Source organism: Solanum stenotomum, chromosome 8 (genome assembly GCF_019186545.1).
Source record: "Solanum stenotomum isolate F172 chromosome 8, ASM1918654v1, whole genome shotgun sequence".
Classification (NCBI taxonomy): Eukaryota; Viridiplantae; Streptophyta; class Magnoliopsida; order Solanales; family Solanaceae; genus Solanum; species Solanum stenotomum.
In genome coordinates, this window is record NC_064289.1 from 54640090 (window position 1) to 54707741 (window position 67652).

At 32.4% G+C, this 67652-nt stretch overlaps 2 protein-coding genes across 2 annotated transcripts; both read right to left on the reverse strand.

Moving 5' to 3' along the window:
* Positions 1-11506: 11506 nt before the first annotated feature.
* On the reverse strand, positions 11507-35820 carry LOC125873955 (anthranilate synthase alpha subunit 1, chloroplastic-like). The gene is made up of 5 exons (XM_049554773.1): positions 35703-35820; positions 35073-35245; positions 22474-22692; positions 12126-12212; positions 11507-11905 (listed from the first exon to the last, which is right to left on the reverse strand). The coding sequence occupies exons 1-5, from the start codon at positions 35818-35820 to the stop codon at positions 11507-11509; spliced, it is 996 nt and encodes a 331-aa protein (XP_049410730.1).
* A 26871-nt stretch (positions 35821-62691) lies between these two features.
* Positions 62692-66936, reverse strand: LOC125872936 (anthranilate synthase alpha subunit 1, chloroplastic-like). Its single transcript, XM_049553750.1, has 10 exons — positions 66819-66936; positions 66341-66528; positions 65655-65847; positions 64945-65096; positions 64697-64812; positions 64366-64612; positions 64210-64266; positions 63941-64111; positions 63440-63526; positions 62692-63219 (listed from the first exon to the last, which is right to left on the reverse strand). The coding sequence occupies exons 1-10, from the start codon at positions 66934-66936 to the stop codon at positions 62812-62814; spliced, it is 1737 nt and encodes a 578-aa protein (XP_049409707.1). The 3' UTR covers positions 62692-62811.
* Between the last annotated feature and the right edge of the window lie 716 nt (positions 66937-67652).

The window sequence follows — 67652 nt, forward strand, 5'->3', positions numbered from 1 at the left end:
AATTTCCAGGTTCTGAACTTTTTCCAAAAGTGACTACTTCCAATTTCAAGCTACTTCATATTCATTTTAAATTGTCGGATGTAACACAATTAAAACGAAATTACATAAAAACCCCTCATAGAACCTCATTATAAAGTCAACACAAAGTCATGGGCTCTTGCTTAACCTATCATTTTCCGAGTCGTTACACAAACCTCCTCAAACTACAACCTGCATAGAAATCAGTCCAACCTAACAATTCTACAATAAACAGGTCACAAGATTCAAAATTCAATGTCCAAAAGCCACAAGTCAAGAACCAACACGCATCAAGTAGTTAAATCACAAGTATCAAGTACCTCAATCGCATTAAACAATAAGTTGATCATAAACATCAAAATGCATCAAAACAAGAGAATCAATTCTCGCCAGAACCATTTTCCATCGACTCTATATCAATCTTTAGTCGAAAATGACCTCGGGTTTATATCAATCACTAGCCAAAAATGACTTCGGATTTATATCAATCACTAGCTAGAAATGACCTCGAGTGTATTTCAATCACTAGATTAAAATAACTTCGTCTTTAGATCAATCACTAGCCAGAAATGACCCCGGCATCACAAGGTCTTGTCAGAAATGACCTCAGCATCACAAGCTCTTGTTGGAAATGACCTCAGCATCACAAGTTATCACATGTTTCATCACGGTGGCCAAAAATCAATTTACACCACGCGGAAGAGACAACAATTCAAGCAGTTTAAATTAATTCAAGTCCACTTTTATGCATTCAAGCAATTCACCAACCAATCAAATAGGGAACAAAACAAGGCAATTCACGATTTATCATTTTCATCAAGAAATATTTTCATTTTTTCCCTTCTTTTATTAGTTAACAATGATCAAGTGGAGCAATAAACCCTTCACCTCAATCCCAATTACTCCCCAACTCACATACAATGAAGGGAAGTAAACAATTCTACTAGATTACAAAATTTAAGAGATCACTTGTCTTATAGCAATTAATTAATCAATCTAAATCTTGAGTTCTCCCCTTCCGAATCACTTCCAAAGCAACACAATCTACAACAATCAAGTATTCTCAGTTACTTTTCGAGAAAAACAATATGCATATCAATTACTTAGAAATATGGGTTAATCAACTCAAAACTCAATTTCAAAAAGGAGGTTTGAATCCTAAAACTAATACTTGAAAAATGATATTTAAGGCCTTAGGAACTCATTAGTGAAAACCATTTCGAAAAAAAGAAAAAAAGAAATTCAAAATCTTCATTTTAGTTAAGCGGATATCGCAAAAGCGACCTCCGATTCACCTTAGCGAACCCTGTTGAAGTAGACTTCTTCGCACAAGCAATGCTCCATTCACTTTCGCCAAGGTTCACTTAAGCGGACTAACCTTCGCAAAAGCGAGGTTAGCAGACACCAGAAAATTCAACCAGAATAAATCATCAAATGGACCCATGAGATTCGTTCGGAACCCTGTACACACAAATCATACATGCAAATTGATTATACTTGGCTTTCCGGACTCAATGGAACCATCAAATTATGAATCTGAGGTCTCCTTCACCCCACATCCTAGAAACCACAAGAAACTAACACAATGCTTAAAAAGGATAAAACTACATCCGAACCTCTAAAAATTTAACCAAGACCTCACTTAGAAAAAAAATTATCCTTCAAATCCAACAGAATTCTCAGAATTCCGATCGAGCATCCGAACCCCGAATGTTGACTAAAGTCAACTCAAAGGCTAAATTTCCACAATTTCACAACTTAGAACCTCAAAACCTCAAAAACATTCTGAATCTGAAACCGACAACTCTAAAAGACCAATTTCCGCATTTCGGAACTAATGGAATTGACAGAATTCTATTCCGACACTCAAAACTTCAAAAGACTCTGAAAACCACTTTTAAGCAACTTAAGCCTTTCAAATTTAAAACTTACACAATCCTCAACTTTAAACTCAAAGTTTGAAACCAACTTCCAAAACTCAATTAGAAACAACTTGGGGTCAAAATAGGGAGGGGCAGAATGGTAATTTTCCAAAAATGACCAACCGGGTCATTACATACATATTTTCTTAAGCCTCTTCCAATTTTTTTCTTTTTTGGGTGTAAGAAAAGTGATGAGAGATTCTTCCTTTCTATATTCCATTGTGTTGGATTTTCTTCTTTATTTAATCTTTCGTAGATTTTAATTTCTAGTTATCTATTATTATAAGTGCTTGTTGAATACTGAGGATACATTTACATCATGTGAAATATTCTCAAGGGAGTCTCATTAACAAGCCTCAAGCTTAAAACAATTCCCTACAATGTTACTGATAACGTATTTTTCATAACATTCCCATCCATAAAATATATACATATGTTAGATATAGTATTAAGAAAAGGTTCAAATAGTTAAAAATAATCAAAAGTTATAATGTGCCTAAAGCACGATCCATTTATATAGTTAATGACAATTGCCAGAGTAGTTGAGTGTATGTTTCAAGTTAATTTAATAAGTGATATGAGTTCTTTCGAGCTAGCAAAAAGATTTGACTTGAGTGCAATCTAAGCAACAACAGAATTTACTTTCAAATTTTGTCCTAGTAAAACTTCACGCATTTTATAGTTGATTGTATATTATTTAGGAAAATATCTCAAAGAAGCTTTACAAAATTGTTGAGATCTATGTAAACAAGTTTTTGAGATATGAATCAATATAATTTAATGGTTTCATAAATTAAAGAAAAAAAATAGAATGACATTTCTAGCGGTGTACATGGATCGGGTTGGTTTGGATTTTTTAAATATCAAACCAAATCATTGATGTCAGATTTTTAAATCTATAAATCAAACCAAACGAATAAATTCAGGTTTTTCAACCTCGGAATTTTTTCGGGTTTTTTAACAACTTTAGCCTTTCAAATTCAATCTTACCAAATTCTCATTTTTTACTCAAATCTTAAAACAAACTTTCAAAACTCAATCAAAAATTATACCTCGAGGTCAAAATCGGGAGGGGTAAAATGGTAATTTTATGAAAATTTTCAAAATGACCAACCGGGTCATTACACTATCCACCGCCAATCCCTACGGCCAATCACCTCTATAATTTATAATGAATAAAGTATGCACATTCAGAGATATTGAAAAAATCTTAATCATTAATTTATTCATTCAAACATCTTAATCTTAATAAGAACAAATGAGGTCTTATACACTATATTTACCTAATATAGCAAAAGTTTCTGAAATTCACCATTTATTAGTGATATAACAGCTCTCTGAAATTCACCCTTTATTAGTGATATAACAGCTCCTAAAATTTGTTTTCCGTTTGATGTAATTATGCAAACTATCATTTTATTTGATAATTAGACCTCAAATTATGATTTTGAAGTTTTTCAATTACAAAAATAAAATAAAATTAGATACAACCATAATAACTTTTTTTAAAGTCATTACTATTAAGTTTGGTTTGACAGCTAAACAAATTATGAAAAAACAAACAATCAAATGGGAAAAATCTGAGTTTGGATAAATCTATTGATTAGTTCAAATTTAACTATACATTTTGATCCGTGCAAATTTTGTATAATAAGTTATTATTCAATCTCCTTTTAATTTGTTTTAACTCGCACAAATTTTGTATAATAAGTTATGAAATTGAAGTTTTGTTCGGGCATGCGATATGAAATTTTTGTGTTGCATATTTTCTCATAAACATAAGAATCCCATAAGTTGTAAAACTATTAAAATAGCCCCAATTGTTTATTCAATCTTACCAAATAAACAAAAAATTATAAAATCTCATAATAAATTATTACAAAGCTATTTATTCTCCACTTAAGTAATTGTTTCTTCTAACTTTAATTTAATAAAAAAAATTGAACATAAATTGTAGTGTACTAGTCTTTAATATAATCCTCCCACATGGTACGGACAATTTCCTCACGTTTAACTTGCATTTCTCGATCATGTGACCGAGAAGACGAACCAACATTGTTACTTTGAGCCATTTGTTGGTCAATATCATCTACAACTATGTTGACCAACCTAACTTTCATATCAATTTATTAGAGTAAATGAAGAGAAAACCTTTCACTCCATGTTCAAATAGATATAACTATAGTTGTAATAAATACAAAACGGTAGAAGTAATAAATTAAGTGTTGGAGTAAATGAACAGAACAAATTTATTACTCAACAATTGGTTGGTGTGAGTTAAAGTGACTATATGTTGGTGAGAATAATAAATTTTATGTCTGTGAGAATAATAAATTTTAAAAAGTAATGATGTGATTATAAATTTTATTTACATATGAAATAAATGGTTAGTAGATATAAATGTGGGGTTGTTTTAACAAACTATAAACTCATGGATCAATTTTTGTATTAAAATATCTCAAATTATGATATGGAATTCCCATATAATTCCATATCATGGTTTTTGGAGAATATGGAATCACATCTATGATATGGAATCATGAGGGAATCAGCGTAAAATCGCATGTCCAAACGCTGATTCCATCTCACGATACCATATCGTGATATGGTATCGCATGGCCAAACGCCTACTAGGTTTGGTTTGACAGCTAAACAAGTTATGAAAAAACAAACAATCAAATGGGAAAAATCTGAGTTTGGATAAATCTATTGATTAGTTCAAATTTAACTATACATTTTGTATAATAAGGTTATTATTCAATCTCCTTTTAATTTGTTTTAACTCGCACAAATTTAAAGTCCATGAGTCTTGTTTGTTTCAAAATAAATTAGACTATTTTTGGTCAAAGAGAGACAATAGTGCTATATCATTCTTTGAAGAACTTAAAATTTCTTCAATCTGAAATAAAAAGTTAGGCAGATCAATTCTCAATCAATATATGTGCTAGGGTAAACTAAATTCACTTTTACTTGAATATCTAGAAAAAGAAATAGAGTAAAGAACAACAAAACGAAAGGTAGTGATGGAAATATTAAACCTCAACTCCTAGTAATAAATCTATAAAAATCCTAAATCCAAACATTTTAGTAAACAATAGCAAGAAATAAATAAATATACTATATCATCCTTTTAGAAACCCCAAATTTCTCCAATTTGTCTTCGAGTTGATCCTCTTTGTCCTTCAACTTCCAAAGATCAGTTGTGGCCTCGAATCTTTCTTTCCTGGTATCAATAGCAAGAAATAAATAAATATACTATGTCATTTGTTCGGTTGTTTATCTCTTGTCTCGTATCTACCAACTTCTCCCAATTCTTCTCAATTGTTTTGTTTTTTGAGGTAAACATTCTTGTGTTTGATGTACTATATATCAAACTAATTTGAACAACTGTGAATGCAAAAGCAACAAAGTTAATGATAAACAAATCAAAAATATGTAATTTTGAAAATAGTTTCTTTCATATATATTGACTTAAAAGAAAAACGTATGGTATTAATTTTGTGTCCATGAACTTATGTTGATGAAGCCTAACTCAGTTTATTACATGCATAATAACACTTCATATTTTATTTATATAGACACCAATGTCTTCGTTTTTCCTTAATTTTTACTCTATATTTTACTCTTGCAAATTAATATAAATATTACTAAAAATAAGAATTACCTTATTTTGATAGAGAAATACAAAATAAAAACCCTGGAAAGATATAGAAAAACTTATAACTCCAATAAAAGAGTAGACAAAGTAAAGGAAACTTTGATAAGTCCTACAAACCTTTTTTAAACGTTTTCTTAAAATGATCTTTCTAAAACATCGAAAAAAGTTTGAGACCAATAATAAAAGGTGCTATATTACCACTATTTTATTATTTCATGGCAATCTTTTTTTATTCTTCCAATTCCAATGTATATATTTTCTAGTCGACCATATGGTGATTTTCATTTTTAGTAATATTTTCAATTAACACACTAAAATAGAAAAAAATAAAAGAAAAAAAAGTAAGGACATCTATATAAACAATAGAGAATATGCAATTAATAATATTGATCTTCTTTCATAAAGTTAAAGTCCGTATTAAGTTCTTTTGCTTTTCTTAAAAACATAACAATTAGTAATAATATTTGTCTTTATTTATTTTTTTGTTTCTTATGAAGAGGTTTATATAGTACATTCACGCATGAACAAAATAATATATTATGACATAAGAAAAGTAAAAAATAAATAAATGTGTTTTGATCTATATAATTATGTTACGTATTGTAGTGATAAATGCTGTTATTATGATGGCAAGTATCATATCTCTTACTATTTTAGTTTTCATTTTCCCGAGTCTTGTGATACTAATGAGGGTCTGATTTAAGAGTTTGCTTGTGTCAGATTGAAAAAGAGGTGAGGGTGAGCAGCTTTATTGAAGAATGTTCTTGATATATTTGCTGAAATTGGAAGGGGGGAAATGGAGTATTATGTGAATGACTTTGGAGTATTATGTCATAGAAAACAGATTTGAAAAAGAACATTCTTCAAAGTCATTCACATAATACTCCATTTCCCCCCTTCCAATTTCAGCAAATATATCAAGAACATTCTTCAATAAAGCTGCTCACCCTCACGTTCTTTTTCAATCTGACACAAGCAAACTCTTAAATCAGACCCTCATTAGTATCACAACACTCGGGAAAAATGAAAACTAAAATAACAGCATTTATGATCTTCCCTTGACAAAAGTTGATTCAGCCAAGTCAATTGCCCTGCATAGACAAGCTACTTTATCTTCACATTCTTTTTGTTTCTCATCAGGATCACTATCAGCGACGATTCGAGCCTCAGATTGGAGATGTGCAACCCATTCCTGACGGGTGTATGAATACATTGTGTCATAACGAGCTCCGTTCATGAACACCATCGTCCTTAGAGCTAATCCTATGTCCATGCCACCTGAAAATGAAATGCCTCCAAATCCACCATTGTAAACCCCTCTCCGACCCACTTCTAGTTGATGAGGTCGATCAACTCCATCGCCTTAACCTGGATCATACTTGAACAAAGAACAGGACTATAAGTAATTCCATAGTGTACAAATTTGTAGCAGCATAGAAATGAATGAAACTTCAACTTTGGTCCTTATAGTATTAAGACAAATAGATAAGCTCATTTGGTTGGGGAACAAGTTATCTCAGGATTTGTAACATTTCCATCAAATTAGTCACATAAATTGAGACGACAGAGTAGTTAGGTACGGCAAGAGATATATACCCTGACGAAGAGATGAAGAGTTGAAAGAGCAGCAATGGAGACGAGCATAAGTTGAACTCCGGCTAGAAATGAGGGAGAACGGCAGAACATTCCGATGAGAGATAGGTAACAACTGCATTTTATGGTGTTCAAACTTGAAGTGAAAGATTTTGTGATAGTGACTTTGAAAATGGATCACTTATTTATACTCTCAAAAAAAAAAACATTTATAGTAAAATCTCACTAAATTAATGGTGGACCATAAAATATTATTATTTTGAGATTCAGTGAATGAAGATTAATTTTGACTACATTAGAATCATTAATGTAACTTATTAATTCATATACTATATTTGTCCACTTTTAATTGTCATATTCCACTTTTCAAAAGTCAATTTGACTAATTTTCAAAGTTAAATTAGATTACATTAATTTGATATTTAAACAAAAAAATTTAGATGTTCAAAAATTGTACGAAAAGTATTATAAATTTCAATTTTTCGCATATCAATATGATGAAAAAATACATCGTAAAATGTTAGTCAAAATTATTATCATTTGACATCAAAAATGAAAACTATGACAATTAAAAATGGGCGGAGGTAATTGAATTCACATAAAAATAAAATTATTTATTATATATATAAAGTACAATGAATACATTAAAATCATTGTATCTTACTAATTACATTTACGAATTCATATAAAAATAGTACAATGTATGTATATGATTCGTTGTAATATTTTTTTTTGTTAAATGATTCATTGTAAAATAAATTCAAGAATTCAATGATTCATTATAAAGTAAATTCATTATACAAAATGTTATTGTTTCTTAATAATCAAATTATTATTTATTATATTTTTACTAAAAACATCCAATGTATGATGGTGAGAATAAACTATATAAGCAACATAGGAAATTTCTTGAAACCACGTTCAAAAATGGTTTCTCACTTGAAAGGTTTCACAAAATCAACCATATATTTATATAGAGGTCTTCTAAAAATATATTATCTTATCGAAATGAGTGATTTTTTTCATTGACCTAAATCGGGACCGGAGGAAAATGTTGTCTTAGAAAGATTATTAATTTATCGAGTATTAATTTAGTGAGGTTAAACTGAACTTCTACTTTCTATTTGTTTGGCCATCCATAATGATCCACATGTCTCAACTTATGCGGCAACTTTGGGTTTCTTTAATTTATTTTTTATTCTTTGTATTAATTACTTATTTTCTAAAAAATATTTTAAGATTTATTAAAAATCAATTAATAGGGATAATATTGAAAATGGATCACTTATTTATACTCTTAAAAGAAATATTTACAGTAAAATCTCACAAAATTAATGGTGAACCATTAAATATTAATATTTTGAGAGATTCCGTGAATGAAGGTTAATTTTGACTACATTAGAATCATTAATGTAACTTATTAATTTATATACTATATTTATCCACTTTTAATTGTCATATTACACTTTTCAAAAGTCAGTTTGACTAATTTTTAAAGTTAAATTAGATTATATTGATTGAGAAAAGGCTCAAAATAGTCCCTCATCTTTGGGTTAAGGCTCAAAGTCATCCTTCAGTTTTCACGTGGAGCACTAATAGTCCCTCATGTTTGCAATATTGGTGCACTTTTGGTCCTCCTCCAAAATTTTGCCTATTTTTTAACATTGATTTTATCCATAACTTATGTATGATATGTTCAATCGTTATTTTATATATTTAGTAGAAATAATAACTCCATATGAGAGAATGTGAGAAGAAAAACATCTTGTTTTGTTTAGTAGAAATTGTATTGCAGGTAAAGTCGAGAGGTTCATCACGATAATTTCATGTGCAATAGTACAAATTTTTTTCTTTTCATCCAACGTCATATGTTAAGATGTTCTTAGTTTAGCTGCAGTAAGATTTCTACTGAACAGAACAATCTGTTCTTCTTATCACCTTCTCTCACATAGAGTTATTATTTATACTAAATATATAAAAAGACAATTGGACATTCCTTACATAAAATTGTGGACAAAATTATTGTTAAAAATAGGCAAAAATTTTGAGGAGCCAAAAGTGCACCAATATTGCAAACATGAGGGACTATTAGTGCTCCATGTAAAATTGAAGGATGACTTTGAGCCTTAACCCAAAGATGAGGGACTATTTTGAGTCTTTCTTCTATATTGATTCGATATTTTAAATAGAAAATTAAAATATTTAAAAACTATAGGAAAAATACTATAAATTTCAGTTTTTTGCATATCAATATGCTGAAAAAATATATTGTAAAATGAAAATTTGATAACTCCTACAAACCTTTTTTAAAAGTTTTCTTAAAAAGGTCTTTAAGAACATTGAGAAAAGTTTGGGACGGAAAAAAAAGGTGCTATATTACTACTATTTTCTTATTTCATTGCAATCATTCCTTTTATTCTTCTTCCAATTCCAATAGTATATATTTTTCTAATCTACCATATGGTAATTTACATAAACAATAGAGAATATGCAAGAATATGAAGTGTCATCTTTCATAAAGTTAAGTACGTATTAAGTTCTTTTGCTTTTCTTAAAAACATAACAGTTAGTAATAATATTGCTCTTCTTTGTCTTTATTTATTTTTTTGTTTTTATGAAGAGGTGTATATAGCACAATCATGCATGAACAAAATCAATCTATTATGACATAAGAAAAGTAATAAAATTGTAAATGTCCTTTGATTTAGTTTTGTATTAATCTATTTAATTATTGAAGAAACCTTACCCCTATACAAGAACCAGGTTCTTGTACTTTTGTCACAACACAATAAAACAAAGATTTTATCGTGGAAACCTTTCTACTTCAAGGAAGGTAAAAACCACACCACAATCTTATTCACTTCAAGATTCATGTCCTTCTCAGGATTACAACTCAAAATGAACTAACTATAGTACCTTTAACTCTCCAACGATTAACTATAATCAAACACTCTTCTTGTTACAATTCTCTCACAACTCTCTCTTAAATCTACCCCAAAGAAGTCAAACCCACTTCTTGTTACAATTCTCTAAAGACTCTAATCACCAAGAAGTCAAACCCACTTCTTGTTACAATTCTCTCAAGACTCTACTCCCCAAGAAGTCAAACCCACTTCTTGTTACACAATCTAGGAATTATTACAACTCAATAATAAACCTAGAACAAAACAACAAAGACTAATAACCCTAGACTTTAATTGATCAGACTTCAACATTCAATAGTTCAGAGTGGATCACAACTCGTGAACTTGGTCCCTACGTTGCTGTCACGAAGCCCTGGGTTTTTTCTCTAATAACTATTGCTCTCAAGATGATAAATTTCGTGAATATGCAATAGGTATTGTTCTGGCTTTGCTGGTAAATTCTCTCGATTTGTGTTTATGCAAAGACGACTTTTTTCCTTCAATGGCTTGAACCTTTTATAGAGTTTGATTTGCCTTCATCAACTTCTACAAGGAAAAGAATAATAAATTCTTTTCCTTCTTGAACTTGTCTATATTTACTTTTTTCCTTATTTGACTTGAATTGTTGCTTCTTTATTTCTTTCCTTATTTGACTTGAATTGCTACTTCTTTATTTCTTTCCATATTTGTTTCCTTCTTTTCCTTCTTTATTTCTGCACTTTTTCTTCTTTGCCGCAATCCCTCATAATTGTACAGGTCCTTTGCAGTCAGAGAACCTGGTTCACCTAATAGAGTACACATAAGACAACAAGTAGTGAACCATGTTCACTTTATCAATCACCAAAACTACCTTATATGTTCTCCTACATCCCAACACTTATGTTACGTATTGCAGCAATTCGAGTTTGAGATATAAGCTACTCAAAGATGTCTTCGTCAAGAAATCCCAAAAAAGCATTAGAAAATTATTTATCAAATTTTATGGAGTTTATGAAAGCCGATAAATACAGTCTCTAAATTAAAGCAGACCGGAATCTATCTATATTTGTCTATATAGATCTTATTAATGATTAAGATTCAGATCTTCATTAAGTGTTAGCCTTAGTGGTTATGGATTACTTTTAGCGTCAAACAAACTTAATGTCTAAGATCTAAATGATTAAGATTAAGATGTTCATTAAGTGCTAGCCTTAGTGGTTATAAATTACTTTTAGAAGTAATATTTATTGTTGTAAAAAACTTCTAACGGCAATTGAGTTAATGTCATTGCATCTGGAATTGCCAAAGGCTTTAGTAAAATTTATATAGAGTGTTGTTTAACTATACTCATATTAAATATTTTAGTGAGATTTGAACCCTCACTAACTGAGCTACTAAGATACTCCGAATCCATTCTCATTTCATTTGGCTAGTTAGTTTCTTTTTTCATGTACTCTGGCCCTTGAAAATAAATTTGGCACAAAACCATTTATCTCAAGTACGGATGATTTTCCCTTAACAAAAGTTGATTCAACCAAGTCAATTACCCTACATAGACAAGCTACTCTATCTTCACATTCTTTCTGTTTCTCATCAGGATCACTATCAGCGACGATTTGAGCCTCGGATTGGAGATGTGCAACCCATTCCTGACATTTGCCGGCATCAGTGTATGAATACATTGTGTCATAACGAGGTCCGTTCATGAATACCATTGTCCTTAGAACCAATCCTATGTCTATGTCACCTGAAAATGAAATGCCTCCAAATCCACCACTGTAAAGCCCTCGCCGACCCACTTCTAGCTGATCGATCAACTCCATCGCCTTAACCTGGATCATACATGAACAAAGAACATGACTATAAATAATTCCATAGTGTACAAATTTGTAGCAGTATGTTAAATCTAGAAATGAATGGAACTTCGACTTTGGTCCTTATAGTATTAAGACAAATAGATAAGCTTGTTTGGTTGGGGAACAAGTTATCCTCGGATTTGTAATATTTCCATAAAATATGAATGACCATCGAATTTAAAGCCAAGAGTGTAACCATTGGTGCTCCACCGATGGTCCCAACAGGCAATACAACTCGCAGTTCATCCCAACAGGTTAAATGATCAAGTAACTCTCCTGACACCTGTAGCGGAAAAAATGCCATGCTTATGAAGATTGTCTATGTTATATTCGAGGTGTTTTGATTATCCTCACAAATGCAGGGACCTGGTAAATGGCAGAGTGCTCTCGTCCACATTCAAATGGAGTACAACTGTAAAGCTGTCATGTCTGGTGGTAGGTGAAAAGTGTAGCGTACTACACCAATAGGAAGCGCGAACGAGACTGTATGTTTCAGTTGTTCACAATTGCAGGGACTCGGTCCGTGGCTGAGTTCGCTCGTCCAAACCTATAGTGGTGTACAACTGTAAAGCTGTCCTGTTAGAGGTTAGTGAGGTGTCAACATACTACACCAATCAGAATGGAGTAGGTTGTTTGTCCAATGGTCAATAACTCTTTATGGTTGACTTAGTCAACATAACAAATAACAAATTAAATCATTCATTCAAAAGGAAAGGGAGCCAGCAAGTCTTCTCAAGAACTCACTAAGAAAAGTTTGCAAGGGACCTGGTCCCTTCAATACTGTGTATGTGAAAGGACGACAAGACAACTGTCAGAAAAGTTGCCATTTCTGATGTGGTAGGTGCACGTCTTCCTAGAGAGACAAGCTCTCAGCCAATGGGGGGTCCCAAAAAGTTTGTGTTCATTTTGAGATAATCCCTCGACACAAAACACAAACTTAAGATTTGGCAAACAAAACATGGATTTTCTCTGAAAATTCACAAGCTTGAAAAGAGAAGACCATCTTCAAGGAAGAACACTACTCATATCAACAAGGGACCAGATAGAGTACTGAAGCGTCTTGTTGTATTTAGAATTGGGTATCTTATGCGCTTAAATTGTAAATCTATTCCTATATTATAAAGGAATTAGAATTTTTGTTCTGTTCATCTAAAAGTCTAAGGCAGTTAAGGGTAACTTATTTAGTGGGCAGTGTCGTATCTGCTTAGTCAAATTCTAAGTTATCTAGAGTTAGATAGCTCAGTGGGCAGTGTGGTATCTGTTTTGTTGCTTTCTTTGTGGTAGAGTTACTACATTGAGGGGGAAGGGATTTAGAGGTAAATTCCTAGGTTGCAAGAAATTGTAATCTGAATCGTAGCTCCGTTTGAGTGAAATGGAATTTGGGTTGAAAAACATGTGAGGACATGTCGTGGTTTTCACCGCCCTTGAGCAAGGGGGTTTCCACGTAAAACTTTTGTGCCTGTTTTACATTGTGCTATTTATTTTCAGTACTTTTACTTTTGCACTGTTATTCTGTCGAGGGACCTGGTCCCGAGATCACTGGTAGGCGCATACATTCTAACAATTGGTATTAGAGATTGGGCTCTCTATCTGGTTAACACCAAGAGAGAGATTCTTGAAGGAAATGACGACACCAATGAGCGTGCAAAGAAGTTAGTCTCCCACAAGACCTTCTCTTTTTGAGGGTCAGTTCTATATACACTGGAGGATTAGAATGAGAGACTATCTCATGGTTGAGGATATTGAAGTGTGGGACGTGATATGTGAAGGTCCTTATATGCCAACCATGGAGGTTAAGGTTGGAGAGATCACAAGAGTCATTCCCAAAACTAGAAAACAGTATGATGACTCTGACAAGAAACTAGTTCAAAAAAATCACAAAGCCAGGAAGCTACTTATGTGTGGCATTGGAATGAACGAATACGATCTGATCTCATCGTGCGAATCAGCCAAAGAAATTTGGGATCTGCTGAGAGCTACCTATGAGGGCACTGAGGAAACAAGGAAATCTGTGCTAGATTTCTGTACTTCTCAGTTCAAAAGTTTCACCATGAAAGAAGGTGAACATGTTCATGATATGTGCACAAGATTCTCCACCATTACAATGGAGCTCGTGCTCTTTGAAAAACCAGTACCCATGTGCAAGCAGGTCTCCAAGATACTGGAAATTCTTCCAGATCTTCAACAAATGATTGTGTGACCAGCAATGAGACAAGAGAGCCTGAAGTAGTGACATTGTGTACACTATTTGAGCATCTTAAAGATCATGAGATGCATAGAAAAGAGAAGGGTATCATTCTCAAGGGTGAAGACATGAGGGCAAATTTGATTGGTGGTGCTGATCAAGGGAGAGATGCAAAAAGGGATGAATCACTAGCTTTCAAGGTGTCACAAAGTGAAATTAATGAAATAGATGAGACCATGGGTTATTTCCCTCAAAGATTTCAAAAATCGTGAGTGAACGTGGAGGTTTCATGAAGAAAGAAAATCACAATGGTGCTACAAGCTCCAGTAACGTGTGTTACAAGTGTGATCAACCAGGTCACTCCATTAGAGACTGCTCTATGCACAAAGCTGACCACGGATAATATGTCAAGTCTGGAGAAAGTAAAGACAAAGAGGGGGACCTAGTCCGTGACAGGCCAAGCAGAAGAGAAGCTTTTTTTCAAGCAGTGAAGAAGGATATGGCTGCATGGGAAAATTCCTCAAGTGATTCAGATGACTCTGAACACTCAGATGATGCTTTCATGGCAAAGTCAAATGAGGACGATGTTGATGAAAAGGTAACCCTATCATACTTCAAGCAAAACTTGAACACTTTTTCTACCAGTAAATTGAGAGAGCTAGTTGTTGTACTACTTGATTTGATAAGTGAGCTAACAACTGAGAATGATCTCGTGAACAATAGTCTAGACATCTCTCAAGATGGAAAATTGCTTTAGTTACTCAAATATCTGATATTGAAAATCAAATGGTTGTTCTAGAAGTTGAAAATCCAGAACTGAAGGAAAAGATGAAATGGGTAACTAATACAATTTTTAAAGAAAAGAATGAGGCAAGCAGCTTGCAGCTGGAGCTTGAAAATAAGTTGCACACTGCTGAAATGAAGATGGAATTGACTTTAGAAAGAAACCTTGAGTGGGAGAGGGACCTGGTCCATGTAAAAGAGGAACTTGAAAAATCCCTCAAATGGACCAAATTTTCTAAGATTCTTACAAATCTAATTGGTCAAGCCAACAACAATAGAAGAGGACTGGAGTATGAGAAGATAGAGTTATCATACAATCCTTGCAACAAAAATGGTTCTGATGTTGATAATCTGCTATGTATGTATTGTGGTCGAGATGGACATCTTAAGAAAGATTGCCCAATTTTGAAAAAAAAATGAAGGAAGTGTGTCAAACTATTCCAAACAGAGGAATAGACTGAAGAAGGGACCTGGTCCTGCTTCTGGTCCAGAGTTGAAGAAACCAGTATGCCTTACTAAACAAAAGATTCTCCCATCACTCTGTTATCTGCTTACTGGGAACTCCATCTCAAATGGGTTCTCAAGGCTAACAAGTGATTTGCTATGCAAGTGAGAGGAGGTAGCATCAGTTAGTGTTGGTTTATTAATAGTGAATGCTCAAAATACATGACTGAGAAAACTGCAAAACTTCCTCTCTCTCAAGGCACTTCAAGGTGGAGGTGTCTCATTTGGAGATGGCAAGAAATGGTATATTTTTTGTGTAGGCATGTTTGGAAAATCTATAGAACACACTATTTAGGATATGTACAATGTCAATGGTAGAAGCACATTCTTTCAAGTGTTTCACAGATCTGTGATGAATAAAGTGAAGTTAAGTGCTTGTGAGAAAAATGGGTTGTCACAAACTTGCTCTCTCGGGTGATAATCTTGACAAAAAAGAGATGCAAAAACATGTATATTACTGATTTGAACTTTGCTCGTTGTAACAATCTCACTCTCATTTGTGGCCAAGGTTAGATTACTGATCAATGACTAAGGAGACTCGGCCATGTGAAAGCTCATCTGCTTAACAAACTTGTGTCAAAGGACCTGGTCCTCAGTCTGCTCAAAATAAAATATGCAGATGACAAAGTTTGTGATGCTTGTGTTAAAAGAGGCAGATCAGACCACCCTTCAAGTGAAATATGCAGGCTTTTAATCTTTTAAACAACTTTCAGGCTGAAGTGGTGAATACTACTGTTTTGTGACCAAAGTGATGATATTGAGAATTTTGATTTCAATGTTGATGAAAGAATAGTTGTGGTACACTCTTCTTCCAGCAAGGCTTATCGGGTGTATAAAAAGGTGGTCATGTGATTTTTGATGAGTCTGGAAGAATTGAGAAATTGCAAGAGAAAGAAGTTTCTGAGATGGAAGGGTTGCTTCAGAATTAGAGAGACGGTCTAAATAGTGAGCTTGCTAAAGAACGCCTTCTTCATGAATCCAGCAATCTCAAGGAAGCTGATGCAGATGATGAACTTTGATAAAGGACCTAGTCCTGTAGACAGTGCTGAACGAATATGATGTAGTTCAAACTTATAATGTGAATTCTGAAGGTGAGAATGAAGAAGTTGATCAAGCTCAGTTTGAAAGAAGCAAAGTATAACACTCGGTTCCCCAACAAGCTATAAGGTTGTCCAAGTTCCTCTTCAACAATGGCTTCAAAAGAGGTAAAATTGACAAAAACCTCTTTTTGAAATCACAAGGAAAGGAATTGCTGATCATTCAAGTGTATATCGATGATGTCATCTTTGGAGCAACCTTTTGAATTGTTGTGTGAAGAGTTTGTCGCATTCATGGGTAGTAAGTTCTAAATGAGCACGATGGGAGATTTCTTCCTAGAGCTACAGATTCAGCAAACCTTTAAAGGTACCATCAATTGTCCAGAAAAGTACATCAATGAGCTGCTCAAAAGTCTTAACATACTTGAAGTCAAGACAATGTTAAAAAAGGGTAATATTATCATGAAGTTTTGCAAAATGGAAGATCAAGTGGCTGACATCTTCACCAAAGCCCTAAGCAAGGACCAGTTTGTCAAGAACATATATGTACTCATAGTAACTTAGCTGAAGGGAAGAAGATAGCACAGCATGATCAGGGCAATTGATGTCTGAACAAAGAGAGGGACCTAGTACCAGGTCAAAGAAGCTGCTGAAAACATTTCATGTTATGGATGCCTGGACAATTCATACTCTCATGGGCACTAACTTGAAGTTGGATGTTGATGAACCTGGTTCAAATATTCCATTCTTGTACAAAGGAATCACATTTTGAGGACTGCTAAAAGAATACGAAGACACTTAAAGAAAATAGGGACCTGGTTCTATTATGTCCATCAGGAGACTTTTTGATTTGAATGAATATGTGATGCTGATTATGCTGGGTATCAAGTTGATAGAAATACTACCTCAGGATTGGCTTATGTTCTAGGCTGATTTCTCACTCATGGGGAACTAAAAGGCAAGATTAATTCAGTTGCTCTTTCAACAACTCAGGCAAAGAATGTAGCAAGTGCAGCTTGATGTGCTCAACTCTTGTAGACCAAGAAGCATCTTGAAGCTCCTATTAGACCTCGCTGAGCTAATCAAACTGATGTTGGGAATGCTGAAATCTTCTTGAATGGATTCTGCCTGAAGAAATCAACTCTCTCATGACTACTGATGAGTCTGAGATTTGGACTCATTTAGGGCTTTATTTGTATAGGTTTAGTGTCCTCAAATGTTCATTTAGTGCCAATAACCGATGAAAAGTCCTTGATTTTCAAGATTATGGATTAAGGAGCAAAGCATGGACACTAAATTGCAAAAGGAACAAAGCGAGTTGAAAAAATGAAGAAAAGAGAGTCTGGTGATCGCCAAGTCCATTTGGCGACTCGCCGAGTGACCTCAATGATTCCCTAAAGTTCTAAAGCGCTAAGCCCTGAAGGAGAAAATCAAGTTGGTGAGAGAAATGGGTAGTCAGCGGATGGCCGAGTGGTTCCGCGATACAGTGTTAGATCGCCCAAAGTTACAGACCTGGAGGTTGCTGAAGGTCAAGACAAAAAGGCGATGAAATTAGCTAAAAGGCGCATCTCCGAGTTGATCGGCGAGCCCGACTTACTGCGCCGAATGGCTCTTCGCAGCATATTTTTGGCGGCTATAAATACACTTTTGAATATTTAGTTTGAGAGATTTATCAATATCTTATAATCATTTTTTCATCTGGAATTGAGAGTTTTGAATTGAGAGACAAGTTTTCCTTAACTTTGAAGAATTGAAACTTTTCATTTTTGAGAAATTGAAAGTGGGTATTTGAGATTCTTCAATTTGGACCTTTGTAAAGACGAAATTAATCTTACCCAGTTAATGGAAACACAATTTGGTAACGATTTTTATATTTTTATGATGTCTAGCTAAAACTCCAATTCTTGGTGTGTGATTATGTGATTATGGGCTAATTTAGCTAATGGGTGTTGCTAATTGCTAGTGTAATTGTTGTTTAGAAGTGAGTTCAATCATTTATTGTGTGTTAATTTAGGAATTGCAGTTGCAAATATGATTCCATCTTTGTGTTTTTGGCTTGTTCGAGAGAGAGGTTTTAGAACTAAGGTATTTGATTGATGGTCGTTGGGTATTGGGTTGGCCTGGGTTCAGCTCGAGAGAGTGAATCTTAAACCCTTTTCCACACACTCAGCTCGAGAGAGTGAATGGACTAAGGTGTGGGCGGTTCTTATTTTGCATGTTTGTTGATGTTCGAGAGAAATCGACTTGATTCGAGGTAAATTGTTCGAGAGAAATTTTATCCACTCTATAGTCTAGCTTACTCACTGATTTTCAGTTGTTTTCTAATAGTTGCAACTACCCATTTGTCTATAATAGTCTGTAATCGAATCACATCCCAAGAACCCGTCTCATTATTGCCATTTTTGGTGTTATTTGTTGTTGTTTGGAGTTGTTAATTGCACAACCAAAACCCCCCATTTGACATTAGTGTAATCCCCTTATTTAAATTATGTTTTTATTCGATAATGTCTATTCCTATGATTGATTTGAACTTATTCGTACTTACCTATTAAATCTTAAGAACGTACCGCTCTCTGTGGGAACAATCACAACTAAGTTAGTTGGGTTATATACTGACTAGCGATCGTTGACACTTGGAATTGGAAGAAGTGTCCTTGAGACATTAATCAACTATGCAAATGGAGCAGGTATCCTTACTTTTCAGTTATGTATGTTTTAGCAAATTCAGTCTCATACCTTCTGTAAGTATACACATGGAAAAAGGGCTGAAGGAAAAGGTAGGTTAGGACAGATCTAAGCCATCACATTCAAACTACAGAGAGGGACCCGGTCCGTTCTCAAAGGTTAGCACTCTTAACATTGCAGTTTGAATTATGCATGAGAACTGTTGCAATTGCCACATGTCTGTCATTCTGGTATCTGACCGTTGTCCCATCATTTGAGTACCAAACTGACACTTTCTTTCACTTCATTTATACTCCATATTTCTTTTCAAATTCCCTTCCAAAATCAGAAATTTTCAAAACCTTCTTTTCTCCTTTCTCAAAAAACACTTCAAATGGTTATACCATTTGCTAGAATTTTCTGATAAAGATGTTTTTAAGTGTGAAGAGGGACCAGGTCCTACAAACAAAAAGAAGAAGGTGGAAAAGATGATGTTCAAAAAGGAAAAGGTTGATACTCTGAGAACTCAATGTTTTCTGAATAGGAGGGTGTCTGACGATAAAAAATATGAAAAAAAAATGAAATGGTTCCTCAGTTATTGATCCATTCATCTCGGAGGCCTTGAGTAAGTTTGATTCTACTAATCTTTTTGTAATGAGAAACTCAGGCTTGCGTTGGAAGCTATGATAGTTGTTATTGGTAACAGGGATACCGAAATGGTTTGTCTTAAGGCTCAGCTTCTGAAACAGCACAACCAGAGGGACCAGGTTGGAAAAAAAAATTAGCAACCCTGAAGGTTCAACATTAAGGCTAGGCAGGAAAGAATGAGAGCTTCAAGAGAGGCTTCTGAAAATACCATGCTAAGGGATATTCTCTACTAATTTTATTTTTTTCAATCCCTTACCTCTAAGTCATCCCTTCTCTTCCTAACTTTCTATGTTAGTCATCATTCCTCTTTTTCTATCAAAATTGAGTGGGCATTGTTCTAGTTTTCATTCATAATCATATTTGCAATGCTTTAATGGCTGATTTTTTATTTATGGATGAAAAATGTCTTGTTTCTACTGACTTGTCTCATTATTTTATGCATTTTTACTCATGCTCAATGTTGCCCAAGTGTCCATGAATTTGCTTGAACTGCATTTCTATCAACTTGGTTTACTGCTTTAACCTTTTTCGTGATGTCAAAAGGGGGGAAATTGTTAAGGTATGAGATCAATTATGTTAGCTACTTGAAGTAAACATGGTCATGTCGATAAGGGGAATCTTATAGTATGAGATCAATAAGGTTATCTACTTGAAGAAGACATGGTCATGCCGATATGGGGAATCAATGCTAGCTACTTGTAGAGGACATGGTCATGCCGATAGGGGGAAGAAGTTGAACAAGTTTGTCATCATCAAAAAGGGGAGAAATGTTATTTTGATGTTTTGATGATTTGACAAACCTCGGGGATGATGAAACTCCAGTTACCTAAAGAGTTCTTGTTGAAAGGGGAACTAGTGAATAAGTCTGTTATCATCAAAAAGGGGTAAAATGTTATTTTGGAGCTGATGTTAAGTTTTGATGATTTAACGAACTTAGAGATCTAACAAGGAACCATATCCTTGTTATTGGGACTGATGACAGTGAAATGAATGAATAAACTCAGTGTGAGGAATATTTGTGTGTCATCATCAAAAAGGGGGGAAATGTTATATTCTAGGTGTTTTTATGATCCTCACGAATGCAGGGGCTGGTCCCTGGCAGAGTGCACTTGTCCAGATTTAAATAAAGCACAGTTGTAAAGCTGTCATGTGAGGTGGTAGGTGAAAAGTGCAGCGTACTGTACCAACAGGAAAAGCGGACGAGACTGTCTGTTTCAGTGGCTCACAATTGCAGGGGTTCGGTCCCTGGCTGAGTTTGCTCGTCCAGATCTATAGTGGTGTACAACTGTAAAGATGTCCTGTCAAAGGTTGGTGAAGCGTCAGCGTACTACACCAATCATAATGGACGAGGTTATTTGTCCAATGGTAAATAACTCTTTATGGTTGACTTAGTCAACATGACAAATAACAAATTAAATCATTCATTCAAAAGGAGAGGGAGCCAGCAAGTCTCTCAAGAACTCACTAAGAAAAGTTTGCAAGGAACCTGGTCCCTTCAAGACTGCGTATGTCAAAGGACGACAAGACAGCTATCAGAAAAGTTGTCATTTCTAATGTGGTAGGTGCACGTCTTTCCAGAGAGACAAGCTCTCAGTCAATGGCGGTCCCAAGGAGTTTGTGTTCATTTTGATATAATTTCTCAACACAAAACACAAACTTAAGATTCGGTAAACAAAACTTGGATTTTCGCTGAAAATTCACAAGCTTGAAAAGAGAAGACCATCTTAAAGGAAGAACACTGCTCATATCAACAAGGGACCAGATGGAGTACTGAAGCGTCTTGTTGTATTTAGAGTTGTGTATCTTATGTGCTTAAATTGTAAATCTATTCATATATTATAATGGAATTAGATTTTTTTTTCTGTTCATCTAAAAGTCTAAGTCAGTTAAGGGTAACTGATTTAGTGGGCAGTGTTGTATCTACTTAGTCAAATTCTAAGTTATCAAGAGTTAGGTAGCTTAGTGGGCAGTGTGGTATTTGCTTGGTTTCTTTCTTTGTGTTAGAGTTACTACATTAAGAGGGAAGGGATTTAGAGGTAAATTCCTAGGTTGCAAGAAGTTATAATCTGAATCGTTGCTCCGTTTGAGTGAAATGGAGTTTGGGTTGAAAATCCTGTGAGGACAAGTCGTGGTTTTCACCCGCTTAAGCAAGGGGGTTTCCATGTAAAACTCTTGTGCATGTTTTACATTGTGCTATTTATTTACCACACTTTTACTTTTGCACTGTTATTCTGTCGAGGGACCTGGTCCCGAGATCACTAGTATAGGTTGTTGAAACATATTAAACTTCCAAATTCTGATGCAAAACTACATCTATGACTAGACTCTACGTAATGAGATGGAACCGATGAGATTGACTAAATTATAAATATGGAAGGTCCCAACAGAAAATGCAGTTCATTTAAAAATTATATTGGAGTTGGTCGAGAATTGGGGATAAGTTGATTTAATATAACTACTACTAGATAACATACCATAAGTGAAATTTCTTTTTTATGTAGGTGTCATACATATTACTTTATTTCTCAACTACTTCAACACATGTGGAAATATTTATGACACTTATGTATTCAGATGAACACCCTCGCGGGGTCTTAGATCCATCCCTGAATATATAAGTGTATGTTTTCCAGTGAAATCTAGTTGTTAATCAAGAGCGGAGCCCTATATTTACTCCTTGTAGCAAGCTATAGTGGGAAACTAATTAAATAAGTTACTCGTACCACAATTAGTGAAAAGAGATCCTCACTACAAAAAGTATCAGGTAGTTCATCATCAATAAGTCCGGGCTTCCATCCATTGGAAATACTTGCTGGAATTGTCATCGGATCTTCGACCATCTTCTCTGTCAATTTTCCAGCATGGTGGTCCAATATAGTCATATTGTGTTCCTTAACTACAATTTCCATGGATGGTTGAGCTCCTACCATGATGTATCGACCCTGAGAGAAACATCTATAACTTTTACATAGCATGATCAACCACAACATAACCAGTGGAATCCCATCAAGTGGAATCTGGGGAGGATAGAGTGTACCCAGACCTTACAACTACCTCATGGAGGTAGAGATTTTTGTTTTCGATAAATATGTATATATATCAAATCAATCAAAAAGCTAAGTAATAAATAAAACAATTTATTTATTTATTTATTTTACTCACACATATATCGTACATATCATACTACTTGACATTTATTGTTTTTTTTTCGATAGACCCTTAGTTCAATGAAAAAACAATCCAATGAAGTATAGAGAAATAAATAATGAAAACAATCCAAATAGTCAAATTACATCACATAAATTGAGATAAACAGAGTAGCTAGGTACGACAAGAGATATATACCATGACGAAGAGATGAAGAGTTGAGAGAGGAGCAATAGAGACGAGCAAAAGTTGAACTCCGGCTAGAAATGAGAGAGACCGGCACAACATTCCGATGACAGATAGGTAACAACTGCATTTTATGAAAGATTTTGTGATGGTGACTGTGAAAATGGATCACTTATTCATACTCTGAAAAAGAACATTTATAGTAAAATCTCATGAAATTAATGGAAGACCATAAAATATTATTATTTTGAGATTCAGTGAACGAAGATTAATTTTGACTACATTAGAATCATTAATGTAACTTAATATTTGTATTCTATATCTGTCCACTCATTAATGAAAGTCAATTTGACTAATTTTCAAAGTTAAATTAGATTACATTAATTTATTATTTTAAACAAAAATAATTTAGATATTCAAAAACTATACGAAAAGTACTATAAATTCCATTTTTTTTGCATATCAATATGATGAAAAAATACATCGTTAAATCTTACTCAAAGTTATTATCTTTTGACATCAAAAAAGAAAATTATGACAATTAAAAGTAGACGGGAGTAGTATCATATTTATTGAATGCACATAAAATAAAATTATTTATTATATATAAAGTATAATGAATTTATCAAAATTATTGTATCTTACTAATTATATTTATTGAATTCATATAAAAATATATTCATTATGCATAAAATACAATGTATGTGTATGATTCATTGTAATATTTTTTTTTTTTGTTAAATGATTCATGGTAAAATAAATTCAAGTATTCGATAATTCATTAGAAAATTAAATTCATTATACAAAATGTTCATTGTTTCTTAGAGCCCGTTTGGATTGACTTAAAAAAATAGTTTTTAAGTCAAAAATAAAAAGATAAACTTAAATGACTTTTAAGTCAAAAACTAAAAAAGTAGGGGGAGACCTACTTTGGCTTTTGACTTATTTTAAGTCATTTAAACATATTTAACTTATTTGGCTTTTGACAATATCTATTGTTGTAAAAACTTCTAAGGGCAATTGAGATAATATCATTGCATCCAAAATCGCCAAAGACTTTAGCAGCATTTATATAGATTGTTGTATGCAATGACATTAACTCAATTGTCGTTATAAGTTTTTACAACAATAAATATTGTTGGTAAAAGTATTCTATAACCACTAAGGCTAGCACTTAATGAAGACCTTAATCTTAATCATTCAGATCTTAGACATTAAGTGTGTTCGACTCTAAAAGTAACGAAAACGATCCAAACAATCAAACTACGTAACATAAATTGAGACGAATTGCGTAGCTAGGAAGGGCAAGAGATATATACCATGACGAAGAGATGAAGAGTTGAGAGAGAAGCAATGGAGACGAGAATAAGGTGAACTCCGGCTAGAAATGAGGGAGAACGGCAGAACATTCCGATGTAACAACTGCATTTTATGGTGTGCAAAATTGAAATGAAAGATTTGTGATAGTGACTGTGAAAATGGATCACTTATTTATACTCTCAAAAAAAAAATATAGTAAAATCTCACGAATTTAATGGTGGACCATAAAATGTTAATATTTTGAGAGATTAAGTGAATGAAGGTTAATTTTGACTACATTAGAATCATTAATGTAGCTTATTAATTTATATACTATATTTGTCCACTTTTAATTGTCATATAACACTTTCTAAAAGTCAATTTGACTAATTTTCAAAGTTAAATTTGATTACGTTCATTCGATATTTTAAACAAAAAAACTTAGATATTCAAAAATTATACGAAAAGTATTATAAATTCTAATTTTTTGCATATCAATATTATGAAAAAATACATCGTAAAATGTTAGTCAAAGTTATTATCGTTTGACTTCAAAAAAGAAAACTACAATTAAAAGTGGACGGAGGTAGTTGAATATTTATTGAATTCACATAAAAATAAAATTATTTATTATATATAAAGTACAATGAATACATCAAAATGATTGTATCTTACTAATTACATTTACTGAATTCATACAAAAATATATTTATTATACATAAAGTAAAATGTATGTATATGATTCATTTTAATATTTTTTTTTTTGTAAAATTATTTATTGTAAAATAAATTCAATAACTCATTATAAAATTGAATTCATTATACAAAATGTTCATTGTTTCTTAATAATCAAATTATTATTCATTATATTTTTACTAAAAACATCCAATGTATGATGGTGAGAATAAACTATATAAGCAACATAGGAAATTTCTTGAAACCATATCCAAAAATGGCTTCTCATTTAAAAGATATCACAAAAATCAACCATATATTTATATAGGGGTCTTCTAAAAATATATTATCTTATTATCTTATCGAAATGAGTGATTTTTTTCATTGACCCAAATCGGGACCGGAGGAAAATATTTTCTTAGAGAGATTATTAATTTATCGAGTATTAAATTAGTGAGGTTTTACTGAACTTCTACTTTCTATTTGTTTGGTCATCCATAATGATCCTAGTGTCAGATTATGCGACAACTTAGGGTTTCTTTAATTTATATTTTATTCTTAGTATTAATTACTTATTTTCTAAATAATATTTTAAGATTTATTAAAAAACAATAAATAGGGATAAAATTGAAAATGGATCACTTATTTATACTATAAAAAAACATTTAAAGTAAAATCTCACAAAATTAATGGTGGACCATAAAATATTGCACTTTTTAAAAGTCAATTTGATTAATTTTCAAAGTTAAATTAGATTACATTTATTCGATATTTTTGTAAAAAATAGATATTCAAAAATTATTCGAAAAGTACTATAATTTCCAACTTTTGGCATATCAATATGATGAAAAAATACATCGTAAAATATTAGTCAAAGTTATCACCGTTTGACTTAAAAAAATAAAACCATAACGATTAAAAATGGACAGAGATAGTATCATATTTATTGAATTCACATAAAAATTAGAGAAAGTCAACCCTCATACAAACTAGTGAACTCTCTTTGCCTCATCAGGAACAATAGTAATAGCATGCCTAGAATGCTCACAGAATCGGGCCTCATACTCAGTCACAGACAAATTGCCCTATCTCAAACCTCAGTTTACTCCACTCTCCAAGGAATGAAGCGGTATTGGGAAGCACTAGAAAATAGGGGTGCGCATCGGTCGGTTCGGTTCGGTTTTAGGTGTTATTGGTTCGGTTTATCGATTTTCGGTTTGTAAATACTTCAAACCGATAATCAAACCAATAACATATTTCTTATCGATTTTTGGTTAATCTGTTTATGGTACTTAACGGTTCGGTTTTCGGTTTAACCAATAAGAAAATACTCATATATATTATATATACGATAAGAAAATTTTCAAATAAACCACATGATTTTTCCAGCATTTGGCATGAAAGTAATAATCATAAAAGTAACAATCATTTTTCTTGCAAGTTTAGACACTAGACACATTCAAAGGAAAAAGTGTGAAAGTAACAATCGTTTAACCATTAACAAAAAGTGTGAAGGTAACAATCGTTTAACCATTAACAATAAGACTAGTAAATTTAGTATAGTCTTATTGGGTTATCGGTTTAACCATTAACAAAAATTATAAAACCGAAAATTGAACCAATAACCCAATAAAAAATTTTGCAAAATCGTTTAAAAACTGTTAGCCCAATAACCCAATATCAATAAACCAATAGTGTTTTTTTCGGTTCGATTTATTGGTTAAATCGATTTTTGCACACCCCTACTAGAAAACACATCTCACTCTACTAGAGGAGATCCAACTAGTCTAGATCTCCCAAAAGTCCTCCACCGCTCACTGGCGAGTCTGTGTAGTTGAAGTGCACTAAAATGAACATCACGAGCATCCATCATACCCACTTCCTCAACCATCTCATGGCACAGAGTCAAGAACTCATGAATATCATCTCTCTTACAACCTTGAAACTCATGTGGTTTAATCTTCTGAAACCAGAATAATCTTAGGAGCAATTTGAACACCTATAACCAATGCTGGAACCACTAGTAATTGACCCATCTGATCCTGAATACCCGAAGTCTGTTGCTGCTAACCTGGAGTCTGCGCTCCTAATTTAGCTTGAAAACCATGTGGTGTACCTATCGCACCACCCTAAGAAAGGCTCTCTAGCGCACCAAGTATCCTCAACAAAGTCTCCTGAAACAAGTGAGCTTTAAACCTATGAGGAACCTGGTTCTAAGCAACCTCAATATGTGGCTCAACTGAAGTTTCTCTAGCTCTGCCTCTAGCTGGTGCCGATTCATCGGCACGACCTCTAGTCAATGCAATTCCACGAGCAAGGTCTCTAGCTTTAGCCCAACCTCTACCCCTTGTTGAGGTCTCAAGAACTACTCCCCTACCTCTGGAAATAGAAGCTCTAGTCCATGACATCTGCCAAAACAACATGCAACGACTAAGCACTAGCAAAGGAAACCACCGACGATAAGAAAGAATGAACAAAAGAAAGCTTCCTAACAGTCTTCATAGCATCTCAAAGATAAGAATAGACGTATATGTATCCTTAAGTCTCTACTTAGACTTGGCTTGTACACACATGAGACCTATGAACCTAACTCTGATACCATTTGTCGCAACCATTTCGAAAAAAAGAATAAAATCAATTCAAAATCTTCATTTTAGTTAAGCGGACATCGCAAAAGTAGCCTCCGGTTCACTTAAGCGAACCCCACTGAAGTAGACTTCTTTGCAAAAGCGATGCTCCATTCACTTTCGCCAAGGTTCACTTAAGCGGACTAACCTTCGCAAAAGCGAGGTTAGCAAACATCGAATGGACTCGTGGGATTCGTTCAAACCCTGTACACACAAATCATACATGCAAATCAATAATACTCGGCTTTCCGGACTCAATGGAACCATTAAAAGATGAATCTGAGGTCTCCTTCACCCCACATCCTAGAAACCACAAGAAACTAACACAATGCCTAAAAAGGCTAAAACTAGCTTGAGACCTCTAAAAATTAAACCAAGACCTCACTTCAAAATAAAATTATCCAAATCCAATAGAACTCTCAGAATTCGATCAAGCATCTGAACCTTGAATGTTGACCAAAGTCAACCCAAAGGCTAAATTTCCACAATTCCACAACGTAAGACCTCAAATCCTCAAGAAGATTCTAAATCTGAAACCGACAACTTTTATAGACCAATTTCCACATCCCGAAACTAATGGAATTGACGGAATTTTATTCCAACACTCAAAACTCCAAAAGACTCTGAAACCCACTTTTAAGCAACTTAAGCCTTTCAAATTTAAAACTCACAAATCCTCAACTTTAAACTCAAAGTTTGAAACCAACTTCCATACTCCATTAGAAACAACTTAGAGTCAAAATAGGGGAGGCAAAATGGTAATTTTCCAAAAATGACCAACCGGATCATTGCGTAAATATTTTCCTAGTTATCTATCATAAGTGCTTGTTGAATACTGAGGATGCATGTACATCATGTGAAATATTCTTAAGGGAGTCTCATTAACAAGCCTCGAGCTTAAAACAATTCCCTACAATGTTACTAATAAAGTATTTTTCATAACATTTCCATCCATAAAATATAGGGAAAGGGGACAAATATACCCCTGAACTAGTTTTTGGACGATAGGGGCACCAATGTCCCTAGAGTATGACGGAGGGTATCTGCATACCATTTACGATAGTTTGGGGTATATTTGTCCTTTTTCCCTAAAATATATACATATGTTAGATATAGTATTAAGAAAAGGTTCAAATAGTTAAAAATAATCAAAAGTTATAATGTGCCTAAAGCATGATCCATTTATATAGTTAATAATGACAATTGCCAGAGTAGTTGAGTGTATGTTTCAAGTTAATTTAATAAGTGATATGAGTTCTTTCGAGCTAGCAAAAAGATTTGACTTGAGTACAATCTAAGCAACAACATAATTTACTTCTAAATTTTCTACTAGTAAAACTTCACGCATTTTATATTTGATTGTATATTATTTAGGAAAATATCTCAAAGAAGCTTTACAAAATTTTGAGATCTATGTAAACACGTTTTTAATAACTTTAGCCTTTCAAATTCAAATCTTACCAAATTCTCAACTTTTACTCAAATCTCAAAACAAACTTTCAAAATTCAATCAGAAATTAGAAATCGAGGTCAAAATCGGGAGGGGTAAAACGGTAATTTCACGAAAATTTTAAAAAATGACCAACCAGGTCATTACATTATCTACCTCCAATCCCTACTACCAATCACCTCTATAATTTATAATAAATAAAGTATGAACATTCAGATATTGAAAAACATCTTAATCATTAAGATTTATTCATTCAAACATCTTAATCTTAATATAAAAAAAATGAGGTCTTATACACTATATTTACCTAATATAGCGAACGTTTTTTAAATTCACCCTCTATTAGTGATATAACAGATCCTAAAAAAATTCTACATTTGATATAATTATGCAAACTATCGTTTTGTTTGATAATTAGACCACAACTTTAATTTTGAATTTTTTTCCAATTAATAAAAAAAATAAGACAAAAATAGGTTTTATTTGTTACTTAGATACAACCATATGTAATATTTTTTTAAAAAAAAAGTCATTACTATAAGTTTGGTTTGACAAATAAACAAATTATGAAAAAACAAACAATCAAATGGAAAAAAATTGAGTTTGGATAAATCTATTGATTAGTTCAAATTTAACTATACATTTGATCTATTATGAATTCTGATAACGAGTTGGGCCTAGACACAACTGAAGACGTTCTTGGGCCTGAGACCATGCTAAGGAGAAGTACACGACCAAAAAGCCCAATACAAGATTAACAGATCTTGTCTAGAAGGAACTATTTCCAGTTGTTATATTATTACATTATTACGTTGTTACATGATCTCTGCAAATTTTGTATAATAAGTTATTATTCAATCTCCTTTTAATTTATTTTAACTCGCACAAATTTAACCAAATTCATCCATCTGTTTTGTTTGTTTTAAAATAAATTAGACTCTTTTTTGTCAAAGAGAGACAATAGTGCTATAGCATTCTTTCAAGAACTTAAAATTTCTTCAATCTGAAACAAAAAGTTAGGCAGATCAGTTCTCAATCAATATATGTGTTAGGATAAACTAAATTTTCTTTTATTTGAATATCTAGAAAAAAAAAAAAAAAAAAAGGTAAAGAATAACAAAACAAAAGGTAGTGATGAAAATATTAAACGAACTCTGAGTAATGAATCTGTAAAAATCCTAAATCCAAACGTTCTAGTAAATAATAGCAAGTAAGGAGTAAATAAATAGTCTATATTATCCTTTTAGGAACCTCGAATTTCTCCAAACTGTGTTCGAGTTGATCCTCTTTGTCCTTCAACATTCAAAGATTACTTGTGGCCTCGAATCTTTCTTGCCTAGTATCAAGTTTCACTTTTTTGTTGGTTTTTAATGTCATTTGTTCGGTTGTTTACCTCTTGTTTCGTATTTACCAAACTTCTCCAAGTTCTTCTCAATTATTTTACCTTTTGAGGTAGACATTCTTGCCTTTGGTGTATACTATATATCAAATAGCTCGAACAACTGTGAATGCAAAAGTAACAAAATGAAAAAGAAAAAAAAAAAAAGGCAAAAGTGGTCATTACCCCCTCTAAACTTGAAACTTTTTATTCAGTGTACACCTAAACTATATTTTGTTTTCATTCCCCCCCCCCCCCCTCCCCCCGAACTTGTTTATTTCTCCATCGTATACACCTTTATTGTCCACCTACTCCAATAGTTACTACACGCGTGTGACAGGTTGACAAAAGTGGTGATGTCGATTTCCAGCTGAATAAATAATAGTCACCTTCTCCCTTAGCTCTAAGAACTGTAATCAGCGACGTGAAGTTCTTGCAGATTTCAAAACTTTTGGCTCTCTAGGACGTGAAGTTGGTCGATTTCGCGGAGCAAAGGGCAGATTTTGCGGAACTATTTCTGGATTTGGGTCTTCTTAGACGTGAAGTTGGTCGATTAAATTTCAAATTTGTCTGAAATTCTTACCAAGTAAGTGTTATTGTTTGTTTCCTTTACTTTCATTTATATTTTGCCCTATTTTTCATTTAAGATTTCGCCATAATTCATGGATTTAGCAAATGCAATTAAAACGAAAAAGAGAGAAAAATTCTGAAATTTGAAAAGGGAGAAGGGATTAAGGAGAATAAATAGTTAGAGAATAGAGAGAGAAAGTTCTGAAAAGATGCTAAAAATTAAAGAAAAATGGAGATTTTATTTTTTTTACCGTTGTAGCTTTTTGATGTGGCAAAAATTTACTTCTTCACGCGCTTGCTAGAGTTTGTTGTCAATTTCTATGCCAGGTGGACAATAAAGGTGCATGCGATTGAGGTATAAACAGGTTCGTGGTAATTAAAACGGAATATAGTTTAGGTGTACACAAAATAAAAAGCTTCAAATTCAGGGGTAATGAGCACTTCTTAAGGAATAAGTCTCCTACAAACGTTTTCTTAAAATAGTTTTGTTTTTAAAAGAAAAAATGCATTTTAATACAATTTACCTGGTTTTTGGGAAGGAAACTTATTTTAAAATGTTGATATTATGTCAATAAGTCATGAAAAAAAAAGTCTCACATTTCTATTTCCTTATTTCATGGCAACCTTTCTTTTGATTTTTATTCTGAGTTCTAATTAACAATTATTTTTAAAAAAAAAAATTATATTTCCAAGTATTTTCCTATTATGCTACTTTTCAATCGTAAATATTTTTCTATCTACCATATGGTAATTTTCATTTTTGAGTAATATTTTCAATTGACACAATAAAATAGAAACTGAAAGTTAGAAAAGAATTGAAAAGTGTAAGTTACTTTGCAATTAATAATGTTGCTCTTCTTTGTGTTTGTTTAATTTTTTTGTTTATATGAAGATTGAAAAGGTTTATAGTACATTCATGCATGGACAAAATCAATATGTTTTGACATAAGAAAAGTAAAAAAATTGTTAACGTACGTATTTTGATTTAGTTTTGAATTAATCTATTTAATTATGTTACATATTGCAGTTGGACATATAATATCAAAAGTTAGGCAAAGATGTCTTCGTCAAGAAACAACGATGAGAAGTTGAAGATAAAGAATAAGTTGGAAGAGGTGAGAGAACATATACAAGGAGAGTTGATGCCTCAAATCAAATCAATAGATTGAAAGATTATGAGACCTAGCTCAAAGAAAAATTAATGGAGAAGGGTGTGAGTTACTCTACAAAAAAAAATTAATCTCTACCAAGATTTAGGACTTCCCCAAATTTGTTATTAGCTAGCTTTGGACTTCCAATTTTATATTCTAGTCAAGTACCACTTTTTCTTATGTTGTACTTTGCTTTATTTTATTTTCGGATTATCATATCATCATCATCATTAGAAAATTATTTGTCAAATCCTATGGCATATATGAAGAAAAAAAATGTTAGCTGATAAAAACAGTCTATCTATATCTGTCTATTTAGATCTGATTAATAATTAAGATTCAGATCTTCATTAAGTGTCAGTCTTAGTGGCTATGGATTAATTTTAGCGTCAAACAAACTTAATGTCTAAGATCTAAATGATTAAGATTAAATTTTTCATTAAGTGCTAGGCTTAGTGGTTATAGATTTACTTTTAATGGCAATATTTATTATTGTAAAAACTTCTAACGGCAATTGAGTTAATGTCATTGCATCCAGCATCGTCAAAGACTTTAGCAACATTAATGTAGAGTGTTGTTTAAAATACTCATATTAAATATTGTAGTGAGATTACAAGGTAGGGAATTTAAACCCTCACTAATTGAGCTACTAAGATTCTCCAAATTCATTCTCATTTCATTTGGCTAGTTAGTTTCTTTTTTTCATGTACTCTGGCCCTTGAAAATACATTTGGCACAGAACCATTTATCTTAAGCACTGATGATCTTCCCTTAACAAAAGTTGATTCAGCCAAGTCGATTGCGCTGCATAGACAAGCTACTTTATTTTCACATTCTTTCTGTTTCTCATCAGGATCACTGGAGATGTGCAACCCATTCCTGACGTTTGCTGGCATCCATGTATGAATACATTGTGTCATAACGAGGTCCGTTCATGAACACCATCGTCCTTAGAGCTAATCCTATGTCCATGTCACCTGAAAAATGAAATGCCTCCAAATCCACCACTGTAAGGCCCTCTCCGACCCACTTCTAGTTGATCGATCAACTCCATTGCCTTAACCTGGACAAAGAACAGGACCATAAATAATTCCCAAGTGTACAAATTTATAGGAGCATGTTAAATCTTGAAATGAATGAAACTTCTACTTTGGTCCTTATAGTATTAAGACAAATAGATAAGCTCGTTTGGTTGGGGAACAAGTTATCCTGGGATTTGTAACATTTCCATCAACAATGAATGACCAACAAATTTAAAGTCGCGAGTGTAACCTATTCTAGTACTATTGTTGCTGAAGCATGCTAAACTTCCAAATTCTGATGCAAAACTACATCTATGACTAGACTCTACGTAATGAGATGGAACCGATCAGATTGACTAAATAATATGGAAGCTCCCAACAGAAAATGCAGTTCATTTATAATAACTACTGCTAGATAACATACCATAAGTGCAACTTTTTTTTATGTTGGTGTCATACATATTACTTAATTTCTCAACTACTTCCAACACATGTGGAATTATTCAGATGAACACACTCGCGGGGCCTTAGATCTGCCCCTGAATATATAAGTGTATGTTTTCCAGTGAAATCCAGTTGTTAATCGAGAGCGGAGCCCCATATTTATTCCTTGTAGCAAGCTATAGTGGGAAACTAATTAAATAAGTTACTCATACCACAATTAGTGAAAACAGAATCCTCACCACAAAAAGTATCAGGTAGTTCATCATCAATAAGTCCGGGCATGCATCCGTTGGAAATACTTGCTGGAATTGTCGTCGGATCTTCGACCATCTTCTGAGTCAATTTTCCAGCATGGTGGTCCAATATAGTCACATTGTGTTCCTTAACTACAATTTCCATGAATGGTTGAGCTCCCATCACCCTGTATCGACCCTGAGAGAAACAACTATAACATTTACCTAGCATGATCAACCACAACATACCCAATGGAATCTGGGAGTTAATATCTTAAAAGGTCACTGAACTATAGGAAATTATCTAATAAAGTCATTAAACTTTTTTTTATATCAATAAAATCACTAAACTTAAGACTTTTATCTTAAAAAATCACCAATGTACATTTTTCATTAAAACAAATTTTAGATGACAAATTAAATTATTTTTTATGTCATATAATTATAATTATGAACTCTACAAATAAACAAAATCATAAAATCTATTAATTTTGAAAGGATAAGTGTCTAACTCTATGAGACCAGAAAGGAACGGTAAATCAGATCCCATAATACACAGGATGCTTGGCATCAATTAGCTGCCTAAGTAATTAGGATCAGCCACTGCATATATATATATATATATATATATATATATATAATAATAAACAACAAAGTACGAAAATAAAGATGCCAAGAAAGTTAGCAAAAATCTGGGTAATTCATTGTCTTTGAACAAGACGTCGATTCAGATCGAATTTGTTTGAAAATTCGGCCGATGCGTTCAAACTAATGGCATGGAGCGAAAGAGGAAAAAAACTCGGTATAAAAATAAATACAGATTTTATAATTTTTGTATGGGTAGAGTCCATGATTACATGACATAAAAATAATTTGACTTGCCATTTCAAATTTATTTTATTGATAAATGTAATTGAGTGATTTTCTAAAATAAAAGCCTTAAGTTGAGTGATTTTATTGAAACAAAACAAAGTTCAATGATTTTGCTGGATAATTTCTCATAGTTCAGTAACCTTTTAAGATATTAACTTGGAATCTGGGGAGGATAGACTGTATCCAGACCTTACCTCATGCAGGTAGAGAGGCTGTTTCCGATAAATATCTATATCTATCAAATCAATCAAAAAGCTAAAAACTTACAACACTAGGACCTTCAACTGACTCGTATAGAAAACATGGAGTTTCACGATCCTCTTCTTTCACCAAACATCGGTAGGCCAACACCGGAGTCAGATGATCAGAAAAAATGGTTTTGTGCAGAGGAATCAAGTTTCCGCTTTTAGAAACTTCAATGAACCTCTTCTCATTCATAACTGAACAAAAGGAAAAAAACAATTTATTTATTTTACTCACACATATATCGTACATATCATACTACTTGACATTTATTTTTATTTTTTCGATAGACCCTTAGCTCAATAAAAAAAACAATCCAAAATAGTATAGAGAAAGAAATAACGAAAACAATTCAAACAGTCAAATTACGTCACATAAATTGAGACGAACTGAGTAGTTAGGTAAGACAAGAGATATATACCATGACGAAGAAATGAAGAGTTGAGAGAGCAGTAATGGAGACGAGCATAAGTTGAACTCCGGCTAGAAATGAGGGAGACCGGCAGAACATTCTGATGACAGATAGGTAACAACTNAAAAAAAAACAATCCAAAATAGTATAGAGAAAGAAATAACGAAAACAATCCAAACAGTCAAATTACGTCACACAAATTGAGACGAACTGAGCAGTTAGGTAAGACAAGAGATATATACCATGACGAAGAAATGAAGAGTTGAGAGAGCAGTAATGGAGACGAGCATAAGTTGAACTCCGGCTAGAAATGAGGGAGACCGGCAGAACATTCTGATGACAGATAGGTAACAACTGCATGATGGTGACTTTGAAAATGGGTCACTTATTTATACTCTAAAAATACAGTAAAATCTCATTAAATTAATGGTGAACCATAAAATATTAATATTTTAAGAGATTCAGTGAATGAAGGTTAATTTTGACTACATTAGAATCACTAATGTTACTTATTAATGTATATATTATATCTGTCCACTTTTAATTGCCATATTCCACTTTTCAAAAGTCAATTTGATTAATTTTCAAAGTTAAATTAGATTACACTAATTTGATATTTTAAACAAAAAAAATTAGATGTTCAAAAATTATAAATTCCAATTTTTTTCCATATCAATATGATGAAAAAATACATCGTTAATTTAGTCAAAGTTATTATCTTTCGACTTCAAAAAAGAAAATTATGACAATTAAAAGTAGACGGGAGTAGTATCATATTTATTGAATGCACATAAAAATAAAATTATTTTTTATATATAAAGTATAATGAATGCATCAAAATAATTGTATCTTACTAATTATATTTATTAAATTCTTATAAAAATATATTCATTATACATAAAATACAATGTATGTGTATGATTCATTGTAATATAATTTTTTTGTTAAATGATTCATTGTAAAATAAATTTAAGAATTCGATAATCCATTAGAAAATTAAATTTATTATACAAAATGTTCATTGTTTCTTAGAGCCCATTTGGATTAACATAAAAAAAAAAGTATTTTTAAGTCAAAAATAAAAAGATAAACTTAAATGACTTTAAAGTCAAAAACTAAAAACGTAGGGAGAGACCTACTTTGGCTTTTGAATTATTTTAAGTCATTTAAACATATTTTAACTTATTTGGCTTTTGACAATATTTATTGTTATAAAAACTTCTAAGGGCAATTGAGATAATGTCATTGCATCCAAAATCGCCAAAGACTTTAGCAGCATTTATATAGAGTGTTGTATGCAATGACATTAACTCAATTGTCATTATAAGTTTTTACAACAATAAATATTGTTGCTAAAAGTAAATGATAACCACTAAGGCTAGCACTTAATGAAGATCTTAATCTTAATCATTTAGATCTTAGACATTAAGTGTGTTCGACCCTAAAAGTAACGAAAACGATCCTAACAGTCGAACTACGTAACATAAATTGAGACGAACTGCGTAGTTAGGAAGGGCAAGAGATATATACCATGGCGAAGAGATGAAGAGTTGAGAGAGCAGCAATGGAAATGAGCATAAGTTGAACTCCGACTAGAAATAAGGGAGAATGGAAGAACATTAAGTAACAACTGCATTTTATGATGTTCAATATTGAAATGAAATATTTTGTGATAGTGACTGTGAAAATGGATCACTTATTTATACTCTCAAAAAAAACATTTATAGTAAAATCTCACGAAATTAATGGTGGACCATAAAATAGTAATATTTTGAGAGATTCAGTGAATGAAGGTTAATTTTGACTACATTAGAATCATTAATGTAGCTTATTAATTTATATACTATATTTGTCCACTTTTAATTGTCATATTGCATTTTTCAAAAGTCAATTTGACTAATTTTCAAAGTTAAATTAGATTACATTAATTCGTTTAAACAAAAAAAAAATAGATATTAAAAAATTATACGAAAAGTATTATAAATTCTAATTTTTTGCATATCAATATGATGAAAAAATACATCGTAAAATGTTAGTCAAAGTTATTATCATTTGACTTCTAAAAAAAACTATGACAATTAAAAGTGGATGGAGGTAGTTGAATATTTATTGAATTCACATAAAAATAAAATTATTTATTATATATAAAGTACAATGAATACATCAAAATGATTGTATCTTACTAATTACATTTACTGAATTCATACAAAAATATATTTATTATACATAAATTAAAGTACAATGTATGTGTATAATTCATTCTAATATATTTTTTTGGTTAAATGATTCATTGTAAAATAAATTCAATAATTCATTATAAAATTAAATTCATTATACAAAATGTTCATTGTTTCTTAATAATCAAATTATTATTCATTATATTTTTACTAAAAACATCCAATATATGATGGTGGGAATAAACTATATAAGCAACATAGGAAACTTCTTGAAATCATATCCAAAAATGGCTTCTCATTTAAAAGATATCACAAAAATCAACCATATCTTTATATAGGGGTCTTCTAAAAATATATTATCTTATTATCTTATCGAAATGGGCGACTTTTTCATTGACCCAAGTGGGGACCGGAGGAAAATCTTGTCTTAGAAAGATTATTAATTTATCGAGTATTAATTTAGTGAGGTTTTACTGAACTTCTACTTTCTATTTGTTTGGCCATCCATAATGATCCAAGTATCTCAATTTATGCAGCAACTTCGTGTAACACCTAGCTTTTTGAAAGATCTAGAAAGATTTAGAATTGGAAAGAAATCGTTTTTGGAAATAATCAAATTTGGAAAGTTTGACAAAGTTAAGTTAAGTATGAGTTTTGGATCGACTTTAAACGACCATAACTCCTAGCTCAAGATGAGTTAGGTGTACCATAAGATGACAAATTAATTTTCTTTGAATTATCTTTCCAACACCACCGAGTTTGCTTAGTTTTGAGTTCGTATGAGGAAGATATGTCCATTCGAAGTTGGGTTGTCTAGGTAAGGAAAATCAAAAAACCGGTTTTTGAAGTGTATTATGGTCCTTTCACTACCTAATTAATTAAATTGATTCTAGAAAGTTGAAGGTTTGATGTTCTTAATATGTGTTCTTGAATTTGCTTTCGTTCTTGAATTGAGCTGAGATTGAGGAGTTCTTGAGATTATTGCGTCGATTTATAGAGTTGTTGTGAGTTAGATTCTAGTGTACAAGTGATGGGTATCTGAATCTAAAGAGAAGTTGAGTAAAATAATCGAATTTAGGCAAATTGGGATTAGAAAATGAAGAAGGAAAAAGTCAGGCGAATCTGGCAACCCAGTCCGCATTGCGAACCTGCCTCCCCATTTCACAGAATTTTTCTCCGCGTCGCGGAGAGGTCACAGACTCTTCTGCCTCAAAATTTATTTCTGCCTCAAAATTTATTTCGCAACCAAATATTTAAATGCATCTCCGCGTTGTGGACTTGCTTCTAGGAAATGATTTCTTGATCATTTCTCATGTTTAACTATCTAAAAGCACTCTTAAACATCACGAGATTTTTCCTAACACAAATCACAACCTTGAACACATAAATCAAATTCAAGGTAGAGTTGAGAGTCAAGTTTTGAGAGTTCTTTCAAACATTTTTTAGAAAGTCCCTTTGAGTCTTTTTGAGGAGTCTTCTACAATTTCTAATAACTTGTTTCAAGACTCGAGCAAGTGAGTATGAGAATGAGGAGAATATATTCATGAGTCTACTTTATCATCACAAGATCCTTCATATCATGAACTATAACTCTTGAATTCATAATTCACATTCAAGAGATAGTTAAGAGTAGAGTTCAAGACAATCTTTGAGTTCAATTATGTCCTTTGAGATCAACTATCAATTTGAGCTAAGTTTTGAGGAAGTAAGTATAAGAATGAGAAGAGTCAGATACATGAGTTCTATATTGTTATGTGGACCCTCAAGTCTAGTCGTTCATGCCCATAAATTCTGCATGAACTTCATAAATTGAGTACATTTGAGAGGAGTAGTATATTCAAGTTCTAAGTCTTGAGTATTGAGTTCCTAACCCTTCTGAGATTATATTCCTAATCATGGAACTATTACATGTTACCCATGCAATCCTTAAGTTGAGTAGTTCATGCCCATAATTCTGTATGAACTATATGAGTCGAGAAATCTTGAGATGAGGAGTATCATTGAGTCCTTGAATTGAGTTGTTCATGTCCATAATTCTGCATGAACCTTATGAGTTGAGCATTCTTGAAACGAGTAGTATCATTGAAGTTCTTGAGTTATGAGTTGTTGAGTTCCGAGTATCAAGTTATTTGTATGGTTATTCAAAATCTTGAATTGAGTCGTTCACGTCCATCATTCGGCATGAACCCTATTCTGAGAAGTCTTTTACAACTTTTTCTAAACTTGTTTTAAGACTTGAGCACTTGAGTTAAGAAGAGTAGAGTCGAGTTCATTTTCCTTAAAATGATACATGGGAACTACGTAGTTCCAAGAGTAAATGTTTTCACATTTAAAAGAGGAGGAAACTGAGACTTCCAAAAGAGTTTTGAGAAGTTGAGTAACATCTCTTTTTAGAGAAAGATTTTGAGTAATAATCTCTAACCACAGAAAAAGTTATGTTTTTAAACATATGAGCTAAGTACATTTTGAGAGTGGTATTGAGCACTAATATGGGGGAGAGTTCATACAATTCACAGCTTCCATAAACCATGTAGCCGACGTGTAGAAATGGTCATACTTTTTAGATGATTCCTTAGTGCGTTTAGCACAAACTAGTGGATCCACTTAATTGAGAGGTCTTATACCTTGGCAAAGTATAGGACAGCTCTGGCAGCATGGGCTAGACACTGTATCATTACATAGCTCATAGTGATGGTTGTCAGTTAGAGAAACTCCCACAGAGTTATTTGTATTTTTATATACACATTGAGTATTATTGTATTTTTCACTACATTGAGTTGCTATCTATAGTTTTACAGCTTTCCATATATATTGCTTCTTTTACTATTGATTTATCCTTGAGTATCATGAGTTGAGTATTTCAAGTTGAGTATCTTGAGTTGAGTACCTTCGAGTTGAGTATCTTGAATTGATTTGTGCTTCATTGTGTCGAGTACCTTATTGTTGAGTTTCACTGAGTTGAGAACCTTATTACTGAGTTGAGTATCTTGTCCTTGAGTACTTCTGAGTTGATTAAGTTTGAGTAGTTTTGAGTATCCTTTGAGTATTCCTTGAGAGTAAGTTTGAAAAGAGGTAAGTATGTTTCCTTTTTATCAAGTTCAAGCTTATGTTATGCTTTAGAATTCACCTTATGCTCGTACATTCCATGTACTGAGCCATTTGGCCTTCATCATTTCATGATGCATATACAGGTATTCAGAGTCATCAACAGGAGCTTCGTTTATACCACACGAAGTTCGAGTTAGCTATGGTGAGCCTCCTTGCTTCCAGAGGGTTCCATTTTTACTTTCAGTTATATTAGTTGTTAGCTGGTCGTGGGTCTTGTCCCGATTTCCATCTTTGTCATTTAGAGGCTTCATAGATAGACTGTAGAGTTTCAGAAGTCTGTTCATTTATTTTGTTAAATGTTTTAAAGACTTAAGTTGCCTATTTTATGGCGAGATGAATAATTTATTTTTATTCATAGTTTTTCATTGGAGTTAAAGCTTTGTAATTGAGTTTCACGAATTTTTATTCAGTTTTTAAGTTTTGTATGCTTGAGTTAGTCTTCTGCTTTTAGTCAGCCAGGTTGAGCGTTCGCTTGGGGACCATCAATGTTTCTCGAGTGCAGGCCACGTTCAGGGTGTAGGCTCGGTTCGTGACACTTCGGGTTTCTTTAATTTATTTTTTTATTCTTAGTATTAATTACTTATTTTCTAAATAATATTTTACAATTTATTAAAAATCAATTAATATGGATAATATTGAAAATGGATCACTTATTTATACTCTAAAAAAAAACATTTACAGTAATATCTCCCAAAATTAATGGTGGACCATAAAATATTATTATTTTGAGAGATTCAGTGAATGAAGGTTAATTTTGACTACATTAGAATCATTAAAATAACCTATTAATTTATATACTATATATGTAAGCTTTTAATTGTCATATTACACTTTTCAAAAGTCAATTTGACTAATTTTCAAAGTTAAATTAGATTACATTAATTCAATATTTTTTTAAACAAAATTCGATATTGAAAAATTATACGAAAAGTATTATAATTTCCAACTTTTTGCATATTAATATGATGAAAAAATACATCGTGAAATGTTAGTCAAAGTTACATCGTTTGACTTCAAAATAGAAAACTATGACGATTAAAAATGTACAAAGGTAGTATCATATTTATTGAATTCACATAAAAATTGGAGAAAGCCAACCCTTTTACAAACCAGTGAACTCTCTCTGCCTCATCGGGAACTATAGTAATAGCATGCCTAGAATGCTCACAGAATCGGGCCTCATACTCAGTCACAGACAAATTGCCCTAGCTCAAATTCTCAAACCTCAATTGACTCCACTCTCCAAGGAATGAAGTGGTCCTGGGAAGAACTGGAAAACACATCTCACTCTATTGGAGGAGATCCAACTAGTCTAGATCTCCCAAAAGTCCTCCACCGTTCACCGGCGTGTCTGCGCAGTTAAAGTGCAATAAAATGAACATCACGAGCATTTATCATACCCACTTCTTCAAGAATCTCATGGCACAAAGTCAAGAACTCATGAGTATCATCGCTCTTACCATTTTGAAACTCGGGTGGTTTAATCTTCTGAAACCTCTCATAACACTACTGCTCAAGTATCGCTAGAATAATGTTAGGAGCAATTTGAACACCTATAACCGGTGTCGGAACCACTGGTGATTGACCCATCTGATCTTGAATATTCAAAGTTTGTTGCTGCTAACCTGGAGTCTGCGCTCCTAATTCAGCTTGAGAACCATGGGGTATACCTATCGCACTACCCTAAGAAAGGTTTTTTAGCGCACCAAGTATCCTTAACAAAGTCTCCTGAAACAAGTGAGCTCCAAGCATGTAAGGAACCTGGTTTTAAGCAACCTCAATATGTGGCTCAACTAAAGTTTCTCTAGCTCTGCCTCTAGCTGGTGCCGCTTCATGGGCAAGGCCTTTAAGCGGTGCAATTCCACGAGCATGTCTCTAGCTCTAGCCTAACCTCTACCCCTAGTTGAGGTCTCAAGAACTGCTCCCCCTACCTTGGGAAATAAAAGCTCTAGTCCTCGACATCTGCCAAAACAACATGCACCAACTAAACACTAGTAAAGGAAACCAGGCACGATAAGAAAGAATGAACAAAAGAAAGCTTCCTAATAGTCTTCATAGCCTCTCAAAGATAAGCATAGATGTATCTATATCCTTGAGTCTTTACTTAGACTTCGCTTGTACACACATGAGACCTATGAAGCTAACTCTGACACTATTTGTCGCAACTAAAAAATGGACGTGATGGCACTTGTCTATTCTCAGAAAGACAAGTCAGCCTCAACAAAATGAAATGAAAGAAAAGCAGAAAGATAAAGCAAGGACAAGACAAAGACGGAAAACTTTTTCATTCTATTAACACCCCAAAACCTTGTTGTCACATGTACAAGTCTCTAATACTTAAAGTGCAGAATTAAGAAATAAATACAAGTTTTAATGTCTTTGTTTCTCAAATAGAACAAAGCATAACATAAAGGAAAAGAGAGTCAGTTGGGATGACAAGCAGCTACCTCTTAATAGTCCTTTAATAAACCTCGGTAAGTAGGAGAAGAAGGATGATCACAAAGAACCGGGCTTAAAAGCCACATAAGTGTAGAAGCAAGGGGTGAGTATCAACAACACGATACCCAACAAGAAACCTAATAAACCAAGCAACTAGCTAGAAATCAAATATTCATTTTCGTTCCAACCAAACCTCCTCAAACTACAACCTGTATAGAAATCAATCCACCCTAACAATTCTATATAAACAGGTCACAAGATTCAAAATTCACAGTCCAAAAGCCACAAGTCAAGAACCAATATACATCAAGTAGTTAAATCACAAGTATCAATTACATCAATCGCATTAAACAATAGGTCGATCATAAGCATCAAAATGCATCAAAACACAAGAATCAATTCTTGCCAGAACCATTTTCCATCAACTCTATATCAATCTTTAGCCGAAAATGACCTCGGGTTTATATCAATCACAAGATTAAAATAACATCATCTTTATATCAATCACTAGCCAGAAATGACCTCGGCATCACAAGTTCTTGTCATAAATGACCTCAGCATCACAAGCTCTTGCTGGAAATGACCTCAACATCACAAGTTATCACATGTCTCATCACGGTGGCCAACAATCAATTTACACAAGTAATATTACACCACACGGAAGAGACAACGATTCAAGCAGTTTAAATCAATTCAAGTCCACGTTCATGCATTAAAGCAATTCACCAACCAATCAAATAGGGAATAAAACAAGGCAATTCACGATTTATCATTTTCATCAAGAAGCATTTTCATTTTTTCCCTTCTTTTATTAGTTAACAATGATCAAGTGGAGCAATAAACCATTCGCCTCAATCCCAATTACTCCCAAACTCACATACAATGAAGGGAAGTAAACAATTCTACTTACAAAGTTTAAGAGATCACTTGTCTTAGAGTAATCAATTAATCAATCTAAAGCTTGAGTTTTCCCCTTCCGAATCACTTCCAAAGTAACACAATCTATAACAATCAAGTATTCTCAATCACTTTCCAAGAAAAAAATATGCATATCAATTACTTAGTAAAAATGGGTTAATCAACTCAAAACTCAATTTCAAAAATGAGGTTTGAATCCTAAAACTAATACTTGAAAAATGATATTTACCTTAGGAACTCATTAGTGAAAACCATTTCGAAAAAAAGAATAAAATCAATTCAAAATCTTTATTTTGGTTAAGTGGACATCCCAAAAGCGGCCTCCAGTTCACTTAAGTGAACCCTGCTGAAGTAGACTTCTTCGCAAAAGCGATGCTCCATTCACTTTCGCCAAGTTTCACTTAAGCGGACTAACCTTCGAAAAAGCAAAGTTAGCAGACACCAGAAAATTCAACCAGAATAAATCATCGAATGGACCCGTGAGATTCGTTCGGAACCCTCTACACACAAATCATACATGCAAAGTGATTATACTCGGCTTTTCGGGTTCAATGGAACCATCAAAATATGAATTTGAGGTCTCATTCACCCCACAACTTAGAAACCACAAGAAACTAACACAATGCCTAAAAAGGATAAAACTAGCTCAGGACCTCTAAAAATTAAACCAAGACCTCACTTAAAAATAAAATTATCCAAATCCAATAGAACTCTTGGAATTCCGATCAAGCATCTGAACCTCGAATGTTGACCAAAGTCAACCCAAAGGCTATATTTCCACAATTCCACAGCATAGGACTTCAAATCCACTAAAAAATTATGAATCTGAAACCGACAATTCTTATAGACCAATTTCCGCATCCCGGAACTAATGGAATTGACGGAATTCTATTCCGACACTCAAAACTCCAAAAGACTTTGAAACCCACTTTTAAGAAACTTAAGCCTTTCAAATTAAAAACTCACAAATCCTCAACGTTAAACTCGAAGTTCGAAACCAACTTCCAATACTCCATTAGAAACAACCCGGAGTTAAAATAGGGGGGGCAAAATGGTTATTTTTCAAAAATGACCAACCGGATCATTGCATAAATATTTTCCTAGTTATCTATCATAAGTGCTTGTTGAATACTGAGGATGCATTTACATCATGTGAAATATTCTTAAGGGAGTCTCATTAACAAGCCTCGAGCTTAAAACAATTCCCTACAATGTTACTAATAAAGTATTTTTCATAACATTTCCATGCATAAAATATACATATGTTAGATATAGAATTAAGAAAAGGTTTAAATAGTTAAAAATAATCAAAAGTTATAGTGTGCCTAAAGAATGATCCATTTATATAGTTAATGACAATTGCCAGAGTAGTTGAGTGTATGCTCCAAGTTAATTTTTAATAAGTGATATGAGTTCTTTCGGGCTAGCAAAAAGAATTGACTTGAGTACAATCTAAGCATTTTATATTTGATTGTTTATTATTTAGGAAAATATCTCAAAGAAGCTTTACAAAATTGTTGAGATCTATGTAAACACATTTTTGAGATAGGAATCACTACTAGAAAAACTCAAATTACATGGGGATTTTCTTGCAAATTTTGAAGCAGAATCTGCAGGTATCAAAGTTTGTTGCGGATTTTCCTACCAATCAAAATCCATTGGAAATAATCTCGTAGGTAATTATTATCTGCGGATTTTTAAAATCCCCAAGTAAGTTATCTGGGGATATTAATTTTACATGTAATTTACCTACGAATTTTTTCACAAGAAATTCTAAAAATTCACAAGTAATTTTTGGTAAAAATTTGTGAGATGAGAAGGGATTAATTATTTTATTGTCTTTTGTTTTCTCTATATTTAATTTTTTTTTCTTGTTCTATCTATGTCTATTTGTTTTCTCTATATTTAATTTGTTCACCCCCCCAATTTAATTAATTTAATAGTGCCTCTATTTGTTTTCTCTATATTTAATTTGTTTTTCTCCCCAATTTAATTAATTCAATAGTGCACACAAACTATTTAGTCAACCCTAACTAATTACTAGTACTTATTAGTTAGGTTCTTAATTTAATTCCTAGAAGACCGAAAAATTAATTACTAATCACGTTAGGAGGAAGCCTTATAAGGCTGAACTTTTTATCCTCATTCACCAATGTGGTATAGAATCAGTGATTCACAAAATTACATTTTAATTTTTTTTTTCCAATTTTCCTTCAATAAATCAATGTGTTAAAATATTTATTTATTCCCGATTTCTAATATGTGTAAAAAAAGTATTTCATCCAGTTCAAATTACATTCTTTTAATATATGTAAATAAAGTATTTCCTTCGTCTCATGTGTCATCTTGAGATCCAAACATATTTTTCTTTGACCATAATTTCTGGATAGATTTTTTAAAAATATTTGACTTAATTATTATTATTTATATTACTTTTATCTAGTTTTCAAATATGTAAATTTTATTTCAAAAAATTTAAAGATTTTATGCTTAAATTTATGATCAAAATTAAATTGTTTGACTCTCGAAATTGTGCAACATAAATTGGACAATATATTATATATTAGTTTGGGAATTATGATGCGTGTGTGAATTATGTTATAAAATCCTACTCAGTACTCCCTCCTCCGGTTCCCTTACCTGGTTTAGTAGTTTGTTATTACTACATCTTCGTAATTTCTCCCAAAATTACTTTTTTTTACTCTATTCATATATGTTCATCTCTTACTCTGTTCATCTCTTTTCCATAGCCCATGTTCTTAGCAACTTCTTCTTTAATCAAACCCCGGGATACACAATCCTTCGGTTCCCTGACCATGTCGGACATTCAACTTCCCTAGGTATTTACAGGTTAATCCATCGTTGTTACTAAGAGGATAGGGAACTAACCATTTACTAAGAGTAAGTAATGACACGGTACTATGAACATCATATAACAACAATACTATATAACATAAACAGTAGATGTATGAACATCATATTATATAACAACAGTACTATATAACCGTACATAATATCATAAACTGGGAGAAACTACTAAGATCTAGAAAGCACATAACTACTTACATTGATAGAGGTCGGAGAGAGGTTTCCCTTTTGGGAGTTCCCGAGTGACCTAGCAGTTACTTCAGAAATTAAACCCTCACACTCTTTTTACAAACTCACTTTTATTTTGAAAGGAAAGGAAAGGAAATATGTAAAGCTAACTCTTCAACTAATATGCTCTGCTTGCTCGTGCTCTTTTGCTCTGTCTTTTCTTCTTGCAATTGGTTTTATATTTATAAGCGAGGATGACCTTCTCCGAATTTGAAATTTGGATTTTAAAATTTTGAATAGTCTCTCTTTACATGTCGGGTGCTCTTTGGGCCCCATCGTCACATGGCTCTTAAAGACATTTTCAAAATAATTGTCCTTTTTTCTTGTCCATTAGTAGTGGTGTCTTTCTTTCTTGACTAATTTAGAGTAGTGGTTTATTACGTCATGGATTACCTATCCTTCTTTGTCTTTTATCATGACTCATCATTGCTTACGTTTTTTCTACGTGTCTAGGTTGCGTAATGCTATGGAGTTGAAACTCATCCCTGGGTCATCGTCTTCGTTTGGGTCTTACGCAAATTGTTCTAGCGATGGGTTGTATTCGCTACTTCGTGAATCTCCAGTGTCTGCAATCTCTGGTTCGGGGTTTGGGTTTTCACATATGACTTCTTTAGTCTTTTCACCAAATAGCTTGTGGAGGGAATTTTGTATCATTTGTTCAATTCTTTTGTCTTTGTTTCTCTTTAACAGGAATCCTCTAGTCTTTTTTCCTTTTTCTGTGGTTCTTGGTGTATTAAAACTAGCTGGTAGTATTCTCACACTTTTTGGCAAAGTGTCAATCATCAACGGATTTGATAAGTCTTTACCAGTTACCGTTTGAACGAGACTAGTTGTACCTTTTAGCCGACCCAATAGATTTCTCTACATTCTTTGGGGAATGTACACCCTTCTTATCCATTTTAGACTGAGATGGAGAACTTTTTTGTTCTTCGAGCTGTAAAGGTTGGGTCTGATTGATCTCAAAATGTAAAACATTTATTCTATCTTGTAGAAGGTGGATGTATTGTGTCATTTTTTCTTTTTCTTTTTCGAGTCACTCAATGATTTGGTTTTGTCTTTTGAAACCTCCTGTCATTGAGGAGCAGTGGTCACAAAATATTATTTTGTATGTGTCTTTTCGGATATTATATTGTAAGAAAGGAGTTGTGGTTTGTCTTAAGGTTGGGCTTATGAAATAATTTGGTCCTAGAGTCCCTCTTGCGTAATCTAGAGCTTCGTTTAGGTCATAGAACCCAACGAAGGGGGGAGTGGGGAAGTCTTTTATTAAGTCTATTACCTCCATCCATGTCTGGAAAATTCCGACCAGTGTTCCTTGGACTACCACATAAAATTTAAATTTTTTGTCTTCATTTTATTCTGTAAAATAGTGGCTTAACGAATTCATTACTGTAATGAAGTAGCTATTGTCTCATGGCACTTTGTTATACGCTATCCATAGATTTTCTACCAAACATCTATGTGGTCTGTCTATCTTTGTTTCTGGTTTTATTCTGAAACTCAAGTTAGATGGGGGGTAAAATATTAAATTTTGTCTTCCGAAATGCAATCTTTTCATGCTTGAGGTGTTTAGTCTTGCTCCATCTAATTTTGTCTAGGGTTTGAACAAAGTGTTCCTCAATAAAGTCTAGAGATATAAGTCTTTGTCCCTTTGGTCTGTACTGCTGCTTAAGCTAGAGGCCCTTGCTTTGTCTTTTCCTGTACTCATGCTGAAAATAAATAATTAGTCTTCATGAATCTGCTAAGTTGATCTGCTAAAGAATTATCTTTCCCTTTTATGTGTTTTATAGATATATTGTATATTGAGGTGGCATCTAAAAACTTTAACCATATTCTTTTACTATTACTTTTTCCATCAATTTTTTGATGAAATTTCACAATAGCTTCGCAATCGGTTCTTACTAAAATCTCCTTTCTATTGATAGTATATATTTTGAAGCTATTTAGGTCGTAGATTATTGCTAGTATTTATGCGTCTATTCTACTCAGGTTTCCATTTTCTTTGTATTTTCCGCTTTGGTAGACGTAGATCTTTTCATCTTTTTTGTCTTCATACTTATTTTTCTTTGTTTTAAGTACTTCTCCCCACCCTTCTAGACTTCCGTCCGTTTCTACAATTGGATAGTCAGTTTCTAACGGGAGAGATAAGTCTGGTATGGTTTTAACCATTTGCTTAAGTTTTTGTATCAACTTTATGTCTTTCGTATTGAAACTTTTTTGTCCATTAGTTCATGTTTTTGAGTATACAGGTCCTGCTACTTTTCCTAGGTCTTTTATAAAATTTTGTGCATAATTTAAAATTCCTAGAATTTTTTGTAAATCTTTAGTTTTGTCTAATTTATCTGGCATATCTAGGACTTTCTTCGCTATGTGAGGTTTTAATTTAATATTTCCATCTCCAATTTCTACTCCTAGAAAATTTATGAGGTTTTACATAAATCAATTTTTTTCTGCTAATTATGATTCCGTTGTCTACAAATAACTTGAATACTATTTGTAAGTGTCCTAGATGTTCTTTAGTATTATTACTAAATACTAAAATATCGTCTACGTATACCAAAATAAACTTTTTATAGTCTCTAAATATATTATTCATTTTTCTTTGGAAAATTGGGGGGCTGTTTTTAGTCCGGAAGGCATTACTAGCCATTCGAAATGTCCATCTGGACATGTAAAAGCAGTCTATTCTATACTATCTTCATGCATTTTTACTTGTCAGTATCCGGACTTACAATCGAACTTACTAAAAAAAATTCTTCCTTGTATTCTATTTATTAACTCTGTTTTACCTAGTAGCTTATATCCGTCCATTCGGATATTATCATTGAGTCTTTTCTAATTTATAACCATTCTTACTTTTTCTCTTACTATTTCACTATGATTTCTTACCATGAATGATGTTGATCTATGCCTTGATGTTGATCTTCTGATTACTCCTAACTTTAGTAACTCTCTTATTTGGTCTTCAAATTCTTTCAAGTCTTCATTTGTTTATTCTATAGAGGTTGCTTTTACCGTATATTCTGGGTTAATTATGTCTAGTCTGCAGGTTATGTGATTGGAGTCCCAGTGCTTCAAGGGCCTTTCTCCAATTATTTCTAGTTTATCTAGAATTAGAATTACCTCTTCGAAATCCTTTTGCTTTTTTATTACTCCTATGTGTTGTAACCCTCTTTTGAAATTGTAAAGCCCTGTATTTATTTCTATTAAGTTGTAATTCTTTTCTACATCTTTCGTATCTGAAAGTTAAAGTTCTAATAGTTCAATTTCTTCCTCTTCATCTATAATATGTATCTTTGTACAAGTGCATTCTTCTCCTTTGTCGCATTTTGAAGTATTTGGGCTAAGGTCCTTAGTTTCTATAAGATATCTCGATTTTGTTGGAAATGATTTTGTTGTTACAGCGATTTGAGTAGTATTTTTTGAGAATATTATTCCATCTCTTGTATGGAGACAACTTCCATTATTATGTAGTAGGAAATCTAATCCTAACACAAAGTCTACCCTAATATTTAGATCTCTTACCCAGATTTTTTCCAACTTATATGTGGGTTTATAAAAGTCTACACAAGTGTTTAAAAAACTTATTTTTGCATCACTAACGTAATGATCATATATATTAGAGGATCCGTCCATTTGCATGGCGCTTTGTGGTTCTGGGAAATCTTTTATTACTTCGGGGGCAAGATGTATCTATTTATTATACTCTTTGTACATCCCGAATCTACTAGAGCGAGGGTTTCTATCTTAGACTTGAATTTTTATTCTAATCAAAAATTTTATGGTGTTAATTTTTTTGTCTTCTTTAGAAATTAATCCTTCGAATGACGTAGCGTCTTCTATTTTGTTTAGGAGTTCTATTTCTAGTTCGGGCGACTTATTGTTGGTTTCCTCTATTTCTACGCCTTTCCCTTTTTCTAATTTACCTATTCTTTCTTCTAGATTTTCTATCCTATCTTCTAACACTTTCAGTGATTTCTCTTTTGTGATAACTTGCTCGTCTTTGACTTTAATTTTGCACACTTTATCAATGCACCTAATGCATCCTTCTAAGTAGCAGTTCATGCATTTTGCGCGTCTATCTTTACTTGGGTATCCTATGCAATTAAAACATCGTTGGCTGTCTAAACATTTTTCCTTTGGCGAATTCATGGTCACATTGTATATTAACAAAGGTGTGGTCATTTAGATTATTTAAATTTAGTTTCTTTAATCATATTTCATTTATTAACGTTTCTCCTTCTGAGTCTAATGAGTCTTGTCTTTCTCCATCTGTGGCTCTTATGCTTATTACTGAATATATAGTTTCGTTATCTGACATATATCCGTCTACATTTATCAAGGTTTCTTGGAAATCTTCTATAAGCTGGGCGTTTCTTGTTCTACTGTTGTTTCTTCCCGGATAAGTATTGGCCAAATGTTCTTCACTTCCACATGTGAAACAAGCTAGTCTATTTTTATAAATCCTATTATTATTATGTTTTCTTACATGTCTGTCTTTATTTAGGTAAGGTTTTCTTGCCGTTGATTTCCTTAAATAGTACTTTTCTTAGGTTTGTATTCTTGTCTATTTTGATATTTCTTCTTATACTTCCTTTGTGGTTTATCTTGATCGTAATTTTGTGTTGTATATATATTTTACAGAAACCAGTCTCCCTTTGTTTTAACCGTTTTTGTATTTGTATGTTTGTACATTTTTCTTGTAGTATTTCCATTACATGTTGTAATTTATGTCCTATGGACCAATTAGCGTTTGGATTCTGCATTACTCCCTCTCTTTTATTCCATCGTCCTTCTATTTCTCTTCCTAAAGCTCCAGGGAGCTTATTGAAAAGCTTCTTTCCTAAACTTTGGTCAAACGCGTTACCGCTTATGGTGTAGTAATAGAAGAAGACTTTTAAGAAGTTATTTATATGACACCAATTATTTATGCTAAGTTGTTCTAGTTTTATCAACGCATTCTTTTGTAATACTACTAATCTACTATTTGGATCTTCTTCTATTACTAGGCTGTGTATTTTATTAGTAAAGTTGTACGGGTTTGGTCCCATGTTTACTAATTCATGGAACTCCTGGGGGTAAGCTACTTTGTATGCTTCTCATACTCCTTTAATTGATTCTCTTAAAAAGGTCTCCATATACCTATACATCGTTTCAGCATCTGTTTCACATTAATGTTGTATGTAGTCTGCTACTACTATACCTTTCCATACATCTATTACGGAATTCCATAATTGTGGGTCATGTGCTGCTATATTTAGTAGTTTTCCTCTATCTCCTCCGTCTTGAAGTTTGATAGGGGCTTCTATTGGCATTCTTATTCCTATTGGTCTGACCATTTCTGGTTTTGTAGCTGAGTCTTGTCTAAAGACTATGTGCCTTGGTAAGTTACCTATGGTATATTCTACCGATGGTACGGGTGTGGTTTTTTGAAAGGGGCTTGAACTAGTCGAGGCAGTCTCCATAATTTTTTTTAAGCTACGTGTAGTCTCATCATCACTTTCTTCTTGTGCGTCTTCCTCTTGTTTATACCCTTAATTGTCTGTTCTAGTTCTTCATTCTTTAAAGTTTTTCTCTACCATAGAAAAATTTATTCCTCTTAATTTGCAGCCTTTACATCTTAAGATAGCTTTTTCATCTAATTCGTGTATTTCTTTGGCCTTTTCTATCGATTTATCTACCTCATAGTCATCTTCTTTTATGATTTGGACATTCATTCCTTCCATGTTTACTGTTGTTTCGCTGGTGTAGTCGTCGAGGTCTTCATTTATTTCTCTTTGGTCTGAATATATATAGTCAGTAAATCTTATTGAGGTTTGTCCTTTATTATTAGTGTATGTAAGGTGGTCATTTGGTCTTAGAACTTCCATTTTACAAAAATTTTCTAAATTCCTTTCTTTACCAGCATATTCTTCTGAGTTTATTTTTAGAAGTTTCATTAGTTTTATTCCCTTATTTTCCATTAAACCTATCGAATCGTCTATTTTGATTTTAAATTTGGAGCTGCTACTAGTGGAAAATTTTCCTATGAAGCCTACGCACACTAGCAGATTATTTTCGCAGTTCATTTCTTCGTAACCCTTAGTTTGAATTCCTATTTTTATGTATTTACCAAATTCGGTTGAATTTATCATAAAGTCTAGGCTACAGTAAAATATTCCTCCGTTGTTGGTCATATCTACTTCTGTTAGACCTATTATAGATCTTTTTGATTCCGCCCATCTATCATCATATAAAGTAATTAACACTTTAGTTCCTAGGTTTTTCCTAGTTAACCTTTAAGTGCAGTTACTACTAATCCCATATGCATGAGATTCATCCTTCTTTTCCATATTTCTTTCATAGATTTTTTGCTAATTAAGCTTATACTTTCACTATTGTCTCTTGATATGCACATCTGCTCTTCTCTATAGTGTTTGTATTCTTGTCTATTTTGATATTTCTTCTTATACTTCATTTGTGGTTTATCTTGATCATAATTTTGTGTTGAATTATATTTTTACAGAAACCAGTCTCGCTTTGTTTTAACTGTTTTTGTATTTGTATGTTTGTACATTTTTCTTGTAGTATTTCCATTACATGTTGTATTTTATGCCCTACGGACCAATTAGCGTTTGGATTCTGCATTACTCATTCTCATTTATTCCATCGTTCTTCTATTTCTCTTCCTAAAGCTCCAGGGAGCTTATTGAAAAGCTTCTTTCCTAAACTTTGGTCAAACGCGTTACAGCTTATGGCGTAGTAACAGAAGAAGTCTTTTAAGAAGTTCTTTATATGACACCAATTATTTATGCTAAGTTGTTCTAGTTTTATCAACGCATTATAGGTTGTGTATTTTATTAGTAAAGTTGTACGGATTTGATCCCATGTTTACTAATTCTTGGCACTTTGTTATACGCTTCCATTGATTGTCTATCAAACATCTCTGTGGTCTATATATCTCTGTTTCTGATTTTACTCTGAAACTCAAGTTAGATGGGGGTAAAATATTAAATTTTGTCTTCCGAAATGCAGTCTTTCCATGCTTGGGGTGTTTAGTCTTGCTCCATCTAATTTTGTCTGGGGTTTGAACAAAGTGTTCTTCAATAAAGTATGGAGATATAAGTCTTTGTTCCTTTGGTCTGTACTACTGCTTGAGCTAGAGGCCCTTGCTTGGTCTTTTCCTGTACTCATGCTGAAAATAAATAGTTAGTTTTCATGAGTCTGCTAAGTTGATCTGCTAAAGAATTATCTTTCCCTTTTATGTGTTCTAGAGATATATTGTATATTGAGGTGGCATCTAAAAAATTTAACCATCTTCTTTTACTACTACTTTTTCCATCTATTTTTTTTATGAAATTTCACAATCGGTACTTACTAAAATCTCCTTTTTATTGATAATATATAATTTGAAGCTATTTAGGCCATAGATTACTGCTAGTATTATTGTGTTTATACTACTCATGTTTCCTTTTTCTTTGTATTTTTCGCTTTGGTAGGCGCATATCTTTTCATCTTTTTTGTCTTCATACTTATTTTTCTTTGTTTTAAGTACTGCTCCCCACCCTTCTAAACTTCTATCCGTTTCTACAATTGGATAGTCAGTTTCTAACGGGAGAGATAAGTCTGGTATGGTTTTAACCATTTGCTTAAGTTTTTGTACCAACTTTATGTCTTCCGTATTGAAAGTTTTTTGTTCATTAGTTCTTGCTTTTGAGTATAGAGGTCCTGCTACTTTTCCTAGGTCTTTTATAAAATTTCGTGCATAATTTAAAATTCCTAAAAACATTTGTAAATCTTTAGTTTTGTCTAATTTATCTGGCATATCTAGGACTTTCTTTGCTATGTGAGGTTGTAATTTAATTTTTCCATCTCCAATTTCTACTCCTAGAAAATTTATGAGGTTTTTACATAAATCCATTTTTTTTCTGCTAATTATGATTCCGTTGTCTACAAATAACTTGAATACTGTTTGTAAGTGTCCTAGATGTTCTTTAGTATTATTACTAAATACTAAAATATTGTCTACATATACCAAAATAAAGTTTTTATTGTCTCTAAATATATTATCCATTTTTCTTTGGAATATTAAGGGGTTGTTGTTAGTCCGGAAGGCATTACTAGCCATTTGAAATGTCCCTCTGGACATGTAAAAGCAGTCCATTCTATACTATATTCATGCATTTTTACTTGCCAGTATCTGGACTTACAATCGAACTTACTAGAAAATTTTCTTCCTTGTATTCTATTTATTAACTCTGTTTTATCTAGTAGCTTATATCCGTCCATTCGGGTGTTATCGTTGAGTCTTTTGTAATTTATAACCATTCTTGCTTTTTCTCTTACTATTTCACTATGATTTCTTACCATGAATGATGTTGATCTATGCCTTGATGTTGATCTTCTGATTACTCCTAACTTTAGTAACTCTCTTATTTGGTCTTCAAATTCTTTCAAGTCTTCATTTGTTTATTCTATAGAGGTTGCTTTTACCGTATATTCTGGGTTAATTATGTCTAGTCTGCAGGTTATGTGATTGGAGTCCCAGTGCTTTAGGGGCCTTTCTCCAATTATTTCTAGTTTATCTAGAATTAGAATTACCTCTTCTAAATCCTTTTGCTTTTTTATTACTCCTATGTGTCATAACCCTCTTTTGAAATTGTAAAGCCCTGTATTTATTTCTATTAAGTTGTAATTCTTTTCTACATCTTTCGTATCTGAAAGGCAAAGTTCTAATAGTTCAATTTCTTCCTCTTCATCTATAATATGTATCTTTGTACAAGTGCATTCTTCTCCTTTGTCGCATTTTGAAGTATTTGGGCTAAGGTCCTTAGTTTCTATAAGATATCTCGATTTTGTTGGAAATGATTCTGTTGTTACAGCGGTTTAAGTAGTATTTTTTGAGAATATTATTCCATCTCTTGTATGGAGACAACTTCCATTATTATGTAGTAGGAAATCTAATCCTAACACAAAGTCTACCCTAATATTTAGATCTCTTACCCAGATTTTTTCCAACTTATATGTGGGTTTATAAAAGTCTACACAAGTGTTTAAAAAACTTATTTTTGCATCACTAACGTAATGATCATATATATTAGAGGATCCGTCCATTTGCATGGCGCTTTGTGGTTCTGGGAAATCTTTTATTACTTCGGGGGCAAGATGTATCTATTTATTATACTCTTTGTACATCCCGAATCTACTAGAGCGAGGGTTTCTATCTTAGACTTGAATTTTTATTCTAATCAAAAATTTTATGGTGTTAATTTTTTTGTCTTCTTTAGAAATTAATCCTTCGAATGACGTAGCGTCTTCTATTTTGTTTAGGAGTTCTATTTCTAGTTCGGGCGACTTATTGTTGGTTTCCTCTATTTCTACGCCTTTCCCTTTTTCTAATTTACCTATTCTTTCTTCTAGATTTTCTATCCTATCTTCTAACACTTTCAGTGATTTCTCTTTTGTGATAACTTGCTCGTCTTTGACTTTAATTTTGCACACTTTATCAATGCACCTAATGCATCCTTCTAAGTAGCAGTTCATGCATTTTGCGCGTCTATCTTTACTTGGGTATCCTATGCAATTAAAACATCGTTGGCTGTCTAAACATTTTTCCTTTGGCGAATTCATGGTCACATTGTATATTAACAAAGGTGTGGTCATTTAGATTATTTAAATTTAGTTTCTCTAATCCTATTTCGTTTATTAACGTTTCTCCTTCTGAGTCTGATGAGTCTTTTCTTTCTCCGTCTGTGGCTCTTATGCTTATTATTGAATATATACTTTCGTTATATCTATATATATATATATATATATAAGGATATGCATTTTTCAAAAATATTTTTTATTTACTATAGATTTATCTATTGTAGAAGACAATTAAACTTTATGGTAATAACAAATATAAATAAAATACTCCCTACTTAAAACGTATACTTATTTACCCAGTAATACACAATTTAATGAAATGCAGAAAGCCATATTTCAAAATTATAATTGAGTTTTATTTAAACTAGTCAATGATTAAAATTATTTAGTATACTTCAATGAAAAATGAAAATACAAGCCATAAGTGTTTTTTTTATTTCAAGAAAAAAAAAAGAGTATTAAATTTTTTAAAAAATGAAACCGAGACATTTATTATAATGCCTCCAATAAAACATTAAATTTCATAAAATAATTAATAGTATATGATAATTGGTAAAATTGTTTCACCAGTTTTAACCACATTAATTAAGAGAGTGTTTTCAAACAAAAAAAAACATTTGTCCGTACAAAAATGTTTCCATAATTTCAAATTAAAGCAATCCAACTAATTCGCAATGACAATACCTTGAGTATTTTCCGTGGTATGTAATTTTCGGGTAAAGTCTCATTAAATAAATTCATATCTAAATTCGTAGAAACAAACTCCCAAGTAATTCTCTAACTTAAAAAAGATTAATTTTTTTAATATCCCCAACTAAATCAGTGGTAATTTTACTTGGGGATTTTTCTGCCAAATAATAAAGGAATAATTTATTTTTGTTCATTTACTTATGAATTTACCTACGAAAATATTACGTGCAGATTAATTTCCCCAACTAATTCTCCAAGTAATATTTTTGCGCCAAATTTACCTACGGATTTTCCTTGAAAAAAATTTACGCAGGTAAAATATTGCATAACTTAGGAATTTTATAATTTTGCATGTAAATTCATAGTAAATTCCTAAGGATAAAATCCCTAGGTAAAATTCTCAAGTAATTCACAGTTTTCTTGTAGTGAATCAATATAATTTAATGGTTTCATAAATTGAAGAAAAAAAATAGAATGACATTTCTAGCGGTGTTCATGGACCGGGTTGATTTGAATTTTTTGAATATCAAACCAAATCATGGATGTCGAATTTTTAAATATATAAATCAAACCAAACAAATAAATTCAGGTTTTTCAACCTCGGAATTTTTTCGGGTTTTTTTAACAACTTTAGCCTTTCAAATTTCAAATCTTACCAAATTATCAACTTTTACTCAAATCTCAAAACCAACTTTTAAAACTCAATCATAAATAACTCGAGGTCAAAATCGGGAGGGGTAAAACGGTAATTTTATGAAAATTTCCAAAAATTATCAACCAAGTCATTACACTATCTGCCGCCAATCCCTACTACCAATCACCTCTATATTTTATAAAAAAAAAACAGCATGCACATTCAGATATTGAAAATATCTTAATCATTAAGATTCATTCATTCAAACATCTTGGGCCTCATTGTTTTCACTTAATGGAGGTCTGAATCTTAATCATTCAGATTTAGTCTATTAAGTGCGTTTGGTTTTTAGGTCTAAATCTGAATGTTTCAGATTCAGCCCGTTAAGTCCATTTGTTTCTTTTTTCAAAAAGCCTCTTAATGGACCTGAAAATGTCTGAACGGATCAGATCAGGAGAGTCTTAACATCATTCAGACTTATTTAATAAGTTATAAAATAATATTATATCGCCTCTCTTGATCTTTGCATGACTTTTGTTCTCACAACTACAAACTTTCTTCCTCTCTTTTCTCAATCAAACACCAATTTTTTCCTCTTGAACTGGTAAGTTTTCATAATCTTTACAAGTATTTTTTTTATATTAATAATTTTCTTAGGGTGTATTGATGTTTGTCAAGAACACTTGTTGCAATAATATTTTTAGTGTATTGATGTTCATCAAGGTTTTTGAGTGAAAAAAATACTATTCATAATTAAAAAATAATAACTATGTATACATATTTAAGGTCTCTTATTAGAATTTTGTCTTAGCCCAATTATTTTATTGAGACTCTTTGATTATCAAATTCGTTTGTGAGATAACACTAATATATTATTGTTGTTGAACTAGTTGGTGACAAAAATAATGGAGCTCTTAATAATTCTCCATCCCAATCTTCAGTTTCATCTGGAAAAAAAAGTTTTGGGGAAGAAAAAAACTTATTCGTCTGAATTGGAAATTGATGAGAAGATGATTACTACTCTGGAGTTATTGATTAAAAATATAGTGGACCTACATTTGAAGAATAAATGAAAAAATTAGATGGACTTGGATGGGAAGAGTCATTATACAGTACATGTGTTAGTATATTTTGTGAAAGTGTCCACTACAAAAAAGCATGAATGACGTTAGAGGTTTACAAGTTAGAGAATTGGATTAAGGTTATTGGATAAAAGATAAGAATTCTTTAGTTTTTTCTAATTAGCCAAAATATATGTTAGGTGCTGATAGTGTGATACCTTATTTATTATATTTCAACTAGTATTTATCATACTTATTGAACTTTTTGACATTATATTGTGCCTATAAAATACTTTTTATTCGTGATTTTTTTTATGTTATGCTTGATGATTATGATATTTTTTTAATCAAAAAGTAATATTTTTTGTTGAAATGATTTTTTTATAATATTTGATTAATATAATGTTTGATTTCATATGCACATTTAGATATTGAAAACAAACAATAATCATTCAGTGTTCAAATTTGGAGACAGCATCTTAATATTCAGATGTGTATTCAGATCTAGACATGTAGCTCTTAATACAAATCTTAATGTTCAGACGTGTATTCAGATTCAGAGGTCTTAATCTTAATGAAAACAAATGGGGCCTTAATCTTAATAAAAACAATGAGGTCTTATACACTATATTTACCTAATATAGCGAAAGTTTTCGAAATTCACCAAATAACAGCTCCTAAAAAAATTCTATTTGATATAATTATGCAAGCTATCATTTTGTTTGATAATTAGACCTCCAACTTTAGTTTTGAATATTTTTTCCAATTAATAAAAAAAAAAAAGACAAAAATAGGTTTTATTTGTTAATTAGATACAACCATAAATAATATTTTTTTTAAAAGGTCATTGCTCTAAGTTTGGTTTGACAACTAAACAAACTATTAAAAAACAAATAATCAAATAGAAAAAGATTGAGTTTGGATAAATCTATTGAATAGTTCAAATTTAACTTTATATTTGGATCCGTGCAAATTGTGTATAATAAGTTATTATTCAATTTCCTTTTAATTTGTTTTAACTTGCACAAATTTAACCAAATTCGTCCATGAATCTTGTTTGTTTTAAATTAGACTCTTTTTGGTCAAAGAGAGACAAGAGTGTTATATCATTCTTTCAAGAACTTAAAATTTCTTCAATCTGAAACAAAAAGTTAGGCAGATCAGTTCTCAATCAATTTATGTGCTAGGGTAAACTGAATTCTCTTTTATTTGAATACTAGATAATGTTGCCCGTGCTATGCACGGACCCAATATATAAATGGTATATGTTAGAGCTAATAACCGAGTTTTTGAAGCGATTGTTTGCGTGGATAAAGGAATAAGTTTTTTTATCACAAACATGTACTTTCTTTGACGCTATTTAAGGCATAATAAGACTACCCACATGCAACATTTTTGAAATATTTTATGTTGTCAATTATCATGATTTATAGTATTTTTACGATAGATTCACTTCAAGAATCAGTGGAATTTTTTGTATTTTTTTTCAAAACATATTTTATGTTGTCAATTATTATGATTTATAGTATTTTTACGCAATTTTTAAATATAAAAAAATACGACAAATAAATTAAAATGGACCCAATATATGTTATTTTTGTTGTCTCAATTTATGTGACACAAATGAAATTTGGAGAGTCATCCAAATTTTCATATATTTTTTTTAACTGTTTGAAGTTATTAATTATTCTGATTTATAATATTTTTATGTAACCTTGAAATAATGTACATTACTGGTCACTTTATCCTAATTTATGTGATATGGATAAAATTACAAAATTAACCCTTTTAAAATGTCTTTCAGATATTTTAAGTTGTTAATTATTATTATTTATAATACTTTTTTGGTAATATTAAAATGATATGTGTTATTTTTTCTGTCCCAATATATGTGAGCCTCATAGAATTCTGAGAGTCAACCTATTTTATTATATAGCTTTTAAATATTTTAAAGCTTTTTAAGTCATTTGTAAATGATATATGTTGTTTCCTTGATTGGGACTTTTCCATTTGTGAGATATATATATATATATATATATTATTTTAAAAGGGAGTTTATGCCGAAGTTCTACTATATAATATATAATATTCAAGAAAGTCTCAATCTTGAATATTATATATTATACTTGGGTATAAAATAGAATTTTAAAAGTCGCATAAGTATAATATATAATATTCAAGATTGGGAAAAGTTCCAATCTTGAATATTATATATTATATTTGGGCCTAAACTCTCTTTTATAATATAGTAGAATAGAAAATCTAGAAAAAAAGAGAGTAAAAAATAACAAAACATAAGATAGTGATGAAAATATTAAACGAACTCCTTGTAATAACTCTGTAAAAATCTTATATCTAAACATTCTAGTAAACAATAGCAAGTAAGAAATAAATAAATAGTCTATATCATCCTTTTAGGAACCCCGGATTTGTACAATCTATCTTCGAGTTGATCCTCTTTGTCCTTCGTCTTCCAAAGATTACTTCTGACCTCGAATCTTTCTTTCCTGGTATCAGTTTCACTTTCTTGTTGATTTTTAATGTCATTTGTTCGGGTATTTATCTCTTGTCTCGTATCTATCAACTTCTCCCAGTTCTTCTCAATTGTTTTGCCCTTTGAGGAAGACATTTTTGCTTTTGGTGTATGCTATATATCAAACTAGCTCGAACAACTGTGAATGCAAAAGTAACAAAGTTAATGAAAAAAGAATCAAAATACGTTTTTTTTTTAAATAGCTTCTTTCATGTTGAATTAAAAGATAAACATATAGTATTAATTTTATGGTCATGAACTTACGTTGATGATGAAGCCTAACTCAGTTTATTACATGCATAATAACACTTCATATTGTTTATATAGACACCAATGTGTTAATTTTTCAATAATTTTCTCTCTCTATTTTACTCGTGTAAATCAATGTAAATATTACTAAAAATAAGAATTACCATATTTTGAGAGAGAAATACCAAATTAAAAAAAAAACGCCTAAGGAAACAATCAATAAATTAGAAAAAATAACTGCAATAATAGAGATACAAAGAAAAGAAAATTTGATAAATAAAAAAAAAATCTTCTCAAGGAATAATAAGTCTCCTACAAACGTTTTCTTAAAATATTTCTTTTTTTAAAAAAAAAAACCCTTTTAAGACAATTTACTTGGTTTTTGGGAAGGAAACTTTTTTTAAAACGTTGATATTATGTTATAAGTCATTAAAAAAAGTCTCACATTTATATTTCCTTATTTCATGGCAATTTTTCTTTTGATTTATATTCTAAGTTATAACAATTAGTTTTTTAAAAATTATATTTCCAAGTGTGTTTCTAGCATGTTGCACTTCAATCGTATATATTTTTCTATCTACCATATGGTAATTTTCATTTTTAGTAATATATTCAATAGACACGTTAAAATAGAAAAGAAAAAGGTAAGAAAAGAATTGAAAAAGTGAGATACATATAAACAAAAATAGAGAATATGCAAAAAAAATAAAAATGAAGTGCCCTCTTTCACAAAGTTAAGCGTAAGTTCCATTGAACAAAGTGAAAGTTTAGAAAACCAACTAACTGAACTACTAAGATTTTCCGAATTCATTCTCATTTCATTCAGCTAGTAAGTTTCTTTTTTTCATGTACTCTGGCCCTTGAAAATACATTTGGCACGGAACCATTTATCTTAAGTAGTGATGATCTTCCCTTAACAAAAGTTGATTCAGCCAAGTCGATTGCCCTGCGTAGACAAGCTACTTTATTTTCACATTCTTTCTGTTTCTCATCAGGATCACTATCAGCAACGATTCGAGCCTCAGATTGGAGATGTGCAACCCATTCCTGACGTTTGCTGGCATCCGTGTATGAATACATTGTGTCATAACGAGGTCCGTTCATGAATACCATCGTCCTTAGAGCTAATCCTATGTCCATGTCACCTGAAAATGAAATGCCTCCAAATCCACCACTGTAAGGCCCTCTCCGACCTACTTCTAGTTGATCGATCAACTCCATCGCCTTGACCTGAATCATACATGAACAAAGAACAGGACTAGAAATAGTTCCATAGTGTACAAATTTGTAGCAGCATGTTAAATCTAGAAATGAATGAAACTTCGACTTTGGTCCTTATAGTATTAAGACAAATAGATAAGCTCATTTGGTTGGGGAACAAGTTATCTTGGGATTTGTAACATTTCCATCAATAATGAATGACCAACGAATCTAAAGTCGAGAGTGTAACCTTTGGTGCTCCACAGATGGTCCCAACAGGCAATGCAGCCCGCAGTGCATCCCAACAGGTTAAATGATCAAGCAACTCTCCCGACACCTGTGGCGGAAAAAATGCCATGCTTGTAAAGGTTGTTTAGACATATCAAGTAGTAGGAAGTCAGATTTTTCATCACATGAAACAACCAAAGATCATTTTTCCGAGATGTAATCTACTGTATGTTATAATCCCATGAGCATAAATATGAGTAGATGCATAGCCTTGCTAGTGGTCGATGAAGTGAGAGTGAGATGTCAAGTTTAAATTCCAACAAAGCTTTTTAAAAAAAAAATAAATAAACACAATGCTATGTGATTTTTTCCTATCTGTCTAAGCCCTTTTTAGGTAGAGTACTCGGTACTTTGTGCTGGTGGGACATAGCAGGTAGCTAGGTACCCGGTGAAATAGTCGAGTTGGACCGGACATCACTATCATAAACAGTATAACCTCAGATAAAATTAAATATGGACTCACCGTGGAGCTCATGTGCATCACATCGAAATACCTCTCAACACTCATGAGCTTTTGAACATTCACAAAACCAGGTTTAACATCTTTTAACATATGCATTTCCAACATCAGATCCTCATCAGGTGTCCTCCCTCTTCTGCTTGTCCCAGCTAATGGTCTATTAACAATTCCTCTCTGTCAATGGAACAAATGATCAACATAACAAACTCTCAAAAACTAATTAAATGTGTGAAACAGAGAAAAAGGGAGAAGAACAACATCATCCCTCTTACTTTCTTCTCACGCGTCAAAGTTTCTGGACTCGATGCAACTAGAGTACAGCCTCTGGCCTGATATAGAAAAGATAGCATAGTAACTTCACTGAAGCACAGGTAACTAGGAAGTAACTAATTTAGTCACACTGAAAACACAAAGAACGAACGACTTACTTGTAAGTAAGTCATGTATGGGCTTGGATTCACAATTCTTAATGCTCTATAGACTTCAAATGGATCAGCAAATGTTCTTCTCTCAAAACGTTGACTTAAAACAATTTGATGTATGTCTCCAGAAGCAATGTGTTCCTTTGCCTGTAAGATGGAATTCTTGTACTCCTCACGTGTCATGTTTTCCGTGGTTGATGAAGTTCCAAATTCATCAATACAGAAATCCACAGAACCGGGAGATAACCTTGGACTTTTTATATAAAAGTTCAAAATGTAAATAATGTTTCTCAGTTGCTTGTTTTTATGCAAAAAAGGAAAACGAAAAAGGACTTACGACTTGATTCCTTGTACCCTAGACATTAATATTTCCAAGTGTTTCTTCCCATCAAGATAAGCCTCAGGAAGAGAGGAAAATTGATCCAACCGCACCCAGTGAATCACATACGCTTTCTGCAGGAACAAGAAGTATTAATCCTGTTCTCAAGAACAAACGACGATAACAGTTTGACTTTGAAAAGGCCAGACATATAAGAAGTAATGGATAGAGAGACTACTCATAAGTGCAAAATTGGATAAACATACCTTCTCTACATGATCAAATACAATGACATCCTCATAAAGTCCTAACTGAATATCTGCAAGGTTCCGGTCATCCTCTGGAGCCCTTAGGAATGGTAACTTGTTGTTCTCTACATACCGAACTGTGTCATATGAGAAGTAACCAAACCATCCACCTGTTTGAAGTGATATTAATGACAATAAACTTGTGATTTAATTAAGAAAATGAAGTGGGCAGAATAATATAAGTGAAGTGATCATGCCAGCAAATCATGTGCTGAAGCATGCTAAACTTCCGTATTCTGATGCAAAACTACATCTATGACTAGACTGTACGTAATGAGATGGAACCGAGCAGATTGACTTAATAATATGGAAGCTCCCAACAGAAAATGCAGTTTATTTAAAAATTATATTGGAGTTGGTTGAGAATTGGGGAGTTGATTTATAATAACTACTACTAGATAACATACCATAAGTGCAATTTTTTATGTAGGTGTCATACATATTGCTTTATTTCTCAACTACTTCAACACATGTGGAAATATTTATGACACTTATGTATTCAGATGAACACCCTAGATCCTCCCTTGAATAAATAAGTGTATGTTTTCCAGTGAAATCTAGTTGTTAATCGAGAGCGGAGCCCTATATTTATTCCTTGTAGCAAGCTATAGTGGGAAACTAATTAAATAAGTTACTCATACCACAATTAGTGAAAACAGAATCCTCACCACAAAAGGTATCAGGTAGTTCATCATCAATAAGTCCGGGCTTCCATCCGTTGGTAATACTTGCTGGAATTGTCATCGGATCTTCGACCATCTTCTCTGTCAATTTTCCAGCATGGTGGTCCAATATAGTCACATTGTGTTCCTTAACTACAATTTCCATGGATGGTTGAGCTCCCACCACGCTGTATCGACCCTGAGAGAAACAACTATAACTTTTACCTAGCACAACATACCCAGTGAAATCTGGGGATGATAGAGTATACCCAGACCTTACAACGAGGTAGAGAGGTTGTTTCCGACAAACAGGGGCGGAGCTACCCTTGCCCGAGGGGTGTCAAGCGACACCCCTTCATCGGAAAATTACGTTGTATAGGTAAGTCAAATTATGATTTTATACCTATATATATTAGAATTGACACTCCTGAACCAAGTTGAAGTGTTGGTTCAGCGGTTCAGGAGCTGCAAAGTTCTGCCTTGTCATTGACCTAGGCGTTGGGAGTTCGAACCTTGCTGAAGCCTATTTTTTTTTAAAGGCTTTCAGCGTTTTTTTTTTACTTTTTAGACAACTTTTGTGCATACTACTTTATATTTTGACACCCCTCAATCTAAATCTTGGCTCCGCCACTGCCGACAAATATGTATATATATCAAATCAATCAAAAAGCTAAGTAGGTTAAAATTCTTACAAGTACACTAGAACCTTCAAAACCAGGTTCAACTGACTCATATAAAAAACTTGGAGCTTCACGATCCTCTTCTTTCACCAAACATCGGTATGCCAACACCGGAGTCAGATGATCAGAAAAAATGGTTTTGTGCAGCGGAATCAAGTTTCCGCTTTTAGAAACTTCAATGAACCTTTCTTCATCCATAACTGAACAAAAGGAAATTAGCAATTTACTGATTTATTTTACTCATACATATCAAAATAGCAACAGTAGAAAATTCAGAAAATTTGATAAACAAGGAAACATTAGTAAAACACAACTTGAAATAGTAACATTTATAAATTTGTTCCACTTCTTAAAAGTTTGTCTACTTGACATTTATTTTATTTTTTTCGATACTCAATAAAAAACAATCCAAAGTAGTATAAAGAAAGAAATAACGAAAACAATCCAAACAGCCAAAACGGAGTAGTTTGGTACGACAAGAGATATATACCATGACGAAGAGATGAAGAGTTGAGAGAGCAGCAATGGAGACGAGCATAAGTTGAACTCCGGCTAGAAATGAGGGAGAACGGCAGAACATTCCGATGAGAGATAGGTAACGACTGCATTGTATGGTGTTCAAAATTGAAGTGAAAGATTTTGTGATAGTGACTTTGAAAATGGATCACTTATTTATACTCTCAAAAAAAAACATTTATAGTAAAATCTTACCTAAATTAATGGTGGACCATAAAATAATATTATTTTGAGAGATTCAGTGAAAGAAGGCTAATTTTGACTAAATTAGAATCATTAATGTAACTTATTAATTTATATACTATATATGTCCACTCATTAATAAAAGTCAATTTGACTAATTTTCAAAGTCAAAATTAGATTACATTAATTTGATATTTTAAACAAAAATAATTTAGATATTCAAAAACTATACGAAAAGTACTATAAATTTCAATTTTTTACATTTCAATATGATGAAAAAATACATCATAAAATGTTAGTCAAAGTTATTATTGTTTGACTTCAAAAAAAGAAATTATGACAATTAAAAGTAGACGTTGGTAGTATCATATTTATTGAATTCACATAAAAATAAAATTATTTATTATAGGGAAATGGGTCTGAAAAATACTTCAACTTTGACCGAAATTGTTGTTACGATATCAAACTTTATGAAGGACATTTTACCCCCTGCACTATTTAATAGTGTATTTTAAAGATATATGTGCACACCCACGTGGACACATTACTATTTATAATGATGCAATATATATGATCTCCACGTGGGCACATATATACCCTTTAAAATACACTATTAAATAGTGCA

Coding starts and splice junctions, on each gene's coding strand:
- LOC125873955 (XM_049554773.1), bottom strand. CDS start 35,820: ATGCAGTTGTTACCTATCTGTCATCAGAATGTTCTGCCGGTCTCCCTC. Junction 22,693..35,072: donor CAGTTGAAGGTCCTAGTGTT/GTAAGTTTTTAG, acceptor TGTTTCTCTCAG/GGTCGATACATCATGGTAGG. Junction 12,213..22,473: donor ATCTCTTTTCACTAATTGTG/GTACGAGTAACT, acceptor TTTCCGCTACAG/GTGTCAGGAGAGTTACTTGA.
- LOC125872936 (XM_049553750.1), bottom strand. CDS start 66,936: ATGCAGTCGTTACCTATCTCTCATCGGAATGTTCTGCCGTTCTCCCTC. Junction 64,813..64,944: donor TATTTGATCATGTAGAGAAG/GTATGTTTATCC, acceptor TTGTTCCTGCAG/AAAGCGTATGTGATTCACTG. Junction 64,267..64,365: donor CATACATGACTTACTTACAA/GTAAGTCGTTCG, acceptor TTTCTATATCAG/GCCAGAGGCTGTACTCTAGT.